The sequence below is a fragment of the Castor canadensis genome, chromosome 13 (genome assembly GCF_047511655.1).
Source record: "Castor canadensis chromosome 13, mCasCan1.hap1v2, whole genome shotgun sequence".
Taxonomy (NCBI): domain Eukaryota; kingdom Metazoa; phylum Chordata; class Mammalia; order Rodentia; family Castoridae; genus Castor; species Castor canadensis.
In genome coordinates, this window is record NC_133398.1 from 85,482,109 (window position 1) to 85,554,197 (window position 72,089).

General features: G+C 38.1%; 1 pseudogene; it reads right to left on the reverse strand.

The window, feature by feature from the left end:
* Nucleotides 1-5,433: 5,433 nt before the first annotated feature.
* On the reverse strand, nt 5,434-41,648 carry LOC109677637 (ras and EF-hand domain-containing protein-like; annotated as a pseudogene).
* Nucleotides 41,649-72,089: the final 30,441 nt, after the last annotated feature.

Below are 72,089 nucleotides of genomic sequence, written 5' to 3' on the forward strand. Positions count from 1 at the left end.
TCCATCAGCCATTAATAAATGGAGTTTCTACCCCAGTGACTCCATTCAGATCTTTCCATTCCAATTTTCAGGCTCTCATTTATCTCCCTTCAACCATTTCCTCCTCTCCTCCTCTTTTAATTCATCCTATGCAAAACCCTACCCTATGTGATACCCCAACTTTGTGTCCTTTGAAGCGTCAAAATTTTATGTGGGGGGCAGTTAATTAACTGTAGAGAGACACCTCTATAATACTCCATCCCCCTAGTAAATCAGCAAACATCTGTAGTTCTATTACAAAGTGATGGCTTCAGAAAAGTTTCTGTTTTTCAGTTGAGGGTGGTTAAAGTGCCAGGCAGTATTTCAAGCCCTTTATATACATTAACTCATTTAGTCCTCACAGCGACCCCATGAAAAGGGTGCTGTTAGACATATTTTACAAATGATGAGGCTGAGGTTCACAGAAGTTAAGTCCCTTGCTCATAGTTCCTTATTAGTAGGTATGAGGTCAACTAAGCTAGCTGTTGAGCACCTACCTGTGACCATTACAATGTGCTGCCTATTATTTGCTCTGCTCGTGACTACTGTGTCTGTGTGCATGTCCGCAGGAACACTATGCAAAACCTGCCTTATATGCCCTGTCATTTCTTTGATCATTTGCTATGGTTTTGATCTTCAGGGTCCCCCAAAGGCCCATGTGTTTGGTCCCCAGCCTGTGGCACTATTGGGAGGTGGTAGATACTTTTAAGAGGTGGGGCCTAGTTGGAAGTCTTGGAAGGGATATTGGGACCCTAGCCCCTCCTCTTTGTCTTTTAGATTCTGGGCTACCATGAGATGAGCAGCTTGTTCTGCCATATGCTTCCTGCCATGGCATTCTGCCTCACCATAGGCTCCAAAGCATCAACTGAAACCCAGGTGAACCAAAATAAACCCTTCCTCTTTTTAAGGTAATTATCTCATGTGTTTTATTACAGTAATGGAAAACTAGCTAACACATCATCTATTTAAGCATCTGGACTCTTAAAATTCTAAGATCTGTGCACACATACAAGAGTGGAGGCAGCAGATCAAGGGCAGGGGATGTGTTTCTAATTAAAACAAGTAGAAGGTCAATAAGGATGTTAAGAGTGAGAGCCTCATTATAGTGGGAGCTCACAGAAAACTTTCTTGGGCAATGAGACTGGAGGAGGGGTGTCAGAGAAAGAGGCTGACCCTCTAGAGGTCGTGAAGATGACAAGAGCACATCCTGAAATGCTGCTACAGAAGCTCACTCCTGGACTGGAGGTGTGGCTCAAGTGGTAGAGTGCCTACTTTGCAAGCCTGAAACCCTGAGCAAAAACTCACTCACTACTCCTAGCTGTCATACCCCTCACTGGCCTCCCTGTCATCTTCTGGGCCAAGATGACTTGACTGTGCCACAGCCATGCAGTCAACCCTTTCTTCCACTGGCCAGCTTGACATGGCCAGAGAAGACAAGTGTTGCAGAGGTAGGGTGTCTTGCAGACACGTCCTAGAATTAAAACTGCTTCAGTAATATCTGCAGTAAAGCTGAAGAAAACAGTCAAAAGGCCAAAAGAAGCAGACTTTATTAAATTTATAAGGCACAAAATATTTGTAGTTCCTTAGACATTTGCATTGCCATAAAATTACACTTCATGATATAGTTATTAATGGCTTGAGGAGAAATAAACCATATGGACAAAATACGGCCCAAAAATATGAAAATGTAAATGATATAAATCAAAATCATAAAAAATTATTTGATTCTCAGAAGCCTACTTAATATATACATATGAACTTTCTTATACACATATACAATAAAAAACCAACAAAATCATCACTCTGAAGCCGGTCACTGTATACATATGAAAATAAATCTTTATCTTTAACCTCAATTTTATCTTCAGCAGGAGGGTTGTGTGGCTTGGATTTATGCAAATCACAACTAGTATTAAATAATCAACTGTCACATACATACTATAAAGTAACAAGTAGAAAAATAAATTATGAAAATACACAGAGCTTAAAGTTAATGGTGAAAAATGTCCCCTTATCCAACATTATTTTCCCTAATGAAATTAAAATATTATCCAATGTGTCAGGATACATAAAACAGGAGTATAGCTTAATTGTGATTTTAAAAGCTCTCACAGGAAAAGTAGAGACAAAAGGAATTCCTCCCATAGGAGGATGAAATACATAAAATGAAGCCTAAATTGAAAACATTAAATATTTTTGTTCTTACTGAAAATACAATTAAATTTGAGAACACCTTTATGAAATCAAATGTGGTCAAATAATCATGATCCTCCATCAAGGCAGCTAAGAGTTGTAAGTAGCTTTTTTTAAAAATACATTTGCTAACCCATGTCTCTAACCTGAATTACTTTGCCAAAATATATATCTGTGCTCAAATAGTTGTTGAAGATGATTGGCTTTGTCTATTAAAGGCTCCTAGGTTATGTCCTAATCAACTTGAATGTGCTGGCAGCACAATCCAGAGGCAAAGACCAATACAATACTTCTGTATTAAAGGTACATGCGTATTTACAGATTGTAAGACAAATATAAAGAGACACTTTGCAGGAAATAAATAAGGGTAAACAGTATAATGCATACTAACCAGTTTGTACATTAAAACCCAGACACATGTCTCACTGATCAACACACATGTATTAGGTCTGACCACTCCCGAACTTAGGACATTCCAATGGGGCAAACAGCAGTGGAAAACTTTTGTTTTACTATGTCTCACAAGCCACAAAAATAATATCCACTCCCACTTCCCATTTATTTTGACAATTTCTCATAAGCAAGGCATTCTTGATCAGAAATGTTATCTTTTTTATGTGACTAAAGAAACAGCAATCCACTGTAGAGTTACTAAGGATCTAATTTCCCAGTAAAAAATGTCAAATGTCTTCAACAGGGAGAAGACATGATTTTAAAGGTTAAATTGTGTGGTAGGGTGAATATAGTGCAAATACTGTGTACACATGTATGTAAATGGGAAAATGAGATCTGCTGAATCTATTCCAGGAATGGGGGCAGATAAAGGAGAATGATGGAGAGGGTGAATTCAACATGATATATTTGATATATTGTAAGAAATTTTATAAATGCCACAGTGTACCCCCTGTATAACAATGAAAAAGAAAATAAAATGAAGGTTAAATGATGCTGTGGCTATTTACCATTTTTGTGTGTGAAATATCTAGTCAACTTCCATTGTAAAAAAATAAAGCTTGATGAATTTAAAGTTTGATCAGACAAATCATGAATAGGAAAAGGACTGCTACATGGCATTATTGTAATTCAGCTAGAAGAAATGCTTTGAACTCATACAGTAAAATAAATAACGGCTACAATTTATGCTTTTGGGTGGGTTACTTGGAGCCTGGGTCTGTATGAATCAAGACAAGTTCAAATCTCTTGCTGGGAACAGCTTAATTGGTTCAGATCACTGAGAGCCAGGCATCGCTGGCCCGCCCTGGGTCCAGTGCTGAGTCGCTTGGCTTTTAGACATTTCAACGGGGGAAATCTGTGAAAAACTGCAGGTTCTAGAAGGAAAACAAGACCGATTAGGCCACTGGTGATGAGGAGTCACATTAAACAAAGGAACCTGGCTTGCTTTTTAAGTGGCAATTCTTCTTTCAAGGAATCGTTTTCCAAAACCGTTCATAATACTTCCTTTGTTGTTCATTATTTAAGGACGTTAATGCTCAAAACTGTGCAGTTAGGGGATTGGCGTTGTATTACAGATATTGCACCATCGGGAGATGAATATTTTCATTTGGAAAAATATTAAGTCATTCTAAGTGCCAGTGTATTTTTAATGAGATATAAATCACATGTCATGAAATATATCCTTTCAAAACATGTAACTTAGCAGAGTTTTGGTAAATTCAAAAGTTATGCACTCATTACCATTGTTATAATTCCACAACGTTCTCTTCATCCTCCAGAGCTCACACACCCACTAACAACTAGGCCCAGCTGCCCTCTTTCCCTAAGCTGCTGGAAACCACAGACTGGTGTGTATTTGCAGGGGAGACACTTTCCTGACATTGTACTTTCCGTGTGTGTGGCTTCTGTGATTATAAATATCCTTGTTTCTACATACAACTTTTCATATATGTTTTCTTTACACATAAAAAGATTTTCTTTTTCCACCAGAGCCTAAAATATTACCATTTTTCAATTAAATCCTGGTCTCATTTCAGAAAAGAGAAAAATAAATACCCCAGTATTCAAAAATAAAAAAAGCAGGGATAACCAGAGTCCTTATCTGAGAGGTGTGGAGGCCTGCAAGGTCTTGAGGCCAAGCTGCTTGTTCATAGAGAGGAAAGAAATCTAGCATGGACAGGTGACATGGCCAGGATCACCAGGGTAGTGAACAGTGAAGCTAGGGTGAGAACAGTCTTCTATGAGTGCTCTAGTGTCAAATATTGTAAGTAAACACCATTGTAGTTTAACTACACTCTGCCACCTCATGAATCTATGCCAGTTATGTCAGTGGTTTCTTCTATAGCTTTGACCTGAGTATGCAATTTTTAAAACACATTAAAAACATTAGCACATTATGTTTTTAGTTTTTTTTTTTGAGGTGGTAGGAATATTTATTTATTTATTCATTATTCATTTATTCACATGTATGTACATTGTTTGGGTCATTTCTCCCCCCTGCTCACCTCTCCCATCTTCTCCTCTCCTTCCCCCCTCACTTCCAGGCAGAACCTGTTTTGCCCTTATCTCTAATTTTGTTGAAGATAAGACATAAGGATAATAAGAAACACAAAGTGCTTCTGCTTGTTGAGTTAAGATAGCTATACAGAAAGACTCCTAGCATTGCTTTCATGTACAAATGTGTTACAACCCAAGTTGATTCATCTGTAACTGATCTTTACACTGGTTCCTGATTCCCTTCCCATGTTAAGCTTTAATGTTTCTGTATTAGTTCCTCTGAGATGGGAACATCAAACACTTTCATGTTTCGGGTTTTCTACCTATTCCCATATCTCCCGTATGTGCTCTCCCCTTGTGATGTGATCCAAGTCCAACCACCTTGCTGCATTTGTCCTAGATCTAATCATATGAGGGAGCGCATATGATTTTTGGTCTTCTGAGCCTGGCTAACCTCGCTAAGAATAATGTTCTCTAGTTCCATCCATTTACCTGAAAATGATAAGATTTCATTCTTTTTCATGGCTGAGTAAAATTCCATTGTGTATAAATACCACATTTTCTTGATCCATTCATCAGTAGTGGGGCATCTTGATTGTTTCCATAACTTGGCTATTGTGAATAGTGCTGCAAAAAAATTTGGAGGCTTCTTAAAAATCTAAACATAGACCTGCCATATGATCCAGCAATCCCACTCCTGGGGATATACCCAAAGGAATGCAACACATGTTACTCCAGAGGCACCTGCACACCCACGTTTATTGCAGCACATTATGTTTTAATACTCTTACCAAAAGGACAGGAGGGCTGAGATTGCTCACTGAGACACAGCAAAGAAGAGCTGAGGTTCCAGAGGGACTAGAAAGCACAGTTCAGATTTCCCACACTGCAACTCTCTATAGGGCAGTGTCATTAGAATATGCCACTTGATTGTGTAACCAAACAAGTCACAAGTTTCAGTTTTCTGAAAATGAAGCCACCACAGGCAGAGGATGGTTGGGACTTAACCATTACAACAGTTCTTCATCTGTGCTGACTTTTTGGAACCGGTCCCAGCCAGATTGGTGATGGATTTTCTGTCATCCTCCTCAGTTCTTTTCTTCACTTCCCTGAGTAGTGGAGGGAGATGATTACTCAGGTACAAAACTAAGCCACAGATGGCTTTGTAGAAATAAAACCAGCAAGGCTGAGTGTTTGTGTGAGCAACCTAGACATTGTTCTAAATTCTTTGTAGGTGTCAACATACTTACTCTTCACAAGACTCTGTAAATTTGTTGTGCCCCATTGTATATGTGAGGAAATAAATATAAAAAGAAGTTAAGAAATTTTCCTTAGGTCACATGAATTGAGAAATGGGATTGAAACCATGACAATGGCTCCAGTGTCTGTATTCTAAGGACCAGGCCAATCTCCTTCCACCCCTCTCTTCTGAGGTGTCAGGATGCCCGATGGTCTGCCACATGTGCAGTTCACTCCAACATGCTAGGCCCTGCTTCCATACCCAAGGAATACCCACGGTTTTCTATTTTTTAATTACACATGATAATGGAGATAACAATGGATGGTTAAAATCCCAGGAAAACAAAAATATTCCCTTGCTTCTTCCTAAATTTCTTTTAAAAGGCAACACTGACAAAAAGGGCCAATATCTTATGAAAGACACTTAGGGAAGTGTTCTTCCAAGTAGAGCCTCTGGGGATGCCTGAGGAAAATGAAGACCCCCCCAAAGTCTCACCTGAAACAAGATGAATGACTGTAGGACAGACCATGTGTGACAGCTTGTCTTCAAAGTGGCCCCAGGTACTTCTACTTTTCCTTGTTAGTGCATGGAGTTCCCCCATCAAGAGGTAGAACTCTGCACCCTACTCTTGGTCAGGGCTGGCTTTCAGATGGATTTGACCAATAGATCATAGAGGGGATGGTGTTCTGGGACTTTCAAGAAAAAGGGTTAATAATGTCTGGTTGCTTCAGTCTCCTTCCCTTGGAAGCCTTGAGCTGCTATTTAAGATGCCCAGGGTTATTCAATGGAGAGAGGCCACAAGAGTGCCATGGGGAATGAGATGCTATGTGGAGAAAAGCCACAAGAAGGAGCACCATGACTACAAACACATGAAACATCCAAACAATAGCAGTTGAGGAACTTTCCAGACAAGATCCAGCCAAAAAAAACAGTTGCTTTAGATAACTACATTTTGCAATGGTTTATTATAGAGCAGTTAATGGGGAATCTTTACAATAGAGCAACATTGTTCGTAGGGAATATAATGTGATCCACACATAATTTCAAATATTTTAGTGTCTACATTTAAAACACATAACAAGAGAACAGGTGAAATTACTCTTACTTATATATTGTTAATATCTTTTACTTAATGCAGTATGGCAAAAATGTTGCTATTTCAGCATGAAATCAATAAAATATTATTGATATAATTTATGATTTGTATACTGTCTTCAAAATTCTCACTTTGAATTAGTTACATTTTCAGTGGCTACCAAATTAGCCAATGCAGATTTGGAAGGTTCTGATGTACCCTAACTTTTGAAAATCACTATTATTCAGAAAAAAACATAACTCATCAGGAAAAAAAAGGAAACTAATTCTTGTAGTAGACAAACTAATGAACGCTATGATACATGTTTTCCACAGTTATCTTATTTAATAGATCCCCACACACACACGTATACATACATGACAGGTGATAGGTGAGCATTGTTACCTTCCCTTCACAGATAAGGAAATGAAGCCTCAGGAAAAGAAACAGCATGTACCAGCCAACCCACAACACCTCAAAAGGCTCAGTTAGTTCACACTTTCAACCTCCAGAACTGTCAGATGAATGTGTACTGTTTAAGCCACTACATTTGTGTGAATTTGTTACAGAGATGGTAGAAAATACATGGAAAAATATAAATTTCCAAATGTAACGACCTGGTCATTTTGTCATAAAAAAGCTCAACCACAATTAGACACAGTTTGCTTTGGCTGTAGATTACCATTATTTTGAAATGAGGGATTCAACTAGAGACATAGGTAAGGTGAGACCTGGAGGTCTATGGGCCCATGCTAAGAAGCTTGGACTTTATGTTGTAAACATGGCACTGGCATAGGGTGGTGAGCAAGAAAATAAATATTGGTTGAAGTTTTATTTGCAAAGACTATTCTGGAGCTGGGATGTGGCTCAGTGGTACAGTGCTTGCACGAGGCTCTGGGTTCCATGCCCAACAATGAAAAGAGAAATACTGTGATTAGAGCATGGGATGAACTGATACTGGAGAAAATCTAAGGTAGAATCTCCTGCACCAAGCTAGGAAATTTTGAGGCCTGACCCAAAGCAGAGGGAGAGAGACAGCAATGCATAGACTGAACATCAACAGAGCTCAGAACCCATTGGAGGTAGGAGGTAAAGCAAGAGAGGAGAGGAACAGAATCAAGATTGAGCTTGAGTAACTGGGTTGATTACAATTTGGTAGATTCCTGAAAAAAAGGAAGAAAGAATGAAGAACAAATTTAAAGAAATGGCAACACTTTTGGATTTGGACACATAGTCATTACGTTTATGGAACTTCCAGTTGGTGGCTCAGAATATGTTTATGGCATTTTTTAAAAAATGAGGCTTAAAAATACAGAAACTGGAAGTGATCACCTGAAGATGATTTCAGAGGCCATAAGGTAGAGACAGTCAGAGAGAGAGAGACAAAGTGACAGAGAGATAAAATAGAGAAAAATGGAGAGGAAGAAAGAGAGGGAGAGGGGCAGGAGTGCAGAATGTAGCCCTAAGTTGGCCAAAACTGAAATGCCAACCTGGTGATTCAGGCCAGTAGTGAAAAGTCCCAATTCTGCTACTTTCTAGCTTTGAAAATTTGACCAAGCTGATTAAACATTCTAATTCCCGGATTTCTTCACCTATAAAACAGGTATAATAATCATAGGATCCTCACAAGACAACTTGCATCTCTCCCTTGAGGGAAGTCCAATGGCATCTACCAGCTGCAACATACTGTATGGCCTCAGGGTCCTATATTTTCATTTTGTTCCCTCTATTGTTAAATGCAAGGCCTGCCTTTTAGTCCCTCGATATCCCATTGATCCCAGTACAGGACCATGCAGATCCTAAATTCTCATAATAATGCAGACATTATTGAACGTCAACGCAAATATTATTAAGGGGGAAATATATGCCCATATCTTTCACGTGGACTTCAGTTTTGTTGATCCACCAAAAATTCAGGCGTGACCTTCTTTAAGAAAATCTCAGAATGAGCTCGCCAAAAATAACCACATTTAATAGCTGCACATTTCAGTGTGCATACTTATTATATGTACGTAAAAAACTGCATTTTAAATGATTCAAGCTTACAGGCAGATTTACACCCAATCGGCTCAGCTCTTGCACTGAACTGACTCATCTGCATGAGTTTTTTGTGTTTTTCTTCAGTTTTAGGCTATTGACCGGTTAAATGCCTGTTGGTCTTGAATACACTACTGCAAACTGCTTAAATTCTGTGGTGCTGATGATAGCAAATTTACTTACCAAAGGCACAATGACTGTGAAAGATGGCCTAGCAGCACTGTATGGAAACTGCATCTCAAGGGGAAACTTTTTCCTGGGATTGAGAGGTTTTCAATACTAGGAAAAGCAGAGTAGTTCAGGCTGCTAACCAAACATGCATGGCCTCCCTTCAGAGAATTCTGTTTCAGACAGTGCAAACCCATGCAGTCTTCTAGTTTATGTCTTAGGATATTATGAGCTGTAGAAGGGACCATGCTGGAATTACCCCATAAGACCTAAATCAAGAACTTATGTGTTTCATAATATGCAATTTTCTAAAGTTTATAAATCTTTTAAAGATGATAATTCTACCTGTGGAGACTAACATTTCCATTTTAGATTGGAGTACTTTTACAAGCAAATCTGAAGGCAAAGCATAAATCAATTAAAGACTATGCGTATTTGCTTTATTCTTAATTTTTATATTTAACACATTGCTAATATAACTAGAAGCCCAAATGAAGCCATAATACAGTAACACACAACAACAAAAACTCCATTTTAAGTGATTTACAAGAAGCTTGTGTAATTTCTTTGTCTAAAGCATAAAAAGTAACTGCATTCTGACCATTACACAGTTGAGGTGACCTTGTTATCAAAATGCCTTTGCACAGCAGTTGTTTTAAGTAAATAAACAAAAGCTGGTTTCTAAGCTACACTGAAAACACAGCCAATGCCTGGCTGACTCAGCAGTGTCAGTGCAAGCAGAGGGGAAGAAGCAGGCAGCAAAGGCCGCTCGCATCTTTATGATACAATAAAGAGAAGAGTCCACACTTGGGGTGTGACCAGGGCACTAAGTACCAATTTAACTTTAATATGACCCCCAAACCCAATTGGCACTAAATAGAGATTACATTATTCAGTACAGTATGGACAGTCATAGACTGTAAGTGTTGGAAAGGACTTTTGAGATTATTTTATTCAGCCTCTTTCCTTATTCTACAGATGAGAGACACCTAAAGTAAGACAGACTTGTTAAAGACTCTATGGCTATTTAGGGGAAGCTTTAAGAATGGATTTTGAGTCTCGTCCTACCAAAATCTTCCAATATGCTGGATAGCAGCCAATAACCAAGTTCAGCTTGAGAATCTCTTATCCAAAATGCTTGGTCCTGGAAGTTTCTCAGATTTCAGAATTTTGCAAACTTTGGAGTATATAAATTCAAAACAATCCAAAAATCTGAAATGTTCCAAAATTCAAAAACTGTGACAATGAACGTTCATACTCCCAAAATTTCAGATTTTGGAACACTTAGCATTTCAGAGTTTTGGACTGGAGACACTCACCCTGTAGAAGCATCCTTTCCAAGGATGAGGTGGTAGCAATGCAGTACTCACAGGCCAAGACTAAGGCAGCACCCAGCTCTCACTGAACCTTGGCCCAATGATGCTCTAAAGACCTGTGGGTTTTTCTCCAGCCCTATCTACCTGCACCAGTAGCTACATCACCTCCACCCAGGAATCCTCAGGCACATATTCATGGAACACCAGCACAATTGTTTGAAAAGTGAAAAATCTGCCAATTGAGCAAGTTATTCCATCTTTTCTAAAGGAAATACTGCATTTTGTAGTTTGTTTAACCAAACAGTTGATTTTCTCTGCGTACAAGAGGCACATGGAATCCATTATTTGACTGAATATATAAAGGTGTTACTCTGACTCTAATCTGACAAGTGTTATTACAAGATTCTCTTACTAAACACAGACAGAAAAAATCTATGGAACACATGGATCTATACATATTTAGATATTTGCCTTATTTCTACTTGTTCTATGATACACTCAAAGTCTACTATATTTTTGCTTTAATAAAAGTGATTTCTACTGTTGTAGGACATAGCCATTTTTCATGGACTGATGTCAAAGGGGAAGATGTTCAAGATACTGAATATGAGCCCAGGACATCTGCCATAAACTGAAGTGACATAGACCACCTGAGTCCTGGGGCCTGTTACCACATTTTTTCAAGTGAAGGTAGCCATCTAGTCCTAGGCCCTAGCTCAAGCACTCTCTGCTAATAGAAATCTAGTCTATCAGACATCTAAATACTAAGTCACTGGAAAGTAGCATCGATGAAACTGCAAAGTAGTTTAAATGTCAATGTTTATCTCACAAATAGTCAAGACAAGGATTGCATATCTAGGTTTGCTGCTATTAGAAATCACTGTCCTACATGTTGCTTATGCATATTTTTACTTTTTATTCTCTTGTGTATGCATGGAGGGGGGTATATAATCCCTTTAGGCCAGAAAAAATCTTTCCATTTGCAACAGATAAACAAGGCACAAGAGAGAAATCTAGATGATGATGTTTGTTATTTCCTAAGAACACTTCAAGAATTAAAACACGTACATTTACATATAAGTTATTTAATGATGCAATTTTCATTGCAATCTACATCCCAAAATATAATTTATGATTAACACCATTGCCTTAGCTGAATAATTACCTTGGTAATAATTTTGACAAAGTGATTTCAACTGGCATATGTACAATTTGCTTTGTTAAGTTTTTTCCCCCTTTACTCATGAAAATGCCATAATTAGCTGTATTCATAATAGTTCCTGGAAATGACTCATACAAGTCAACTATTATCTTTGTGGTGACATTTTGCAAAAATGTTAACAACACCTCAGATGCACCTGTTTTGTTTGGCACTAAAGATATTTTCTAATGTTCACAAATGAACATGCAATATTTCTGGATTTTATAATATCCATGTGTATTTGTTTCTTCTACCATAAGTGAAAGACAGGACAGTGTTTTGCAATGTATATTCTAAACGCATGTTATGGGCAAGGAAACTGACACATACATTAGCTAAATGAAAATTCAACCTAAACCCAATCTAGTTATTGGGAAATGCAAGGCACATCCTTACCGAGCAAGATGGAGAAGAGCTTCCATTACATTGGATCCATCTTTGGCACTTGTTTCACAGAATAATGCCCCATAGGTCTGCAGAAAAGAAGTAAACACAATTAAGTGAAGGCTTCAAATGGGTCTCTTGAAGTTTTAGTTATAAAAAAAATAAAACAAATTATATTTTCATGTCAAGCATGCTAAAAGTGACTAAGAGGTAAGAAATTGAATTCAGAGTTTCAGTACTTAAAACAAATAGCAAGCCTGAGTGTAGTTATTCCAAGAACACTTCTTAGGTGATTTTTATTTTGCCTGAAAAATATAAAATTTCATGTTTTTCTTCCAACAATCATACACTTTTATTGGTCAGCTTTTACATGACCAACCAGGTCTTGCTTGATGTTACCTTGGCCAATCTCCCAGCCTTACCTTCCATTGTATCCCCTCAATCACAAACCTCCAGTTTCTCTAGTTTTCCTATATTTCGCTAGTGCCCCAAATTCCCACTTACTTTGGGACCTTTGTACCTGTTCTTCCAATTACCTATACAACCCTCTACCTCAACTACCCTCTCCAACAGTCTGATTCCTTCCTGCTTCTTTTTACTTCTAGGTAACCTTTCCTTGAAGTTAAGATTAAGAAGTTTCTAATCTTCAACATGTCTTCAGGTCTCCCTATCATAGAACCTCACAGAGGTTTTCTCTGGATAGTGTTTGCCATAACTGTAATTGCTGGAATTCTGTTTAAGTCTTTGTCTAATAAGTGGGAGACATTTTCTCTTAAGAAAGGAAAATTGGGTGTCTTGTGGGCTTGAATGTGGGTTAAATATTCTGTGTAGGACAAGGGGAGAATTTGATAACTGCTGTGGAACAGAGAGAGTGAGAAGAGGGTAACAGTGGTGAAAGACTTCACAATAAGATCTGTACTGAGTAGCCCCCAAATGCATAGAAAATTATGCACGTCACAAATGAAGGTATGTCTAGTAGAAATAAGTGATGTTGCACCTGACTTCTACAGCCAAGTATCCAGGATGTGCAGGGTGAAACAGAGGTTACAGGAGGATGAAAGTCATGATATGCATTAGGAAGCAAACTTTGGGAACTGAAGAGGAATACAACTGGCAGGAGCCAAGAATTTCTAGATCTGAGAGGGACCATGTGGAACAGATTCTGCCACATAGACTTCATGACTTTAATGTCTGTCTCCCCCAGGCAGTAAATAATGCAAGGGCAAGGACTGTCTTCTTTGTTCTTTGATCTTCGCCCAGCATATACTGAAGTGCTGATCACATTGTGGACACAATTAAGCGTGTGTTGAATGTATCTCTTGTGCATTTGATTGTCTAGTTTTGATAGTCATCATATTTGGTCTGCAATTCTAATATTAAAACAAGATTTTCCAACTTAAAGTAATGAGTGAAACATTGCCTACAGTAGTAATTTACACAAGTGTCAACTTAATCCACTATGCAAATCCATAAACCAAAATAATTTCGGAGTATTCCAAATAAGCAGAAATGTTAAGAGGAATACCTACACAATACACTGCTCCATATTCTGCCCTCGGCATGGCAACCCTCTGGAACAAAGCCCATCTTTACAAAACAGAAAGCTCATTCTATTTTCCTTCCTCTGGAGTTCTAGAATCAAGAAAGATTCTAGGAAGTGGGTGAAAGTCAAAGAAGATGAGGCATTAATTTTACTGATTCTTGTCAATGACAGTCAATGGTAGAAAATAATGATGGGATCATCTTGCCTTCTGGAGAGATTTACTTCTAGCAATAATGAATAAAGGCACTGGAAACTCCACTAGATAAACACCACAGATGCCTTGTCAAACAGGGTGGAGGTTTATCAACAACCTCTTATGCAAAGGTAGACAAAAGTGAAAAGCCACTGACTCCACAGCCATTAAAACCCTAGGTTTTCTTCCAGTTCCAACCTATCCTCATGGTTACCATAGCCAGTTTTTCTCCAAAATATCCTGGGACACATTTTTGTCCTTCTGCAGCAGCAGTGTCACAAAGATCAGCTTTGTTTCCAACCAACATGATAGGAATAGTTTCATGAGTTGCATCCTACAATGAAGAAAAAAACCCAATTGGGTATACATCAAATATTGAACAAATTAAATGACAACAGTAACAACAGTCATAACAGCAGCAGCTGCCATTGTCCTATTGCCCAATGTGTCAGATGCTGCATAAACGTGAACACAGTACCACTGCATTCATAATCATTTTAAGTCATATTTTGGAAGAGCAAAGTATACATTTATTATCAATGCCCAAGTCTTAGTACCAGTTGCAATGATATAATTATTTACATTATATTTAAGTTGACTATTATTAAGCCTCAAAATATTTCTAAACACAACCACACATTGTTCCTAAGTTCAGGTGAGCAAACTGAAATTGAGAGAGGTTAAATGATAACATGTGAGGGCCAAGGCCTGGGTCCAAACTGACTGTACAATGCCCCAGCTACTCAATGCTCCATCGGTGGGTAATGAAAAGGGTAAAAGTTACCCAGATTAATCAGATTTATAGGAAAGAAAACAGAATTTCCTATCTTTAACCCACAAAGCTCTACAAATCAATATAAACTTAAGAGGACTGAGCACAGACATTTGGCTGGGTGCACATACGATGCTCTACAACTACAAGTCAACTTCATTATCCCAGGTGCAAAACACATGTAATTATTCAACTACCATCGGGCAAAACTGGGGCTTGAAAATTCCACATTTACCGCTATTTGGTTTAGAAAAAAAGCAAAATATGAAAGTCCTAAAGGTCAACAGTTTTCTTATTGAGCCAACTGTCAGTCATTCAAAATAATAAAGTCTAAGGCTAACGGTCCCAAATCAGCATATACAAATTGACCTGCTCTCCCAGCATGCACTCTCAGTGGTGCCTAAGGTTTGAGAGCAAGGCTAAGTCTGAAACCCAGGCAATCTCATCAGTTGGCCACTCACTGGCTATATAAGACCAGGCAAATTTTCTGTAAGCTTCTGCCTCCATTTCTCTATCTGTAAGATGAAAGGGTTCATAAGCACATTTTCTACCTAATCAGGTTACAATGAGAATAAAAGAATATGAGTTAACTAGCACAGAAAATAAGTTTCTGGTTAGTAATCAATAGAAGTGGCAATCCTGACCTAAATGTGGAAATTTCTGTTTGAAGTGACTAAAGATATATCGGGTACTCATTCAGATTGATGGTACACCTGGTACCAAACCAAGACAGGAGCCTTAACATGACTTTGTTAGACTTCTGTACTCTTTGAACAATTATTCTTTGACTGGGCACATGAGTTTAGCTAAAGCAAAGCAGAGAAATGAGTGAAAGGCCCTCCCCTAAAGTAACTGCTCCAACTATTAATGAATTGTCTTCTTTGATGAACTCCTCAGGACTCATTGGGTAATCATTAATCAAAAGTTCACTTAAGTTGACCTGGAAGCTGAGCATCTAAATGACTTCCCAAAGTCACAGAGGTAAAAACTGGCACCTCTTCAAGTCTGACTTAAACGTCACCCTCTTAAGTCTCTGAGGCTACCCTGACCACCTAACAAAAACTGCTGCCCACTCCATTACAGGACCCTCCACATAACACTTTCTGTTTTGTAACATTGGTCACTTTCTGTCACACTATTTCTTTTCCTTACTTGTTGGTTGTTATCTGTCTCTGCCACTAGAAAACAAGGGCCATTAAGGATAAGACACTTTGCTTTATTAACTGATACATCGCAGGCACCTAAAATTGTACATGTACACACTGGGAACTAGAAAAACATTTTGTGTGTGTGTTTGTTGGTTTTGTGATCCTGAAGGTTGAACTCAGAGCCTCATGCTTGCTACACAGGTGTTCTGCCCCATGCCCCAGCCCTTTCTGCAGTGGTTATTTTGGAGGTAGAGTCTTGCTTTATGCCCAGGCAGGCCTGGATCAAAACCCTTATATTTGTACTTTCCATATAACTGGGAAGGCAGGTGTGTTCCACAGTGCCCAGATTTTATTGGCTGAGATACAGTCTCACAGATTTTTTTAGCCAGGCTGTCCTAGAACTGCAACCTTCCTGATCTCTGCCTCCTAAGTAGCTAGGATTACAGGCTTGAACCACCATGCCCAGCCACAATTTTGAATATGGAAAAGTCAGGAGAAATCTTACAGTTCAAGTATCTCCATTTAGCTCTTACCTAATTATTCATTCAACAAATTATTCAAGATAGGCAAATACATAGCCATAATTTTATTTTATCCACAATTTTATTATAATATCTTATAACTCAATGGCTTTCAATCAAGGTATGCCAACTATCAACTCAAAGAGTGCACTCACCACTGACAGTCTACTGCTTTTCAATCCTATGGCCTATCTCAGACATGGCACCATTCATTTCTACCCAACTTAGAGTGGCCACATAAATGGTCCTTATAGTATAGCCCAAGTTAGAAAAAGTCATGGAGACGTTTCACGAGCCCATACTTTTTCTACAGTGAAACTCAAATGCCTCACATTTTCTACTTTTTTCCAATAACAAATTTAAGAACTCATTGAATACAGTTTTCTTCCTTTCAGATTCTGTGAAAAGGTGAAACCAACAGCTGAAAGGGTTATTGCTGTACACATGCTTAACAATTCTGGTTGTAGGCCTCTTTACATAAGGGCTTTTTCTCTGTGGCTGACCTTGCCTTTTGTGCCTCCTTTTCTTGAACACAATCCAAAGATTTACAATGAATACTAAGCCCAACATTTCAACAATGAAAAATTTTGCTCTAACTACCTTTCATATATGCACTAACTGTATCTTGGCATTCATCAATCAAAAGCTTCTTCTAATCTGCCTCTTGCTCTGGTGCTTTATCAAAGCAGCAACCAGTGTAGAATTGGGAGATCCAATAAAAGCCCCATTATATCCCTAACCATTCAATAAATCTAAACAGTACCATATACTCTACACCTTAAGTTTCTCCTAATAATTGAGAGTAATGTTTCTTTCTTTCTTAGATATTAGAGAAGTGAATATAGCATGGAGATTTTTGTGAAGTAAATAGTACATAAATATGAATGTACTTTTATTGAATTATAGTGATTTTAAGTTATGATATTTTGGTAGAACCACGTTCATATTTATTTATTACTATGAATTCTTATTGCCAATTACAACTACGTATTTCTCTTATTACTTCTTTAGTTAGAAAGAAAACATTACATTCCAGAGGATAACTTGAGATCATAAACTAATCAGTCCTGTTTAACCACTACTGTAATTTAATGTCTGCTTAAAATTGTAGATGACACCTACTTAATTGAATAGTTTTATTAGACACTATTTTATTTTTTAAGAGACTATGCTGAACTAAAGCTTGAACTACAGTTTATTATCTACTCATACGTGTTTACAGCACACTAAAAATGGTCAAAATCATTTCCTACCTTTAAAAATTATTTACCATGAAACTAAATCATAGGGAAGTTCCTCATATGAAAATCACCATCTTATTTAACAACAGATATCACCTCACATATTAAAAATGCCAACTGGTATTTCAGAGGTATCTTGTGATGTCTAAAGACCCCACAACACAACCTGATTAAGGTTGAGAACATAGTTGCAGTGGACTTTGGCTCTCTGCACATGCTCACATACCCTGCCACACTGGACACCCAAACCACCACCTTCTTATTTGTAAAAACTGCTTTTTAGGTTATTTGCCTTTTACATTGGTTATATCTAAAAATGATTTTACCTATAGAAAATCTTGTAAGTTTTATTTCCAGAAGCTACCTCCTATAGTGTCCTTGGCTTTGTGTAACGCCTAAGGAAGTGCTGCCAAGTATACTGGAAACTCTGCCTCTAGCATGCCATTCTCTTGATGGCTTGAATCAATGGATTCTACTCAAGTTTCCTGCAGAAAGAAAGAACAAGAGCACTTTCCAAGGTGGTCTACAATACCCCCATGTAATTTTCTGTTTCTTCATTTTGGTTCCTTACCTCAACCATATCTACCCATTCTCGTACGTTAAGAAAACTTTTCTCACATGTAACGTCATACAACAGCAAAACACCATCTGCTTTTCTGAAGTAAGACTTGGCAATACTTCTGAATCTGAGAAAGAAAAAAGCACATCATCACTCAGACAGCTGGGTGTTGCCTTATCCGTCATCTCCTTTATGCTCATTTTTTCCTCATCTCAGTCCCAAGTGAGGAGAACACAACAGTGTCATATTGCTGTGAACAGTCATCCCCAAGGCCTTCAACAACTCAATGAAAGTTAAGATGATAAGGATTGGAGTGACTGCCTTTGAAAACCAATCACTTTCTCTATCAAACAACCTAAGAATGTCTACTAACCCCAAAGCATAACCACAGCAATGGGGAAAGAATAATTTAAAATTTCAACTTCAGCAATAATGAAGTGTGGCACAGAGGAAGCTGGAAGGAAATGCACATTACAGCAATGCTATTTTGGGGTTGGTGGTTAATGAAGAAAAATTAACAGTATGGAACAATGTGCCAGATCTTACGCATCTTCAAGGGCACAGAATCCAGTGGGGGAAGGGCATACCTTAATGTATGCATGTCCCAACTCTAAACCAACTATGGTATTTTACAAGTATTTTCACTAAGAAATACCAACCACAGATATCTTTAAAATGTTGAAACTCATATTCTTCTACAGAATATGAGCTCTACAAGGGTAGGAACTGTGTCTCCTTATTCACCAATGAATCTTAACACATTGAAGAGTACCTGGCTATAGAGGCAGGCACCCCATACTTATTTGTGGAACAACTGAGTAGACTCTGTCTCCAAAGAGTTACCCAAGATTAAAACCTATGCTTGATGTTTCTGGTCACTGGCAATGAATGCAAATCTGCTACTTAACTTGCATATCTGCTTTTGAATCAAGGGGATCTGACAGATTCCCTGCTCCCTCATTTACTGATGCACAGATAAGCAGGTCCTCACACTGTCAAAGTATTTGGGAACATTGTACCTAAATTCTCTAGTTAGGAAAGTCTACTCTCATTGTCCCAAACACTAGCTCAAAAGAAATTTAAAGATTCTCTTCTCACACAGCTAATATATACATAAAGGAGGAAAGGATGTGGAGAAAGATGAGCATTACTGAGATTGTAATATGCCTTATTATAAATATAAGTAAGGTATGTGTATGATTATAATGCATATTAATATTATATAATTATGGGTATAAACAATATCAAGCATCCTCCAGGGCTTCTTTTGCAAACCTAAGCAATCAAAAGCATCATGAAAAGCACTTGCCTCTCCTGCCCAGCTGTATCCCAGAGTTGCAGAACTGTTTGCTCTCCATCTACAATGAGAGTTTTCATTTGGAAATCAACTCCTGTAAAGGAATATGAGAGACAGAACATAACATAATAATTCCATTAGTTTGTGACTTTCAAGATGACAGAAAAGCCAATAAGCCAAACTCAGTGAAGTAGAAAGGAATGAACATGGCCTTCAAAGACAGTGGTCTTCAAATAATAACTAAGGAAGACCACACATATGCCTGCAGATGCACTGTCTGCAGGATGGTTGACTTGGGAAAGGCTTAATCAACAGAAAAGGGAAAAATCTATGCTCTATTTTCCCAGATGATTAGATGAACTAATGCCTATGTGAGTGTGCACGCAAGAAATGCCTTTGTATATGTATGTATGTATACATGTTACATGCACATGTATATGAAAGCATACATATGTGTTGTGTGTATATGTACATGTATATGTATGTACATATACAAGTATGCACTTACCTGTGTGATACATGCACATATACATACATGCTTAGGTATATACATGTAAAAATGTCATGGTCTCTAGTAACTAAACCAAATACTACATACAGTCTGCATATGAATTAAATTGAAGGGGATTTTCAGTTTTGTTATTTTGAAGAGTAATCATAAACCAAGGTACCAAGTGTGAAGAAGGCAATCAATCTGTTTAATATTTTTGCTTATCAGAATAACTCTCTAGGTGAAGAAAAAATTTGGATATTTTCAGATTCTTTTATTGATTATTATGTAAATCTTAGAAATCAAGTCACTACTGAATCTCTTGCTGAGAAGGTGGAAAGGAACACACATCTGGCTATGATTCTGACCATGACAAAACTGCCATTAACACTGTCACTTTGTCAACACCCAATGTCACATTATCAGAAAAGCCTTCCCTGGTCACCCCACATAAATCTTTTTCTAATCCTCATTTTAAAAAATTTGTTTTCACAAAAATGTCCTACTTGACTCTGGAAATACATATGGAATAAAAGAGCCTAATATCTCAGGGTGATCTGGCTAGTTAATCAGATTCCTGTGTTTTATCAATTTTCCTTTGCTAAAGTTAGACTTTAGCCAAAACAGGAAGGCTTATTCTATAGACAAAGCTACACACACACACACACACACACACACACACACCCCTACATACATGAATGTACACAGAGATGTCTGTGTATCTGTGTATTTAATCCCTAAAGAAAAGAAACTCAAGCTAAAAAGACAGCTTTCCCATTATCCATTGAGCCGTACCCAGGGTGGCACTTGTGTTTCCTCGAAATTCATTCTTGCAAAGTCTCATGAGGAAGTGGACTTCCCCACTGCAGCGTCCCCAGCAAGCACAATCTTGTAAGCTTTCTGAGACTTGGGAGGTTTGGAGTTGTCACCCACCATGTCTGTCTAGGGGAAAAAAGCCACAGAGGGTGATAATGGAAATACCAGGTTATTTCCCAAATAAGTGACATGGCACAGAAAATGAACAGCATTCATGAATAGAAGGGTCTCAGAAGCTACCTACTTGAAGAGAAAGAGCCAAGATGGGCTTTCTGGAAGAACTGACAGTGCTGCCTTCACTGACAGACCCTTGAGGCTTCAAGTCTTAGACAGAGGCCACACCTTCTGAATCATATGTTTCTTCATCCCTTATATCAGGAACCTGTTAAAAACACCAGCAGTTAAAAAGTCTTTGATTACACACATACATATGGACCAAGGAAAACTATGCAGCTGACTCTACAGTCAATTTGACTTTGGAATACAGTGGCTCTGAAGAGTACATTTGTGAGAATTTCTCCCTAACATAGTGGAAAAAAATTCTACTGACTAAGCATCAGATTTATGATCTTTCATGCTCAGGACAGATACACGTCAAATATGGTGGAAGATTTCAGTTGAAGCCAGGTCTCAGGAGTAGTGGTTTCAGGACTTACACCTGTGTCTGAAGGATCACCCCCAAGGCTCTCCTGTGCCCCATGTGAACTCTGAAATCTCCTCTGGTGCTCATATTCCAGTTTGGAGTCATACTCATTGGAATCTCTCAGGGTAGACAAGCCACTGTGAAAGCAAGCTGTCAACTTCATAATTCATCCTCTGCATAGGATCACAGAGAGCCAATGAGTCACAGTCCTCATCCACATAAGAAGAGTGGGATGACCTAGTAATGAAAGAGGAGACTGCTTTACTTGAGGGTTCACAATGCTCAAGAATACACAGGTGACAGACATGAATGCAACTGAAGAAAATAACATCTTCACTTGCCAAGACTACTGATGTATTTCTTCCATGATCTAGCATCAGGGGAAACCAACAAATATTCAAAGCAGCATCATTTATCAATTTTAATCTTAATGGTTTCTTTCTTCAAATACTTTGAAAAGCTGACAAATGAAGAAGAGTATAATTTCTCACACAGTCTAAAACAAAAAAGGGCCAAGTGGTAAACTTTTCTAGGTGCCAGATTTCTGATCAATATGGTGAAAACAATAGGTAATGACAAATGTGTGTCTTGGGAATGGTTTGACATAAGATGAATTTCTTGCCATGTCTTGTAGACATGTAGTTTGGAAACACACCTACAGTAGGTGTTTCATAGGGAGGTACCTCAAACAAAGGGTAGAACTCCCTACTTCTAGGTATCCATCCATTTGTGAAACAATAAACTTAATACATATCCTCCCAAAAGTAAATCACTCCCACCTTTCCAGACATTACAGTTAACTATGAAAATTGTGCTCCAAGTTATATTTTTGTTAGGGTTCTCACACAAAACACAAAACTAAAACAAATTTGCAAGTTAAAACTAAATAAAGTTATGCAAATTAAATGTATGACATGCTTTTATTAAGTGTGAAAAAGAAAACACACTTAACTTCATACATAAAATTAATCATTCCCTGTGGAGGAGCATCAGTGCAGGCCATGGTGCCTCCAGCCCTGGTCCAAAATGATGAACGCATGTGAGCTGTGTTCTTGTCTCTCAGAGCACTGGTGATGTGAGGACACTGAGCCTTAGAACATACCGTGCAGCTGTTCTAGTCTAGTACCTGTGAGCCTTATTCATGGTGTCTACTCTTTCAAAAATAAATCGTGATGAAATTTCTGAAATAATTTTGTTATGTGCTTTCTCTACTATTTGCTTAAAAATTACTTTAAACCTTAGTCCACAAAAGTAATATCACATCTACACATTTTTTAAAGTCTTCTCAGTAGCAGAGTTGTCAACTACTTATAAAGAAACACGCTATTAAGATTTTTATTTAGCAAACCAGTGAACAATAATTTGGATAGTATTTTTTCAAAAGTGCTCACCAATAAGGTTTGGTAAAAGAACTTCCTGAGAGGCAACCTGACCTTTGCTGTTACCAGCATTTTTCTTTATACTGAAAATACCCTTTTCAGAGGGGATAAATATGAGAGGGGAAAAAACACGGAGAGCCAGAAACCCTTAGTTTATGACTTCACTTTCACACTTTGACATGTTGACTGTCAACACCAAATACACACACTCACTCACTCACTCACTCACTCACTCACTCTAACCCCTACAGTGATCTTTAATCATTTATTACTAGATCTTAAGAAATAACAAGACAAATATTTCACTTAATTTGATTAAAGTTAGGGTTAAATTCTAACTTTTGATACGTCTCTGTTATTCCTTCAATATAGTAACTCATAAAGCTCTACTAACCACATTTCTCTTTTTTGATAGTTTCCTTTTCCTGTGACATAGCTCACATAAAATTATTCTGACCTATTAAACATTTTACTTAGTTTTCACCTGGTTCAGGTTTTATAACTTTCAAATAAGATCTTAGAAAAATATAAATTGGTGTCCAAAATAGATTCCATTATTTTAATTCACCTCTAAGGAAATTTACCTTCCTTTTAAGTTTGATCTAGAGCTCTCAAATAGGGAAAATAAGTAGGTGTCAACATACCTGTCATAGCCCAAAGGTTGACGAGAGTGACTATTAAATTTGGGACTGCTTCTAGAAATTGTATTCCCAGGTGATGTATTACTTATGCACTGTAATACACAAATAGTTAATTAATGTCCTATGCAACACTTTCCATATACACACAAACACAATTCAACTTCTAACATAACTAAAAGTTTGGGTTCCTACATGCCCCATTGTGACCATGAAAATCAATTGGAAAATGACTGCAAAGATAACTGACCACAGTTCTCTTTCTGCATCATTAGATCTTAAGTCCAAACTCTACTCTATATTCCACAAGGAGTATCCTGGCTCGCATGATGTCCAGGACCCCATAACATCAACTTCCTTGGGCTTATTTATCTCTTCTGGAACCATAATTTCATGGAGTGACTGACTCTCCCAGATCCAAACATGGCACCAGAATCTTATGCTTGTAACTGAGCCCCAAAAGTGGGTAAGAGCCTTTGTGGTAGAGAAAATCTTGGGAAGGTCCTAAAATTCCAAATGGGGCTTAGGAGGGCTTGAAATCCAAGGCACTTGTTCTGACATTCTCACTATCATAAAGAACACTATCTCTAAAAGCAACTCCCTCCAATCCAGAATCACATCTCCTTCCTCTTGACTGGCCATATTTCATCTTCACCATCACGGGATTTTCTGCTGTTTCTTGTTATTGCTATTGATCTAAACACATCTAAAATATCTATTATATTAGAACTCTTTCAGGGCAAAAATGCTATCTTATTCATCTTTCTCTAGTTTCCTAGAATGTCTAAGTTAAGAGTTGGCAAACATCAGGCATTTATTTCTGCAAATGGGTAGCATACTTTTTTAACTTGGAAAACTTTGGTCTCTGTTTTAGGGAAAGAGCTTCTCATTATCTCAAAAACTCACAGAAAGTTCTCCTCCAAGGTATTACATGATATTTATCAAGATAGGCAATCACTAGAAAGAACAAAATATATTATAAAATATCATCCCATACCAAGGATCTGTTGAACTTGCTTTAACTGTTTTCTAGGGCACTTCTTAGGCCACTGTTACTGTCATGTAGCTTCCGGTTAGCTGTTCTGCACAGCAAGGAAATAGATCGACAGATATGGAAAGTATTAGTGGGAATCAGTGTTACCCTTTCTTTTCAGGTGGTGACATTCAGAACATAGAATTACTTACCATCTTTTGTAACATTCTACCACTTTGTTTCAAACCTCAAAAACTGAGATCATAATTTATTACTCAAAATGTAACAGGTGAATTAATTAGCTATCTCTCTTTAAAGGTCTTGATAGTTTGAGAATACATTAATTACGCTGTGGAACTCACTCTTGCTTCAGGTAGCACACCTATTTGAACAGGTTTCATGCCCGTCTGTTTGTCAGATGCCCGAACCCGGACAGCCTCACACAGCAAGTGGCCAGGCCTGGATACAGTGTGTTACAGCATACTGGCTGTATCCTACTCATGCATCCTACTCATGACCTGGTGGTACTTCTGCACCAAGTAAACACCAGGATATTGATCTCAGACAGAGCAGAGTTCAAATCCCAACTCAGGTACTTACTTCACATGACACTGTGAAATTGTTTAATGTCAGAATCTCGCTTGGCTGCAAAATGAGGATAATAACAGAGCCCCTGCCTCACGGAGTAGCTAATCTTTCCTTCCTCATGGCCACCTCATCCTTCAGAACTCAGCTGAAGTGTCACTCCCTCTAGGAACACATCATAGGTCTTCTTAGATAAGCCACAGATTCCCTTAGGGGACATGCATCTTTCCTTTGCCAGACCACTCACGTTTAGTATTTTGTATTTATTTCTATAACTAATGATCAGTTTCTGTCTTCCTTCTCCAGACTAACCCCATAAAGAAAGAGGCATTTTTTCCTCTCAGACTTACCACTCTATCCTGGTGTATTTGACCCATAAAAGCTACTAACTGACAAATCTATTGAATGAATACATGAACGAATAGAACTGTTGTAATAAATGAACTCTACAGTTACCAGAGGTGAGACTTCATATTCAAAAAGTGTAAAGAAAAATTTATCAAGCCTGACTTTACTTCATGTGGTGAACTCAGAAGAAAATGCTGCATTGGTGAAAAGGGAAAAAAAGGGGAGGGGGAGGGGTGTCAAGGTTTTGAGGGGAAGATCCTCATAGAATGGAATTACTGCAACTTAGTTATGAAGTTGACAGATAGGTGCATTTCTTGGAAAGAGAAAAACCTGGGAAAATATACACCTAAATAAGCATAATAAATTGACAAAGAATGGTGGTATGGGTGCCATCCTGGGGCACTCACAATGTGAGACACCTGACAAACTCTCAGTGTGCAGTCTGCAGAGAAAGCTGAGAGGTCAGGGCTGTTATTCTTCACAAAGGTGTAATAACGGCGAGCTTCACATGCCAGCTGGCTTGCAAGGACTTTTAAGAACTGTATTCCCTGCATTGGAATAATTTATTTAGGATTAGTCACATCAGAAAGCTAAGTGGATCTGCCAAATGTAACATAATGAGAAGAAGTAATACACTGACCTGCAAAACGGGTCTTGAGAAAATGGTGACTCCTGTTATATGTGGCACATGTTTTACTAATAAAAAAATAGGTAAAATGTGTGTGCAAAGAGCATTTTCTATGAGAACTTACTGGAGTATTTCAATTTTCCTCTCAAGACTATTTTGATCTTTTGTGTATTCTTGGATTATTTCCAGATCCCTGTAAAATTATATTTTATATTTAAATGAGAATTGTGTGTCAAGTCCTTACCAATACCTAATTTCTCAGGCCCACAATTTTTTTGCATTTTCAAAAGGCCTGAATCCTTATCCATGGCTTTACTCATTGCTCCCACTCTGCCTCCTGTGTTGTCACAGTCTCCAATCTTTCTGAGACTCCACCCATGCCCCCACACCCTGTGCCTCCTTGTGCAATACTGTCCCACATCTGAGCTTTCTCCCTCGCATCACTACTCTGCACCCACCAGCTCCTCTTGCCTTTCCTATGGGTCTGGACTGTTCCTCTGAATCCAGACTGCTCCTGAGTCCCCTCCCCCACATGGTCACAGTAAAAGGTCCCTCAGTCCTTTGAACCTTCTCTGCTCCTTCCAAACCTTTCCAAATCCCAGATCCCCTTATTTCCTCCTTTCTTATGACTCCTGACCTCTTCCCTTTGCTAACCTGACACCAAAGGAATATCTATAGAACCAGGCTTTCTGGGCTCATAAGAAAGTCACACATGTGATCCCTCTGTTGTTTTATTACAGAGACACTGGCTTCTTCTTCAAACCATGCATTCAGAGCCAATGTCTCTCACTTCTACGCCCATCACTAGATTCCAATGACTTTAGGCTATCAAGTTTTGTCCAAAATAACCTATCTACTCACTCCCTGGATGATAAGGCTAAATGTTTCCTAATTGTCTATAGGAAGTTAAGTGATTTTTTGTCAAAATTTCTAGGCCCTTACAGTACATCCTTAAACTAGCTGTTAAACTTCTAAGTTTTTTTGTTTTTTAATTTGCCCTCCCATCATAAGCATCTCTTTATGTCTGGAAGTCTTTCCCAAAACCAGTTTTAGCTATTCTCTCACTTGGGACATCTCTGAGTCCCTCTTTTTCATCTCTAAATGACGATGAAGGTCCCAATCTAATACTGGGTTCTGTGGATGGAATGAGTTAATACAAGTAAAGTATCAAGGATAGTGCCTGTCAGATGGCATTGCTACCAGTGTCAGTTGCTGAGGCTGCTGTCACTGACGCCTCTTCCCCTCCATCAACACGGGCCTATCCCTCTTCCTATGTGCACCTCCTGTATCTTCATTAACGATGAGTAAACAAAGAGAAAACCTGTGTCATCTCATGGCAATGAACACCAACCATGACGATGCTGGAGCATTGTTTCTGACATTGTTTAGCTCTTACATGTTTAGCCCAGACTCCACTTTGTTTTGGTTTTCCTCACTAAATGTGAAGCTCTCAATTGCAGAGCCCACATCTTTTCCTTTTTTTATACACTCCAAAACTGGAACTCCTAATCTAGTTCATGTTTCATTGTTTTCTATTACAAGACCTTAATTCTGATTGAATTTTGCAAACAAATAAAAAAACCATTCCCCAAGTGCACAAGTACAAGGGTCATATTTACTTTCCCTATGTAAATACCCATGTGTATATCTCTTATGTATAAATACATGTCTCTGTATGTAACAGGTTCCATATTATTAAAACCAGACTGCAAAACTAAAGAACAGAAAATCAAAATGACCCACTTAAGAAGTTCCCATTCTAATGCTTTAGGACAGGATTCCTACCTGCAAAGCACTTTAGCAAGCATTCACTCTTGACACTTAAGATATATTCTTACAATTTTCTCCCACTTACTCCAACCACTTATATAAGCACTGTATTGTCTTAAGCAACCATAATTAATGCAATTCAGCTGTCATCTGAAGAAAAATTACACACACACACACACACACATACATACACATACACACACATAGGAAATCTGTCATTAAAGGTATAATTTTCAGACAGTAAAGGTCATACTTGCAGAATTAAGAAACAACCCTTCATTATTACATAGTGAAGCTTCATTCTCATGGGTGATTACCTAAATAAATATTGTACTCAAACTAAAAAATGAAATACAAAAAGCTTCATACCTTTTGGAATTCAGACTCTGGTCAGCATAATCACTTTCCAAAGCATCTAGTTCACTATGAAAAAAAGGCTATATTTGTTTGTGCTTCTAAAAGATCTTTCTTAACTTTCTGATTGTCCTAGTGAAAAGGAACAGAGGCATTAGGTACGGAGTTTCTTGCTTCTGTAAAAATGAAGCACAGTGTGGTGTAGCCCTACCACTGGCCACTCCTATCCCTTCCCAAGTCTATAAATTATTTACAATAATTTACAATTATTGTAAATCTGAGTCCTCAAAAAGTTGTTCTTTTAAAAAAAAACTTGACATTTGTTATCATACTTTAATACTCAGTAATCTAATTCAGATGTATTGTAAGCACGTCACTATGAATACCCCCTTTACAAATACAATATGCTAATAAAAAATAATCAGGGGTCCACTTTGTTCTACTTTGACATGTTATTGGCAAGTTAACTCATATCAAACATTTGAACACCTGCTTTACTCAATGAGAGACATAAAACTACCAAGCATTTTGTGAAATTAATTGTACTTATAACTGGCTACTTTTTATAACCAACTCCATCTCCTAACTTTTAAAATTTTGTGATTGAAAATAAACCAGTGTGGTTAGAAAATTTCTACATCTTTCTTTTTAAAAAAAAAAATCACTGGAAATTCAAGATGGTAGACTGAGTACATGAGGTTGTCTTTTTCCCCCTTCTAAAACTCCATTAACAAGAAATACCAGAGGAAATGAACCCATAATAGTTAAAGGAATAGAAAAGAGGCCCATGAGCAGTCAAGGGAGTTAAACACACTTTTGGAAAACAGAAACCAGCTGGGTTTTCCATTTTCCCTTCCGGTTTCTGCCAAAGGGAAGAGAGTCAGGGAAAAAGAAGTTGTTATGGGTTGGGTATAATTTAAGTGTGACCCCAAAGGTCCATGCATTGGAAGCTTTGTTCCCAGTTTGATGATAATGGAATTTTTAAGAGGTGGAGCCTAATGGAAGATCCTTAAGTCAGTTGTATCAAAAGGGATTTGGGGACTTCAGTTACTTTTTGGTTTCCTGTGTAGTCATGTGCCTCTCACTCACACAGACTCTTACCACCCACCATGAGGTCCTTACCAGAGATGAGTCAATGCTGGTGCAATGCCCTTGAATCTCCCCAACTACGAGCTAAGTAAGTTTTTTTCTGCCTCAGGTATTTTCATTATAGTAACAAAAAATGTACTGAAACAGCATTCTAGAAGTGTGTTGAAGGTTCTGCTGTAGAATACAAAAGGGAACAAGTGGTGAGGTCGAACCTCAGCGAGTAGAAATGAGAAGTGGTGATATAAATAGAGATTATTATATTAAGGCATTCCATCCAAGACCATCACCTGTCTTACCCCAGCAAAGAATAGCAGATAGGCAGAGTAGATTCCACAGGCAACAAGACAGAGATCATATGTTTAAATGAACTGAAAAACTCATAAGAAAAGCTAAAGCAGCCCTTTGGCAATCCATGCCCCACTCATTCTGGGAACTGGGTCCAGACTCACAGTCAGACCTCCTGGGAAGATAACACTTTCTGGGTATAAGTAGATCTGTTTAGCTACAAAGGAGTCTTATACCACCTACCTAAAATGATCAGGCTAATCCTTAACTTAAAAATATGAAATAATCCCAAGGACTACCAGATACTTGAAAAAAAACAGTCAGCAAGAGACCTAAATAAATAAATCCCATAGGAATTCTGGAAAGTCAACTTTGAAGAAATTGTGAGGGGGAAGTATACACACTCAAATGTTCAAGAATTTAGGAAATTTATCTCCTACATACCCTTCTTGCACAAGTTCCTTGAGAATGTACTACAGCAAAATAAGGATGTAAATACAGAGGGAAGAATATTTTAATATGAAAAACACTGAAATTAAGTGAAGGACTAGGATCCTTCATTGAAAAGAAACCCCAAAATTACATATGGGTAGGCAGTTAAAACACAATTAGTTCAAAAAAGACTGACATTTCATGAAGCCCAAAATTGATGTTTTCTAAGGGAAAAAATTTAATTCCATGCACTAGAAGAATAAATAACAAATTTTAAGGTATCAGTGATATCACAAGGATTTCTTTTTGCAAGAAGAAATCAAGAACTCACCCAGAAAATATAAGAAAATCTAGTAACTATAACAAAGTCATGATCCAAATGTAAAGCCAACTAGATGTGACAAAATTTGGAAGTGGTATGGAATTCATTGAATCATGAAGCTGGTGGGACACTTCTGTTTTGAGTGACATAGAAATAATAACTGGCGTCAAATAAATACAATCCTAGCTCACTGCTTCATTCTACAGGGAACATGTTTAAGATTCACAATAAAGACAATGGTCTTTATTTACTTTCAATGTTTGGAATCAATGTAAAATCAAAATACAGAAAACTTAGTAATGATGTGAACTTAAAATGATGTTGATGTTATCAGAAAAAATATAAAGATATGGTCAACAAGAGATAGAAAAGTGTCAGGAAGAGGAAAGTTGGAGGAAGGCAGCAATGGTATTTGCATCTTACAAATCAGGATACAGACCAGGATTGGTGCTGAAAGAGTAGGGTTAACTCTGCTAGGCAAAGTTTAAGTACCATGTCTTTACTACTTTGAAATAAAAAGTAAATCAAACCATTCATAATAGGTGGCTTATCAGTGACAGGAAAAGTCTCCTATATAACACCTTTACTTAAGGATATTTTGAAGACTTTCTCTATAGTATCGATTTCACTTTAAACTTTTACACCTGGAATACTGAGATAACAGCATGATTATGTACACATTGACCTACCAGAAACATATTTCTGAAAGTGAAAAGGGGATTCTTACCATTGATAAGTCATAAGTTTGTTTTTCTAATGCTGCCACATCTTCCTTTTAACTTAAGTATTTTGATTGCTCTTTGAGCTGAAAAAACAAATAAAAGTTGATCTTACAAACTCATTTTAATTGCTTTGGTTAAGTTTAGGAGTATTCTTGAATGGAAATAAAGGAATTCTACAAGTCTTCAATTTTTAATATTATATGACTCTATTAATCATTAAATAACATGAAATATATAAGGCTTTGAACATTTATTTTAAATAATTTATACACTTGAAAAAGATCCTTCATTGCTACATGAGTTTTTGTGTTAACAATAGAAAAGGATTTTCTGGAACCATCTATAAAGCAATCCAATACTTGCTTTGCTAAATTATGCTACATATGAGTTCGGACATGCACATTCTCTTACATTCTCTGCACAGAACACTTTCTATCTTGCATTAAAATTGTTTATGAAGGTCCTACCTCCAAAGCTAGGGTGTAAGATATTTTTAAGAGCAGAGTTAGTGTCAGGCTTACCCATGTTTTCTTCATGGTGAATTCAAGAGATGCTTAGTGAATGACTGAAATCATTATCTCAGCATCAGGCAAAGCTACAGACATGCACAATTAGTGAGTGCATACATGAGCTATGCTTGCTGGCTGGCTGATTCATTAGTGTTAAACAGTCTACACTGGTTCAGAAACTTCTATAACATGGAGAAAATAAATGACTTTCCTACAAAGAGCATACATCTTGGAACCTGGGATTTGTGCAGTGTTTACACATGGTTTAAAATGTACCCCACATTTCAAGTCTAAGTATAGTGACTAGGGATTTGTTTTCTTCTTGCCAAATGGTATCAGTGGAAGGTTTTTACACAGCTGTGTCATAACTGCCACGTGGAAGTCTGTGACAGGAAATCTATTGACTTTAAAATGAATTCTGAGTTCAGAAAAGAAAAATTATGGGTAAAATGAGTTTCGTAGAGTCACGGGCAGGTTAATAAAAATCATAATAAATATGCAAACTTGCTTATAATTTTATTACAGCCTTTGACACACTCTCACATAAATCATCTCACTGTTTCATATAACAACCACACCAGGTGGGCAGGAAGTCTGGTATAAGCGAGAATACATAAAATGTGTAGTAAGACAATTCTATTGTTTATCACTAATCAAGCTCTTTGTGGAACTCAGTCCTCATTTGTAAAAGGATAATTTGCCTTCCTCAGGAAAAAGTTTACTATTAGATTTTTTAAATTATGTGATGAGGAGCTTAATAAGTTGTAGTCAGTAAAATATCAGTTATTACAGTAAGGCAAGATGGTTCATTATTAACATTTTATAGGTAAGAAACTAAGGATCAGCAAGAGGAAGCATATTGTCTCATGTGTTACAGAAAGAAACTAGTACAGTCTCAATGAGGACTCGAGTCTCATCTCTCTGACTGAGTTCTTTTATGTACTATGTTAGGGTAGCCTTTCTTGCACAGATTTTCTTAGTCTAAAGACTCAGGAAGCAACAGAAGTAAATGAAGACTGTGTGGCTCTGGCATGAATAGGAGATTGGCTCATTAATTCTGCAATACAAGCACAGTGCAAAGCTCTGACTTTTGAAAATCAGATATAAGACAGACACAGAAGATAATTTTCCAGAATACTACAGGGGAGAATTTTTAACCATCCCAGAAGTGTTTTGGTTATCTGTTTTACTTATTTTCATTAGTTATGGAAAGAAGTGAGTCTATCCCTTTGCTGGAGTCAGGCTGTACCAGCAGGTGAGAGAGTGTGTTTCAAGCATTAGCTCATGACGTCAACTTGATAGCTTGAAATCAGTAATTGTGCAAGTATTTCCAATATGAAAATCAGCAAATGCTACAAATCTCTCCCTTCTCCTTCTGCTTCACTCCAGAGCCATGTGTTAACACCTACCAGCACACCACTGAATGGAATGGACCCTGCTTATTAGAATAAAGTAGAGAAAAAGCCTAAACTCGATCGTGCCTTTGTTCATATTTCAACAAGATTTTTCTTACCTCTTGCTGATCAGGTGTCCCTTAGATCTGGAATATTCTACTTAGAATAGTATACATTTCAGTTAATATATTCATTGAATAACTGCCACATGCCTTGCAGTAAGTTAGGGGGATAGATATAGCAATTCTTGACAAAGAAAGATAATGCTGCACTGTCATGAAGCAGATGTTTCACTGGACAAGGTGACTTGAGGGCACTTGATCCGCAAAGACTATGAAAACAAACTGGGGTTTGATGAACAATTGCTGAAGAGGTAAGAAATATTTTTAGACTATGCAAAAGATAGGCGATCCTAGAAATAACTCAATGGTCCTTTAAAAAAAAACAAAAATCTTCCCAAGGCATCCATTTGACTCTGAAATCTGATTCTGTCTTCACTTTAATGATTCCAAATGTTTTTAGCTATCAATAGCTTGGACTATTGAAAAACTGAGGCTGTTGCTAGAAGTCTAACTATTACATACATACCTTTTTTAGTTTTTTTAATTGTCACCTGCATGTCTCCTACTTCTGTTTCATACTGATGCCTGAGATCACTGAGGGCTTAAAAGACTGTTAATTTAAATAGGTTCAGTCTCTTAAAATAAACAGCCTTCAAAACCCCATAGGTGAAAAGCATTTTGTGTCAACCTAAGCATCAATTCTCCTACCCAGGGAGAGTGAGGAGGGATGGTAGAAGACCAGGTGGTTTTAGGTGTGCAACAGTTCTGGGATTGAAATTCGCAAGTATAGAGGACTTTTACTTTCCTTACTGAGGTAAGGGAAGTTTACTTCATTTCTAGTCTACAAGAAATAGATGATGGGATGTGGGACAGGAGGTTGTTACAATAATATGGGGGAGAAAATGTGGTGGTTCAGATAAAGTCTTCACAAGCTTTCAGCAAACTGAAATGGAGTGAACACTTTCCAACTTATTCTATGAGACCAGCGTTAGCCTGATACCAAAATCAAACAAAGACATTAAAGCTACAAACAAGTATCTCCTATGAATATAGATGCAAATATGATAAATAAAATCTAATAAACTGAATTAAAAACATATAAAAAATATAAACAATTGCGATGGATCTCAAGAGTTCAAGGTTGTGCTGACATACAAAAATGAATCAGTGAATTTGCTGCATTAATATCCTAAAGAAACACATGATCATTTCAGTAGACATAGCAAAAGTACATGAAAAACATCAACATCTTTTCCTGACTAGAACAACAGCAATAACAATAATTCACAGCAATCTGGTAACAAAAGGGAAACTCCTCAATTTGATATAAAGGTCATTATGAATTAACATCATACCTAATGTTGAAAGCTTGAATATAAAGGGTGACTCCTCTCTACTTTTATTCTTCTAACCTGTACAATAAGGCAAGAAAAATTAAAAGCACCATCCATCTTAGAAGAGAAATAAAGCTACATAATTATCAACCTAAAAAATCTGATGGAATCTACAAAAAGCTACTGACTGTAAGCACTACAAACAAGGTACAGAATACAGCACCAGTATTCACAAGTCAGATATATTTCTATATATTGCAAGAAGAAACCATCAGATATTAAAAATTTTAAACATATTTTCAGAAACATCAAGATATGATAAGCTTAGAAATGAATTTGTAAAAGATATGTAAGATCTGTGCACTGAATACTATAAAACAGTGCTGTGAGAAAGTAAAGACCTAAACAAATGGAGAGATGACTCAGGCTTGTTCATCAGCAGTTCTCCTGCACTGAAGTAGAATCAAACCCTCAGCAGGCTTTTTCTTAAAGAAAATCAAAAGCTAATTCTGTGAAAATTAAACAACCTAAAACGGTCAAAACAAAAAAACAGTAAGGTGAAAAATGAGTGCCATTTGATTTCGAGTTATCAGGACAATGCAATACTGGCAAATCAATACATAGAACAGAATACAAAGCCTAGATATAAGCCCACACAAATAAAGTAAACTGATTTTTGAACAAAAAGTAAAAGCAATTCAGTGAAAAGTTGATAGCTTTTTTTTTTTTTTGCATTGGGTATTTTGGAGATAGGGTCTCACAAACTACCCACCTGGGCTGGCCTCAAACCATGATCCTCCTGATCTCTGCCTTGTGAGTAGCTAAGATTACAGGAGTGGGACACTGGCACCTGGCAATAATAGATAGTCTTTTCAACAAATGGTGCTAGAACAATTGGATACCCATAGATAAAATAATAATAATAATAATAATAAAACAACTTGGAGCCATACCTTGCACTATATGCAAAGTGGATCCTGAGTGGAAAACATAAAACAATAAAACTTACCAGAGTAAATATAGGGAAAATTCTTGGAACCTTGACTTAGTCAAATATTTTTTGAATAAAACACCAAAAGCATGATCCATGAAAGAAAAATTTATAATTCAGACTTCATCAGAATTAAACTTTTCTACTCTTCCAAAGACTGTTAGTAGGGTAAAAAGATAAGTCACAATTTGGGTGAAAACATATTTAGAGCAGGTATCTAATAAGGGACTTATATTCAGAATATATAAAGAACTCCCAAAACTCAGTAATAAGAAAACAACCTAATTTTAAAGTTAGCAGAGTGAACTTTAACATAAACTACACCTCAGAAGAAACACACATGGCAAATAAGCACATGAAGAAATCTTCAACATGATTATCTGCTAGAGAAATGCAATGAAACCACACTCAGGTTCCTCTACACACTACTAGAACTGAAGGACAGAACTCTCTCCTCTGCCACACAATGTACAACTGACAGTGGTTATAAAAATAAGCATAAACTTACACAGATGATCAAGCTATTTCCCTCTAGGAATTCACTCAAGAGAAATAAACGTATATGTCGACTCAGATTCTTGCACATGAATAGCCATTGCAACTTAATTTGCAATAACCCCGAACTGGAAATAGCTCAATTGTCCCTCAAGAGACGAATGGATAAGCAAACGTGGTATATCCACACAATGGAATGTTACTCAGCTATAAAATGAATTCATGCATGTATAAGTCTCAAAATAATTATGTTGAGTAAAAGAAGCCAGACAAGAGAAAGCACAAACTGTAAGATTCCATTTATGTGTAATTCTAGAACCCTTAATCTGTAGTGACAAAGATAGAACAGTGGTTGTTTGGCAAAAAGGGGCAAAGAAGGGGACAGGAATGCATAACAAAGGGACATGAGAAAACTGTGGTGGATGGCAGCATCCATGACTTTGCTTGAGAACATGGTGTATACAGATTTCAAAGTTAACATTTTCTACACTTCAAATATGTGCAGTTTATTGCATGCCCTTATACCTCAATAAACCTGTGACAATAAGTCAAAACTAACTGAAACAATGCCATATGTACTCTATGTTCTGACTCAAGGTCAGGAAGAGTGACTGTGGCTAGAGACTTAGATGAGGGAACCAAGGGCAAGGTGGAGACTGTCTCTGAACTTTGCAGGATTTAGGAAAGTAGAAGGGAGCTGGCATTAGTAGCAATCACCAAGACAAAGAAAAGAGCTGTGGTAGAAGCACAGCCATGAGCAGTGGTATCACTGGGCCAGCCAGCATGTGGGGTGAAGACCCTGGGGAGTGAAGAGGGGCCATGACTGCAGGAAAGTTAAGGAAAATCTTCAGTGAGCGGGATATGCCATTCCAGAGACACTGTGATCACAAGGGGCGAGGTGGGAGCAAGGAAGCACTGGCAAATAGGTTTCCTCCCAGTGCCAGAGCTGCTCAGCAGGCAGGGAGGGCCTGTCTAGACTGGCATGCTGAGGTTTCAGGGGTCACATGCATGGGGCATGTGCCATCATTGTGGATACAGAAATGAGGCTGTGGGTGCCGAGGGTTTTTCACCCCTAGATTGAAGCCAGGAAGCCAAGGAAGAAGTTATAAGAGGTGGGAGCCATGGTAATGCCTCCATTACCAACAGCTAATTGGCTAGGCAATGGAAGAAGCAGTGATATTTAACAAAGGAACACATGTAACTGTTAGGTGCTTGATGAATGGATAAGTGATGAATGAATAAGTGGTGAATGAATGACAACTGTTTAATGAAGAAATGCTAAGTGTTTGATGAATGAATGGGTTTGTGTATTAAATACAATGGAGAGAAAAAAGAGGAAATCATTTTACTGTTTCTACACTACAATAAGGAAAGTGTCATGGGCCATGAACCTTGAGTCATTTACTCTGAAATATGACATCCAAAGAGTTATTAAGCTTGTTATTAAGAGTAGGACAAGAAAAAGATCCACAGGTACAAAAGTAGTATAGACACTTAAGGCAATGAATCTGAAAGGACTAAGAGGACACTGAGCACAGGAAAGAGCTGAACAGAAGGAGCAGCAGCCATGGTGTGCCCACCACATCTTGGATGCGGTGCCCAGCACTTCGTATATACTATTATGCTTAACCCTCATTAAAGCCAGCGGATAGAATTAGTCTATTTAAAGACGCAACACCACAGTCTCAGAGGTGAGGTCACTTTTCCACTGTCACCAGATCTAGGAAGGGCAGAGTTAAGACCAAACTAAGGTCTGTGGGATGGCAATACCCAGACCACTTGCCCTTTTGCTGCCTTTCTTCATCAAGGGGCAAATGAACACATGGAAATGGGATTTTTAACCTAATAATAACTACTCAAAGAGATACATATATTTTCTGCTTTCAGTAAACATTAATTGCCCAAATATTATTTTATAATGAAAAAAGGTAACTATTTATTCAACCCAAATCACCAAAGGTAGCTAGCATTCAACTTTCAACTTTAAAGAGTTCCTGTAATGCTGGACATCAATGGCTCTCTCCTGTAACACTAGCTACTCAGGAGGCAGAGATCAGGAGGATCACGATTTGAGGGCAGCTTGGACAAATGGTTCATGAGACCCTGACTTGAAAATAACCAACATTAAAGAAGGGCTGGAGGAGTGGCTTAAGTGGTAGAGCACCTGCCTAGCATGCCTGAAGCCCTAAATTCAAACCCACATACTGCCAAAAGAAGAGGTCCTGTAATAATTATAATAAAATAAAATACAGTAATTTCCATTCCACTATGATACACCAAGGTTGGAAGACAGAATGTTAAAGTCACTGCAATCCAGATTTAAAGGTGGCAGTGGACATGGGCAAGGAGATGAGTATGTAGAAGCCAAACCATCTCTCTCTCTCTCTTTGTCTCTCTCTCTCTCTCTGTCTTCCCCCTCCCTCTTGGTCTCATTTTTTTTTTTTGGTTGTTTGTTTGTTTGGGGCTTTTTGTTTCTTTTTTTTGACACATAGTCTTGCTATGTAGCCCAGAAACCTTGAACTAGTGATCCTACTGCCTCAGCCTCCTGAGTGCTGAGATTCCAAGGGTGCACCACACACTCTACATCTTGATTTCTTTCTTTTTATTCTTTCGTCTTTTTCCCCAGCCAGCTTCTCTACTGCAGGCTGGATCACCCTTCTCCTCAGCTCTCCTGTCACCCCTTCAAGGAGGGCCCTAACCTCCCAATTTCATCTAAATCCTTTCCCAGTCACTGTTTATCATACACACTGCTCCTTCACTGTACTTGTCACTGTCTGAACTTACCTGTTTTATTTATTTACTCTACCACAATTTCTGTCTCTCCTGACCCCACTTCCAAAAAGCCACCACTCCCTTATCTCAGAGTCTCATTGGAGCTTAAACTTGCTGTCCTTCAGCCTGCCACTGAGAGGACAGTTCAGCACTCTTTCCTAAGAGTTGCCCCATAATGGTTAGGTGCATGAATGCCAATCCCAGAAACTCACATCTTTCCGGGTTTTGTGTTCTGCTGCCTGAATTCTCTGATCCATTTCTTCCTCCATTTCACTCAATTGCAAGGCTGCCTTGTCCTGGGCTCTGGAATTCAACAAGAGGCAAACAGTTTCACTGTATGCTTGGACTGTAAACATGAAGAGAAACTCAAGCTCACCCATTTCTAGCCCTATGTTTTGTAGATGAGGAAAAACACAGCATTCTAAATAATGTTCCCCATTCCTTTCACATAATAAAAAAAAGATTGGCAATTTGACCATATGAGTGTAAAATGACATTAAAACTAGACATTAAACAAATGAAATAGATTAAATGATATTAAAACTGGATTGTGGCAAAGAACAGCTAAAATATAAAAATCACTGGAAGATTCTACATAAATTGTGAAAATCCTTTTTGCTGTCATGACTGAGTTACAAACCTGGAGAAACAGAAGCACACCATGTCAAAAAGATGGTTACATGTAATCTCAAAATTCTATTATGTAAACCTCACAACACTGTATGCTAAAGTTAGAGGGGAAAATGAGATTCCAGCAATTGTTTTAACTCTGTCCCCCAAGGTTCTATAATTTAGATAAGGTTATCTTTTAGAAAACTTCTGTTTCTTTCATTAGTGCAATGAATAAATCAGATCTCTATGGAGACATGGTATACTGATTTTACAAAAAGTTAGAAGTAGAAGAATTTCAGTTAGAGGGATTCTAGCATTATTTTATTTTACTAGCAACTGTCTTGTATGTGAAAGTCTGTTACCTTACAATAAAGTTTCACACTAAACCTTAAAAATGTATCCTTTTGTTTTCATTGAGCTACATGTCCTGTAATCTAGCTTCTCACTTCTTTATGCCTTGCCTACCAACTAGATTGTAGGCAACTAGACTGAAAGCAGCCACCATGAAATTAGAGTCAGTTGACTTGGGCCAATGACAACATACGATGAAAAATAAAGACAGAGGAAGGGCTTAAGTAGAAGACCTCCCAGCTTGTAGTTTGATGGGCCTCTGCTATATTACCCTATCTGGCTTTTGACTAATTTACTCTCTCACAACATAATTTGTTGTGTATTAGTTCAACTTCTACATACAACTCTATACTAATTTTACTTTAAAGTAAAATTTTGTGTAACATTACCATTTTCTCTTCCTTTTTACTTCCTTCTCACCATATAGCCTGCCCAAGGTTATGTTAACCAAGTGTGGAAAGTTAGTTTCTGTTTGGAAAAACCTGTTTGAAATCTAGAAGTTACATATCTCCATCACAACTTTTCTCATTTTTGGGGGTCAAATCTGGAACTATAAATAGTGAAATCATATCTTTTCTGTCTTTGTTATGATCATTTTTTTCCAGCTATTCCTTCTACGTATCCAATCCCAAACATCTTGGATTTCTCCTGAATGTTTGTCCTCTGTCTTTCTCACTTCTGAACAATGTGTGAGTGTGTGTATGCGTTTTTACATGATTCTATTCCTGGAGGGCATGCATGTATGGCACACATCTCTGTGTGAGTCTGTATATGTGTACCTGTCCATGTACCTATGTGCTTGTCTGTTTAATAGACACTCAGGGGACATTCTGAAGAATCAATGTTTGTCTGCCTGTCATGTCTCAAAGGAGTCCAACTCCAGGCTTTTTCACTCTCCAGAATGCTCTACTGAATTTGGAGTTCTGAGGACACCCTTTTAGAAGACTCCTAAAGCAAACTGAGGGCAAAGAACAGAGTCTGAGACATTTTAAAGTGTTCATAACAAAACCCCCAGGACTAGAAGAACAGTTTTATTCAGAATCATAATTGTAAAACATTTTCTCTTCTGCATTGTAATCCCCGTCTGTTATTCCATAGGCCCAGCCACGTAGTTCCAGTGTCATTTAGAGAGGAAGAGTAAGGACATAGAGGAGCTGAAGACATGTCACCTGCTCCCACACAGGCAGGGCAGCATCCTGTCAAAGGGACTGTGTTTACAAGTTCAAGACAGACACCAGAGGGTGTTACTAACAGGACACATGGTAGCAGGAAGCACTTCTGGGGCAGAACATTCAACAACTGTGACAAACAAAATGCCCTCTTTCCCAGTGTGTGATAAAGGAGCGTGTCCTTCTGTGGAGGGAAGAGGCTAATGTGTGGATTTTAGCACATATAAGCTCTTCTTGAGCTGACAGAGTGGCTCAAGCAGTAAGAGCGCCTGCCTACCAAGCATAAAGCTCTGAGTTCAACCCCACTGCCACAAAAAAAAATTATTCTTTTGCAGTGGAAGGCTATTAAAATCAAGACGATATGCCATGTAGGCCAGCTCTAGTTTCCATGAGCTGTCTGTGTTATAGTAAGAGTTTCAGCAGTACTTGGGCTTTCGGTTCAGGGTGAGGCTCAGGTGAGGAGGGCTAGAGAGAGGGAAGTAGCAATGCTGAGCACCCACCACGCAGCAGGCACGGAGGAGGGGCTCCACCCATGATGCCGTCTAGGGAGTCTCAATACCCCGAGGGTGAATATTCATCCTTACTTCACATACCCGGGGACTGAGACTCAGGGAGAGAGGGTAATCTGCCTGCAAGGTCTTATACCTCTAAGTGACACGGCTAGGTTTCAAATGGAGTCCTGCCTGCCTTTCTAGAAATGTCCTATATGCTGCACGTGGCTGAATGCAAGATAAATCTGGATTGTTCACATGGAGTCACTGGTCCTGAACAGCTGCTGTAATAGGGTTGTGATGATCTGCTATGAGATTGCTGGATGAGTCTATAAAGTACTGCCTGACACAACTTACCCCTGCTGGCTCAGGTTAGATTCCTGAGATTACATTCCTACACTCCTGAGGCTCAGGAAGTCCAGCTGTATCATAATCTGATCATGCAGTTCAGTCCATTTGCCACCCAGGTCAGAAAGCAAGTTAAAGGGCCCATGTCCCGTTTAGAAAGGGAGAACTTCAATACCTCTTCACTGCAATGGCCAAGTTTTCCATCTCTGTGCTTTGAAGTTTGAGCTCACGGATAAAGTTCTTAATCACATGTTCGTATGGCTGGGTTAGTCTTGGCTATGTTTTGATACAGTGTACTAACTTGTTCTTTTCTACAAAAAAGATTTTTTTATTAAATCAACAACAAAGTAAGCAAATTTGCAGCATAATTTTACAAAAGAGAAGCATAACTAAAGAAACCAGGAGTGATGAAAACAGCATTAGAATGATCTAGAATGAAGGGAAGATAACAATCAGAGAGCCTATTGCACTTTTTTCAATATTTTAAGCCTTTTATTACTTTCTAACATTTTTAAAAGTATACAATAGTTGTATGAGGGTTTTGTTGTGATATTTCCATTTATGTGTACAATGTACCCTGGTTTGGTTCATCCCCTCCATTAGTCTCCTTCTTTCCCCTGTCCCCTTTTTAAAGTGATGTCGACTGGTTTCAGTGTTCCATATTCGTATACATGTAGAAAATAATCAACCATATTCACCCTCATTTACCCTCAACCCTATACCAGTAGCCTCCCCTTAACATTGTTCAGTGGGGTTTTGTATTAGTATTTTATCTATAAATATATCGTGCTTAAATCAGGTTAACCCCCTCTATTCTATTTTGTCCACATTAGAATAAGGCAGTCTAAATTAGGGACACTGAACAAATACTGCATTTCCATGTCACTTGAGATCTCTCATCACCCCAAGGCCCTCCTCACACACACACTCACACACACACACACACACACACACACACACACACACACACTAAGGGATGGCAGTTAACCATGCTTTTCACCTTTCATGGTAATTTGCTCCAAAACCATCTGGTGAAAGTCATCCTTGAACTAAAAGACTACATTAAATGAGAATAAATATCTCCTAATGATGAGCTTTTCTGCCCTAAATAATTATCTTCTGAAGGAAAGCACCTGGCAGATCCTCAAACATATATCATATATGTCAACTGAGGAGACCTGGTGTTTGGGAATCTTGAATTTATTAATTCCCAAACATAAAATACAATTCAAGGAGGTCTGGTAAGTCTTCACAATTTAATATTGCAAATAAAGAATGTACACATTTTCTTCTCAAGTATGTGGAATGTATGTGAGAGATACTTACTTTGACCTTGCCCAGATAAGAAATGTACCAAAAACCTGAAAATGCTTGACATTCATCAAAGAGAGTGCCAATAAATTCATAGAACATTGGCTATGGTGACTCATGCCTGTAATCTCAGCTACTTGGAAGGTGGAGAACAGAAGAATCACAGTTCAAGACCAGCCCATGCAAAATGTTGTGAGGATCCCCATCTCAAACAATGAGGAAGTGTGGTAGAACATGCCTGTATTTTCAGCTATGTGGGAGGCTGTTGGTAGGAGGATCATGGTCTGAGACAGGCCCTGGGAAAATGACACAAGACTCTCCCTGAAAAATAACTGACACAGAAAGGACTGGGAGCATGGCTCAAGTAGAAGAGCACCTGCCTAGAAAGTAGGAGGCCCTGAGTTCAAATCCCAGTACAACCAAAAAGAAAAAGAAAGGTTACCTCCATGTCATAAAAACCCCATAACTAGAAACATCACTGCAGACTCACTGTCTCCATGCTTGGGTGATAACACTGCAGGTGCAGAACATAAAACCATGCTTACCTAGAGGAAAGTTCAATCCACTTAGACTGACTGAGTCTTACAAATAGCCTCATACACAGGACTTGGAGATTCTCAGGTGTCCAGTCACCAGCCTACTGGGATGCACTTTGTTTCCTGCTTTGTTTTTTTGCTTTGCCAAATGAAACTTTTATAAACTTCTCACCTAGCTGATTCTGGTGACAAGATGGAGATATGAAAGGGAAGTGGAAATGCACAGGAAGGAACTTAAAATAAAGGATCCTTTTTAATTTTGATACTACTTTTTTTGCTCTGTTTTGTTTTGTTTCTTGGATTTTTGAAAATAGAAAGGTTAATAAATTTATAGAAAAGTTAGGTAACATAAAACCAATTCCCTAATTGCATGTTTCACTAAGCCCTAATAAGACATGTACTAGTCTTTGCTATACCCATTATTTTGTGTTCAGTTAAAATTGTTTCATGTAAATTCACACTTATGCATTTGCACTATTTTTACTCATATTGCTTCTGGTACCAAATGTGAAGGTTTTCCTCATACCAATCAATTCTCCAGACACCAACTGGGTGTCCAACAATTTGACTTAACTCTCACACTAGCCACCTGGAGTTGACACAGACCCCACAGGCTGAAGTCTCAGACCCAAAAAATCTATCCCTACTTCAGATAGATCATCAGTCCCAGGTTGTCACCTGTATTTCAAATGAGATAGCTACAAATCAGAGGTTCCCATGACCCCTGCTAAGATTTGATAGTTCACTAGAATGGCTCACAGAACTCAGGAAAACACTTTACTTACATTTAAGGGTTTATTATAAAGGAAACAAGTCAGTAACAGTCAAATGGAAGGGATGCATAGGAAGGTATTGGGGAAGGGGTGCATAGAGCTTCCATGTCCTCTCTGTCCACAGGCCTGGCTTTGCCAGCACCTCCATGTATTCACCCACCCAGAAGCTCTACAAACCCACTGTGTGGAGTTCCAAGGAGTCTGCACTGCATTACTATGAGAAACTTAACTCAGTCTTTTGCTCCTCTGTCCTCCCCAAAGGCAGGGATGAGGCTGCAGTTCCAACCCTGTAGTCATTCTTTGCATCTTTGCAGCAACCGGTCCCAACTCTGAAGCTAAGTGGGAGCCCAGAGTCACTAGTCTTCTCATTCATTACCATCAAAACATTCAGTAAATGGTCTCTTAGAGATAAAGGAGCTAGATGGCAAGGCAAGTGGTAACCTGGCCTCCCAACGTAGAAGCTGAGTCCCTAGGTGGAATTGAGGATGAGTAATGAGTCCATCCAGTCTCATTAATGAAGCCTGCTTAACCCACCCACTCCAGATGGACGCTATGGCTCTGTGCAGACTTAACAGCCAGTCTATTCCCCACCACGTTCAAAGCTTCTCTCCGTGGATGAGCTACATATTGACCTCATTTGATAGGGTACCTCAGAGACCATGCAATCCAACCTTCCTTCCCCGACCCTAGGATAAAGCCAGGCTTGCTGTTGCTAACACAAACCGTGTTTGTGACAGTAGCAGCACTTTTGAAGCAAAGAAATTTTACACCAGCTGACCTTTTACACTCTGGGGATTTGAAATACTTTTCAAATCAATACCTTAGGCCTAAACTGGTAAAATACCAGAATGAAAGAACTGTGTCAATTTTCACCATGTTAGGGACAGTTAATATCACAGGAAAGCTGGACACTTTCACACACTGCCTTACTTATAAATCACCTCCAATGGTTGGATAATTTTTTCAAACAAAATTTTGCTTTATTTACAAAATATATGGACTTTACACTTACCTGGGCTTCCCCAACTCACCATTTTATATTCTACCTTTCACTTAGAAAGCAGTCTATATCACTTACATTTCCAGTTTTCTACAGATGGCATTATCACATCCTGGAAGTAGTTCTTATTGCCTATGCACTTCGAACACATTCAGCTCCTTTTACCCTCTCCTTTGACCCTTCTTCCTCCACTGATTCCCACCTTCCAAATAGAATGTGTTTTGCATTCCTGTTATTCATTTTTAGTTGAAATTTTTTTTTTGTTTGTGGAACTGGGGTTGAAACTCAAGGCCTCTCATTTTCTAGGCAGGCACTATACCCTTTGAGCCACTCTAGGGACCTTGCTATTTATTTTTAAAGACTAGAGTCTGCATAGGAAAGAGAATACATGGTATTTGTCTTTCTCAGTCTGGCTTTTTTTCCTTAACATGATGATCTCTAGTTTCATTCATTTTCCTGGAAATTACATAATTTCATTAATCTTCGTAGCTGAAGATGAATACATAATACTCCATTGGGCATATATTCCACATTTTACGTACCCATTTGTTTAAGGGCACCTAGGCTGCTTCCCTAGTTTGGCTATAGTGAATGGCGCTGTTACACACATTATATCGTGACTGCATGTTGACTTCCATGCATTCCGGTATATGCAGGAGTGTGCAGCAGGATCCTGTGCACAGAAACACTACAGCAGATTCATACAGTTGTTCTATCTTTAGGTTTTTAAGGAACCTCCATTCTGACTTCCATAGTGGCTGCACTCATTTACATTCCCAGCAACAGTGTACAGGGATTCCTTTGTCACCACAACCTTTCCAGCACTTGTTGTCATTTATTTCATTTATTTATTTATTTATTTTTGATGAGTGCCATTCTGCCTGGAGTGAGATGGAATTTCAATGATGTTTTGATTTGCATTTCCTTTATGACTGAGGATGTTGAACATTCTTCATGTATTTATTAGCCATTTGTAATTCTTCTTCAGATAACTGTTCAATTCATTTCCCCATTTATTAATTGGGTTTTTGTTCTTTGGGGTTTTTTGGGGGAGAGGCTCTTTACATATTCTGGATATTAACTGTTTATCTAATGATAACTGGCAAATATTTTTCTCCCATTCTATGGAGCATTTTTGTTGCTGTTTTGTTCTGTTTTTTGGTTCTAGTGGTCATTTATTTTGCTGTGTAGAAGTTTTTTAATTTAATCCAATCCCGTTTTTCAATTCTCCTTCTTATTTTCTGAGCATTTTATAGTTACACCCCTAACAATGCAAAATGCTATTGGTCTCCTGCCCGTGACATGGAGAGGTTGCTCTTCCTAGATGTGTGTCCTGTTCTGGAAAAGCCATTGGGCAGGCCACTGCAGGAATAATGACATCCGACAGCATTCCACAGCCATCTACGCCACTTAATGACACCAAAGTGACAGCCACAGAAGAACACTAAGAAACACTGAGCACAAAACTCACACCCATCCACTCCATCCACATTGTCCTGGCTTTTACCCTGTTATTTTGTTAAAGGTAACCTGTTGCAACATTATGAGGAAACAAGAAAGATTATGATAACCCAAGGCTTCACTAATTGAATGGCTATGCATAAAGGAACAACCCAACTGCAATAGATGACACAGTTAGATATAGTAAGTCAGGTTAGATATACCTAGTCATGTGTGGTGGTACATGTCTATATCCAGAGTGCTGGGATTATATATATCCTTCTGCCTCAACCACCAGAGTGCTGGGATGGTTGAGGCAGGAGGATCATGAGTTCAAGGCTAGCCTGGGATGCACAGAAAATTTGAAGCCAGAATACATGGCAAGACCCCATCTCAAAAATGAAAGAAGGAAAGGGGAGAAAGGAAAGAATGATGGAAAGGAGGGAGGGAAGGGGAGAAAAAGGAGGATGGGAAGGAAGGAGAGAAAGGAGGGAGGGAAGGAGGGAATGAAGTTGGGAGGAAAAGAATGAAAGAGGGAGGAAAGGAAGGAAGGAAGAAGGGAATGAGGAAAGTAAGGAGGGAAGAAATGAGGGAGAGAGGAAGGGAAGAAGGGAATGAAGGAAGGAGAGAGGGAAGGAAGAAAATTCTATTTAGTTCTAATTATTATGTTAATTTGTATACAACATCTCTTTGAATTCTCACAACAACCCTAGGAAGTACTCTTTATTAACTTGTTTTGCAGATTTGGCAGGGCTAAGGGCTTATAATGAGCTGAATCAGGTCTCCCATCCCCCAAAATTCCTATGTTGAAATCCTAACCCCCCCAATACCTCAGAAAGTAACTGTATTTGGAGATAGGGTCTTTAAAGAATGAATTGAGTTAAAATGAGGTCACTAGGGTGAATTTTGATATGATTTTACTTGTAATCTTATAAAAAGAGATGATTGAAACACAGGGATATATAGGGTGAAGACCTCATGGAGACACAGGGGAAGAAGGCTATCTACAAACCAGGAGCAAGAACTCCAAAAAAGCCAACCCACTGGTACCTTGATATCAGACTTCTAGCCTCCAGAATAATGAGAAAATACATTTCTGTTGTTTAAACCACCAATCTGTGGTATTAGCACCACAAATGTCTAGGAACACATAGTGCCCAAGGTTACATAGTGATTAAGTTGAACAGGGATCCAACCTCAGTCTCATGCTGGAGATCACATGATCCACCAAAACATCATAATGCTTTCCACCTGTGTTAAACATATGAACTTTGCCAGTAGAGATGGGATTCAAAGTCAATCCACAGAACTCTGAAACACTACAAAACATGAGGAACATACTAACTCTGAAGGTTAGTTTAGCATGGTCCCAAATGTGTCCGTGAGGCTATAAACTTCCTGGGTTTTCTCTTCTAAATAAACTGCTTGATCTGTGCAGAGGCTGGTTATGAATAGAAAGATCTGCTCAAATTAAATATTACTAATAAACCTGCAAGAATAAGTCGCTTTATTTTTAGTGACTAAAGACACAGCATCCCTCCCATCGGAGTTGAGGAAAATGCTGGTTGCAAAGTGATCCATATTTATTAGAGAGAACTAGAAGAAAAAAAATCACTGCTTTGAGATTGTCCCATGTAATTTCAATGCACAGCAGAATCATTAACTTCTTTGCCTTTTTTACTTACTGATGACTGGCAGAATGCAAAGTCTGAAAAGTTGCTCAGTAGTAGGAACCTGACAGCCATTAATAAACTGTCCCTGGAAGTTCTGGTTTACTTGCTAACTGCATGACAATGACTTGTACAAAATGCCTTACTGGATTCCCTCTTTGTGCTATGAGAATACTCACTTTCTAAAATGAGAACAAATTCTCTAAATGTTCTTGAGTCATTTGCTGGTCCTGACATTACACAGAATGTCAAGAACAGTTTATAGTGAAATATGTAAATAGATTAATTACAGAAAATGTCTACCACTAGTAGAAAATACTTTACATGATTAGCTGTTGCACCAGAACTGCTTGGATACTCCGCTTTCCTGCTTTCTTATTGCAGGGAACTCATGGATATTAGATTTCCCAAGCCTCCTGATAGGAGGTAAGTAGGTTGTAGCCATGTGACCAGTTCTGGGGAATGGGATGGGAGAAGAAATGGTGTGTGGTTACCACTTTCATTGTTGGCCCCTAAAATCCTTTACAAGATTCTCAGCTCATATTTGGTCCTCTCTCTCTCTCTTACTTTTCCCTCTCTTATCCTTACTGTCATAGCTCAACTGAAGAACTTCAATATAGGAAAGCCACATAATGAAATGAGCTTGGATCGCTGAATCACCATGTGGAGGGAAATTATATGGTCCTGCCTAACTACGTGAATATGTGTGACACATAAGACAGAAAAAAATTTGTAGTGTGTGGAATCACAAGGAATCCAAAGTTCTTTGTTAAATCAGTTTAGCTTGGAAAGTTGGCATGATAGTTTACTATTTGTATATTTTATCATCCCTTTGCAAATGCAAATACTTCCATATCTCCTTACTTGATAGCTTCATAAAACTAAGTAATAAAACTTTTATGATTGGTTAAATCTTTAGCACACCATCCACTGTCTTTAAGAGGGAACAAAAGGCTATTCAAAAGCATTTATAAGCTGAAACAGACATTTACTGAACACCTTATATATGCACTCTAGGAAATGACTTAAACATTTACATGTATTTTTCATTTAATTCTCAAGATAACCTCAGAAAAAAATTATCATCAATATCCTACTGAAGCAGAGAGAGAGCTAAGTATTGTCAGGTTAACAGAAGTAGGATTCCAACTACCAAAGCCAGCATTACAACTCAGTCCCTCTGATTCCTGTGTCTGGCTCTGTGAGGAGGAACTAGGGCAAGAGCTGAACTGGTCTTTCAGGGGACTCAAGTACATTTTAAGACTTAAGAAAATCTGATAAAATAATTGCACCCAAGAATAAGATGAGATGATATAATGTTTAGTCTGCTTAAAGCTGCTTGGGTGAAGCACAATGGCACACAGTAAGGCTCAGTCTCACCCTCCAAGCAGCTGCACACCTGAAGGTATTTAGGTATTTAGGGGATTTTTCAACCCCTCACTTGGCATCAAGAAAATCTGTTGGTGTCATCTTGGTCATTTTTCTGAGATTTACTGTATGTCTGGAATTTACCTTGGTTTCCCCACAGTGACTCTACAAGGAGCTTTCTGCTAGCTCTGCAATATTGCATGCCCCCAGCTAGCCCTGCAAGCTTTCCTGTAACTGTACCCACATTCAATAAGGGGGTGGGGTGGCAAATTTTGTAAACAACTTGTTTTCCTGTAACTGACCCATATATTGTAAAACCCCACATACTGCAAAAAACCCTTCGTTGCATAATTCTCCTGAGGGATATATAACCCATCTCCTGACACTGACAGGGGCTTAGGGTTTTGAGAGCTTATCTCCCGAGTCTACTAGCATAATAAAATTCCTGCTTCCTGTAAAGTGGTCTTGGTGACTTTGTTTCCCTCATCATTTCCTGTAACATTTCTGGTGCATTGGCCAGGAATGGAAGAGACCAAAGTTGGCATTTTTGCCTCCCTGGCTGTCAGGTTGTGGCCCAACTCCCAGGGACACAACCTAGCCAAGGTGCCACTGGACACTTGGTCCAGATGGCTAGGGAGGAAACCTCCCATGGATACTGAGGCCTCAAGCCTGTACACACAAACAGAACCGGGTAAAGACCTCAGGAACCAGGAAAATCTGGAGCGGCACCCATCTGGAACAGGTAGGACCCAGATCCATCAGAATAGGCCCATCCATGAGAGGACTGAAGAGGTGCTTTATTACCCCCTAGGTACCCACCAGTACCCTTGAATCCAGTTTTTTGGTTTTCGTGATTATTCAGAGGGAAGCTGGGATACCTTCCAGACAAAGTTTGTTGGGTTGGATGAATGTGTGATGTGTAACTAAGGGCATAAAAGGAGTGTGACTTTGGTCACCACATGGTGTACAGAGTGTGTTTCCAGAAGCCAAAGACTTTCTCATTTGGTCTAGTGCAACCCCCCTGGGGCACTGGTCTGGGGTTTATGTGGACTCACTATGGCTATGAGACTTCTGAAATATCTCCACGAGGAGAATGGCTAGGGATGGATGAAGAGAAAGTTGTCTGTCTTCCCTTTGTGTTGGAAACTGAGGCCCACATACCTCATTTCCAAACTCCCTGATCCTCTTGTACCTTATCTCAATATGGGTGGGAGACAAAGTAAAAAGACTCCTTTACAATGTACGCTTGACACCTTCAAGAGAGGGTACACAGGTGATCACGGTGTGGAGCTCACGCTCCAGAAATTTTGGAAATTTTGTCAAATAGATTGGGTGTCCTTTGAAGTTGGATGGCCTTCTGAGGAATCTCCAGATGTAGAAACCATTCCCAGGGTCTATCAGGCAGTGACGGGGATGCCAGGTCATCCCAACCAGCTCCCCTGCATAGACATATGGCAGACATTGGCAGCTCATCCTCTTGCTTGGCTTAAGAAATGCTTTGAAGACAATTGTAAGATTATGAGCGCAAGGACAACAAATACCTGGACTATTAAAAGAAAGGAGAAGAGCAAAAAGGTTCCTCCCCCAGTGCTCCAGGCTGAACCTGACCTGTTCTCACCACCATATGACCCAGTTTATTTGCCTGTGCCTTGGCCACCCCCACCTCTGGTGGATTCCACAACAGACTCAGAACCTGAGGACTCAGGAGACCTCTCTTCTCCTCCCTCATCAGGAGTTTCAACCAGCCCCCCTGCACAGTCTGGAGCTCACCTAAAAACCCACTTGACAGCTCAGGTAGCATCCCAGATGCCCTTCAGGGAGACCAGAGGGCCCATGTAGTATAATCCAAATGGCGAGCTGCAGGGAGGTAGGCCCTTTTTCATTTATCAGCCCTTCACCACTATGGACCTCTTCAACTGGAAAAATCATATCCTCTTGTACACCGAGAAGCCACAGGCCATGGCTGACTTGATTCATTTCATCATCCAAACTCACAATCCAACCTGGCAGGACTGTAGGCAAATGTTCCAAATGATCCTCAGCATGGAGGAACAGAAACAAGTTGTCCAGGCAGCCCTTCATTGGCTTGAGGCTCATGCCAATAGGAAAAATGATGTGTGAGTCTATGCCCAGACAACTTTTCCAGAAGCCAAACTTACATGGGACCCAAATGAAGCAGAAGGCTGAGACAATTTACATACAGAGGATCTGATGCAGGTCAAAGAGAAGGGGGAAGAAAAGTCATAAACATGAACAAAGACAGAGATCTTACAGAAATCTGATAAGAGCCCAAAACAGTTCTAAGAGAGACTATGCAAAGCACACCATCTATATTCTCCCTTCAATCCTGAGGCCCCTGAAAATCAATGAGTGATCAATGCCATCTTTGTGGGGCAAGCCCAGGGGGACATTAGAAGAAAGTTACAAAAATTAGAAGGATTTTGAGGCTTTTGAAGATGAAGCAGATCAGAATTAATTGAAAAGTATACCTGAAAACAGAAAGACATTGAAGAACTAAAGAAATTAAATTAAATGATGAGAGCTCAGTGTACAAATTTACTATGAAGTTCTGTAATTATGGTTGGGAAAATCTCAGCAAGAAAAGAAAAGCCTTTTGATGGGCACGATCTCCTTTGGCTGGTTGCATTTATATTCTATAACAATAGAATTGAAAAAGTCTATAATTTTGAAGCATGTTAAATCTGGGAAACATTCATAAGAATCATTAATGAAGACACTTTATTTGACATGTCTTGTCTTACAAAAGTTGAGACATGTGTAGAAGTATTTGTCAAAGAAAAGGACTTTGAAAGGAGTCAAAAATACAGAACCTGTGACAATCATGGCTTAAAATATTTACATATGTCAACAGTTACATGTCAAGAGCAAAAAAAGAAAAAAGAACTGAGAGCATCCTCCATTTCCCAGAATTTGTTCTATGCTTACACTTTAGCACCAATGTTTTTCGAGGTTAAAAGCATTATCATCCACAGAGGATAGTTCTATGACATATTCCTGGTTGAGCAATGTGTTATACAGCCTCCAATTACTTCTGTATTTTACTGCTGTTGTTTTTGTTGTTGAGTTCTAGTTTTAATGCATTGTGATCAGAGAGAATGCAGGGGGTCATTTCTATTTTCTTATATTTGCTGAGGCTTGCTTTGTGTCCTAAGATATGATCTATTTTGGAGAAAGTTCCATGGGGTGCTGAGAAGAATGTATATTGTGCTGTTGTTGGATGAAATATTCTGTAGATATCAGCTAGGTCCATTTGATTTCTTTGTTGATTTTTTTCTTTGGATGACCTGTCTATTGGAAAGTCTTCCACTACCCTGTGTTAGAGTCTATATGTGCTTTTAGATGCTTTAATGTATGTTTGATGAAATTGAGTGCACTGATATTGGGAGCATATTGGTTGATAATTATTATTTCCTTTTGGTGTATTTTCCCTTTTATTAGTATGAAGTGTCCTTCTTTATCTTGTTTGATCAATGTAAGTTTGAAGTCTACTTTGTCTGATAGAAGTATTGCTACTCTGCTGTTTTGGGTGGCCATTGACTTGGTATATATTTTTCCAGCCTTTCACCCTAAGCCAGTGTTTATTTCTGTCAGTAAGATGGGTCTTTTGCAAACCACAGATTGTCAGATTGTCCTTTTTAATCCAGTTTGCCAATCAGTGTCTTTTGATGGGAGAGTTGAGCTCACTGACATTCAGTGTGAATATTGACAGGTATGTGGTGATTCCACAAGTGGAAGCTCTAATGTGGTCTCACCAGGTGACTGACTCTGAGGTTGACCTATACACCCTTCAGCAGAGGGATTGAGACAAATTCACCCACTCCCCACGTGACAGTACTTTTTGTCAAAGTTGCACCATGGCTTTCAGCAGTTCTCCTTTCTCCTAACCTTCTGTATTCACATGATTTCTCATCTCAGGGTCTGAGTAACCAAAATAAGGCAGGGCACAACCTCTTTTTTGGCATGAAGCAGTCTCTAAAGAGATTCAAGTCTAAGAATGTGGATCTGTCTGAAGTTTGAGCAAAAACCCTATGTGATATTACAGGCTGTCTGGAAGTCACTGGCACAAGTCCTGCAGAAAACCCCCTACCACATTTGACATTGTTGTAGAACAATAAAGTCAGTGAGCATATAAATAAATGTGTGTGGTGCATAAAGCAGTAAGAATTCCTTCTCATGCTAGTCTACTTACTCTTTTCTCATGGTATGTTGAGTGACCAAAGAAAAGTAGATTGAAATGGCCAATTAGAAATATCAGCTAAGAATTTAAAAACATTAGAAACAAATAATGCAAACAACCAAGAAAATACCAATATTATATTGGCAATTGAGTTTCAACATATAAATTTTGGGAGATACATTCTGACCATAAGAGGAACCAATTGTGAAAATCTGAACTATGTATTCCGCTTACCTTTATTGGAATTAGTTGGGGGAAACATGGAAAACTAAAGCAGTGCATATGACATGCAAGAGTCCGCATGATCAATTCTATTTACTTAGGCAACATATGCATAGGGAATGAATTTTATGCTATATTCTAGAACTTTGGATTACTTATATTTTTTAGAATTTAAAACTGATGTTAATTTGAATAATATTCTAGCTGTATTTACTCTGATAATAAAAGGTGTAGACAAAAAATACCAATAATTTTTTTTACTTCAAAACTTTTTGGAAGGAGGGAAAGTAAACATTTGTCATATAGAAATGCATTATTATGTGATGATGCCAAAATTTCACATGCAATTATTTCTTGATTATCACCATCTAAACTGAAAAATAATTTATATCTCACTTTAATTGGAAAAATCTGGGCATGTTTAGTCAAGTATATTCTCAAGACTTGGTAGAAATTCTGTTTACCTGAAACTATTTGCAGGCAAGAGCAGAAATGTCAGAAAATATTTTAACTCTTTTGCAAGCTTCTTTTATGTTGTTCAGGTCAGAAGTGATGGTATACCCATAGGTATGGAGAATCTTCAATCTTAAAAAAAAAAAAAGGAGAAGAAGGAAAAGAAAGCTCACATATTATGTGGAGTGAACCCAATTGATCCTAAGCATGATAAATGCATGAAAAGCCATTCAAATAACCTTGATTAATACTTTACGTTTCTTATAGGAGAAATACAGCACAAATTTGAGAATAAAAAGTATATTTTTGAAATTTGTCACATGTTAGTGTGAATTTAGTGAGGGAATGGTCAAGATATCTCAAATTAATGATCAGTCTTACAGTGAAACAAAGGGTGTGGGACCCTGCCTGAGACTACTCTACATCAGGCATTGGCAAAGCCAGTCCTCTCTGTCCCCCTGCTGCTTATCTAGGGCCCATTTAGTTACAGACAATGCAGCATATGTATTGTTAGATCTGAGGCACATTTATGTACACTCAAAATAAAGGTGAAATTTATATTTCTAAGGAGCATAAAAGTAGTTCCAAATTTTATATGAGAAGACATTAAAATGTGCAATTATTTTTTAGACTAAAAACGATTAAAGCTTTTATCCCCAGAAGTACAAAATGAGACAAATTAGATCAGTCACAAAGAAATCCATAAAATTCCATTTTCTCTGTTTATAAGTGATTGAAAATATCAAAAGATAAATAACATGGAGACATAAGAAAATTTTGTGAAATTCAAATTTTAATGTCTATAAATAAAGTTTTTGGAACACAGGCATGCCCCTTTGATTCCCATTGTGGGAGTAAAGCTGAATAGCTCTGATGGAAACCTACAAAACCTGAAATATATGCTGTCTGGACCTTCACAGAGAAAAACTTTGCCAACTGTGTTTTACAGGAAGAGTGGGGGAAGGGTGGCTTTCACTTAATCTCATAGCACAGGTTAACTTTATGCAACATCAAGGCATCTGCTTACTTTCAAACCAGACCTGTACTTTCAGACTTCGCTCAAACTCTGTAAAAACTAGTAAACATGTAATAATTCAGCTTGCAGAGAAAGAAGGAAAATCACAAGAGAGTGGTTACAAAATGAAGGAAAATTGTAGAAATTCTACTAAAAGTAACTTATTTAACATTTTTTATATGAAAATAGACCAAATGACCAGCATCTGTAGAATTTTGTACAATTTTATCTGAGTAAGCCTTTTGGTTTCTCAGTCTTATAGAAGAATACAGTGATAAATCCTAAGAATGGATTAATTTTGCCCTTTGTGAAGAATTGCCAGGCCACTTTTTAGGCTGCAAAAACGAACAGGATGTTTATTTTGTTTTCTGTTTTGCAAATTCCTGTTTACAGCCTGAATACAGTCTGGACAGACTCCCGGTTCACAGCTTGACCTCAGTACCATTTCCACTGCTTCACTGCTTAGTTTGTGGTCAAACATTATTAGCATAATTTTTCATTTGTTCAGCTGTGTGTATTTGTGAGTGTATGTGTGAGTGTGTGTGTGTGTGCATGTTTTAAATAGTAAACAGTCTCAAAGCCTTTTGAAGACAGGATTTATAAATTATGAATTACATATAAATAATAATAGTTGTTCATGAAACATGAATTATTAGGCAGTTATGTTCATTTTAATTTGGTTCTTTTAGAATGATAATCAGGTTAACATTTTATTGTTATTAATTTTCTAATTGTTTTATAGCCACTTAGGACACACTCAACTTTTCCTTATAATCTAACAACAGACAAATAATGCTCCAAGGCCACAATGGGCTTCTTCCTAAAGAAGTCAATAAATTTGACCTCAGAACCTTGAAAATTACTTTTAGATCCAAGGAATGCAATACCTTGGAGCATTGTGCATTGTTACATTGGAGATACATTTATATTCATCCAAAGTAATGGAAAGCTAGCTACATATTTTGATGTTGCTTGAAAGTAATTCCCAATTCTATAATGTGAGATATTTAAATACTAATCTATGTTTTAGACTAAAAAAGGTAAGCCCCTGTTCCCAGAAATACAAAATGAGACAAAGTAGATCAGTCAGAAAGAAATCTATAAAATTCCCCAATCATTCCTATTCCTCTGGAAAGCATTATAGCATTCGGTATTCAAAGGAGGAGATATTTAAATTAGTCTTTTCTCACCAGTACCCTGAAATCTCAGGTTAGCAATGAAGTACGACACTAATGTATCACTAATGTGATCATTGGAAATACAGAATCAGGATTTTTGATGATGTTATTGTGTATTCCTTCATTTGCAAGTCTCCAATGTCACAGAAGATGAATGGATAAAACAGAGAACAAGCCAAAAATAGAAAAGTAACATTTGCACCATAAAATGAAAGAGTGGAAGACAGAATTCCTTTCCCAGCACTTGTTGAGAATGCCATACCTTTAGAAATGCTTCTTAACACAAGATAGATTTCATTAGGTAGATTTCAAGGCCTCAATTCATGTTTTGTTTTCCAGAAATCAACTAATTATTAGTTAATTTATAATTGGCAAACCAAACATCCTCAAACCGTTCCCTTATTTTGTTTCATTTTGAAATTTACCATCATCCAGGCCATCATATAGAAGTATTTGTTCAATGGATTCTCTCATTGCATGAAAAACTCATTACAACTGTCTCAGATTTCATTCAAAAGCTCAGATTTCATACTGCATAGTAGGACTAAGCAAATAATTCTTGAAACATACAATACCTGAAGTGGTAACTTCACCTCTGATAACTCTCAAAATGTTTTCCTTTCCCTAGCTTAATTGTATAACTCTGGTAAAGAGTATTTGAAAGACAGAGGTCTCCCTGACTGAAAAGTATTTAAATTTTTCCAAATAGTCTCTGAATACCAAAGTACAAATAAACTAATATATTTTCTGCTATTATTGAAGAGGTTAAAAAACTTGGTTTATTGATAAATGATGTTACCCAATGCTATTTTCTGGCAAATATTCAATAACTGCTACAATTCTGAGTTGATAAAATGGAAGTAACCAACGGGATTATGAAGAAACACAAACCAGTGCACAGATAATATCAGGCTTCCTCTTCACTTTGTAATGAGATTTAAGACTGGAGGTGGGCTACAGACATGTCTCAAGCAGTAGAGCACCTGTCTAGCATCACAGGACCTGAGTTCAAGCCCTAGCACCTCTAAAAAAAGAAAAAGGCTGAATGAGACACAAGTGGGCACAGTCAACATTCTTTAAAATGTACAATCTTTACAATGCTTCCTAACCACATCCAAGGTGACATTCTAACAGGAACTGAGTTTCATACATTCCAAATTAATATGGAAATAATTAGACGCTGAACACTCTGGAAAGGAGAAAGATGAGAAAAAGTTATTAAAATAGGTCATTAAATACATATTTTACAGATAAGTTTTAAGAATCCAATCCTTGAACTTACTTTGGACTTGGTATACACACTAACCCCACACCTCCTCACCTATGGCTTCCACCCAACCAGGCTGAGAATGCAAATGGAGCATCTAAAATGACATACATACAGTGAACACCATAATAAAATTTTCAGACCACAAAAATTAAGCAAAAAAGAAACAAAAGGTGATAGAAGTGATGACATAATGATGTCAGAGTTTCTCCTTGAAGTTATTAGAGAAGTGATCCAGAGAATTATTGTAGTTATTATTCTAATGTGTATTTGGGCAGTATTGGAGTTTGAACTCAGGGCTTTGCGCTTGCACGAAGCACTCCACCAACTTGAGCTGTACACCCAGCCCTTTTTTGTGTGTGTTAGCTTTTTGATATGGTCCATGCTTTTCACTCAGGTTGGCCTTAGACTGCAATCCTCCTGCAAACCTGGGATGACAGGCATACACCACCACACCCAGTGAAAGAAATCATTTTCTTTATATCTGACACCAGAATTACTACTAGGAGGGACATATAATTGTTTGGAATAATTCATTGATAGACTTTCTATAGGAGAAAAGATGTAGAGAATAACAGTGATAGTTCTGCCACTTTTTATGGTCAGGGATGGATTTTTATTTCTCCTGACTAGTGGGTGAAGACATAGAAGAGGTAGGGGAGGGATGACAACATAATAGAGAGAGGCTGGAGCCGGCAAGGAGAAGGACCATTGCTCAGATAGCTTAAAAACATGTGCAAGTGGTTTATATGCTGTGATGAAAGTCTCTACTAGAGTTCCCTGAGACAGTTTCTCTCAACTTAATTTATTCACAAATGAATCAGAAGAACATCCTAAGTTAACATGCACCATGTGGAGGGGAAAGTGTTTGGAGCTAGCTTGACCTTAGGCAGTTAGGGCTGGGGGCTAGAAAGAAGCAACTGGTTGAAGTCACCAGAAAACAATAAGGCAAGGGAGTAAAGACAGCACCCCCTGAATATGTCACCAGGATGTGGGCCTAGGTACAAAAGGGGATTACAGCAGTTGAAAGTTTGACAGATAATCTCAGGGAGGGTAGATGAGGGATGAAAAAAACTTGACCTTGTAAAAAAGGCAAGACCTTGCAAAAAAAAAAACTAGGACCAACCTATCAAAAACCTGTTTCCAGGACTTGCAAACCCTACCCTAAGAACCAGATAAAATCCTTAGGATATCACAGTTGTGATAGCTCAGTCTAAATCCCATCTGGGTCCTCTTGGTCCTATGTCTTCCTGTAATTCAATAAACTTTCTCTTGCTTGTTATTCCAGGATTGTCATTCTTCAACTGACCCATAACCACTTCTCTAGCTCCTTCCATATAGAATGAGCCCTACATGGTGCTCCTGTATAACTCCTTAGCCATAAAAGTTAACGAGATCATCACCTTTATACACCATTCTCAAGTCAAGCCCTGGCATGAAGAGTCCTCTGAGCCTGCTGAATCTGAGGTGGCACCTAAATCCTACTCTTGTGAACCACTAGAGGACCTCAAACTACTCATCAAGAAGGTATCAACCCCCCTCTTTCATTGTCATTGGAATATCTGTATTAATTGTTTAGGAACAGGGCTATATTTTGAAACTCCCCCTCACTGGACAGCCACCAAGAGACTCCTCCTTTACTTTGCTTTTCCTTTTGCTCTGTTGCCATTATATTTTGGAATCTCCTTTACATTCAAGCTCTTTAAGATTTTCTAATTTTACCCTCTGCATATCTCTGATCAAGGCATATGCTCATATTTCATATAATAGTCTTCATCATAACTCAAGAAAATGTTTCCTCTTGCCATCCCTGGGCTCCTACTCTATCGGCACTCTCCTAATTGATACATTAAAAAAGGCTGCTGGGAGTGTCCCGGATTGGGGAGATAAGCTGAGGACATTCCTTTGATATCATTGGCTGCCTCAGCTGAAACTTATCTGACCAAGCTAAGTATCATGGGTTTCACATCCTACACTATAAGGATGGTTAAGAACCAAGGCCCCTCCCAAAGACTAAAGACAAATCTAATTCAGGGACATCTATGGCCTTTGGATGAGTGCCAGGATTAGAGGACCCACCCTCTTTATGTTTTATAATCTTGGGACATTTATACCATTCCTGGGCTCCCTTACCTTGTCTCTTTGCAATTATACCTTGATTTTTAACCAATCAAGTCATCCTTTACAATGAACACTCCACAGTGCAGACCCATTGGAAAATGTTCATCACTTGAACATAAACCTTTTCTGGGGAGGCAACCCACACCAAATGGCCTTAAAACCTACCACAAAGAGGCCTTCTTTCCTATCAATAGCTCTTATACAAAAAAGAGGTTAGTTGAATTTGGCCAGTCTACCAGCTTGCTCCTCAACCTCACACACTCCAACAAGTCCTCTTGCGCATTCAAAAATAATGTAATTCAACTAGTTTTTAGAAACATGGTGTGCCAAAGCTATTGGCATATCTGGATTTCCAGGATTCTCACTATCCTGGAAAAAAGGCTTTCACCCCTTCTCCCTTATGTACAGGTGACTTTTATGGAAAACACAACCTAAACACAGGTTATACAAAGCCTGTTTGTAAACTCCCATTGTGGTAAAATGGGAACATGTAAAGGATACTAAGGATTTGTTTATCAACACTACTTTTAAAGAGGCCTGGGTACAAGGAGTTACCCCTGAGGTTAACCTAAGGGGAATGGGAATCAGTTTCCTGTGCAGGGACCATGTGCACTTTGTCCACCCCAAATGCTGAAAAAGCAGCTGTGCAATAGTAACCACTTTCCCAGACGTTGCTTACCTGAAGCTCACGAGATGGTATCTTCAGGACTAATTCCTAATCTGGTCTCCTTTTTAGAACATTCACTTATGCAAACCAGGTTAAAGCCCAGAAAGCACAGAGGTGCTGATACTGACCTCAGCAACTGGACTGGGGTGGTCATCACCATGTATTAGAAAAGCCTAGGATAGTGCATGGCATCTTTAGGGGCCTCTTCTAGTTCTGTGGAATTCCCCATTTGGAACAATCCATATTAAATCTGACTATAATGGTCCATGATTCCTGGAAAGCTATAGTAAATGCAATTGAGGCTCAACAGCAGAGCTGGAATTAGTGGCTGAGGTAGTGTTACCAAAAGATGAAGTAGGAGAGGCCTAGGTATTCTCACTGCAGATTCAGGAGGTCAATACTCCATACTTAATGAGACACACTACATGTATGTGAACTCATCTGGAATAGTTGAGAAAAACCTGGAAAGGACCAAAGTCAATACACAAACAATAGGTGAGCTTGAAAAAAAGCTGGAGTCCAGGGCAACTGACTTCATAATCTGTTTTCTTCTTCAGGTAGTAGCCACTTTGCTGGATACTCCATCTTGGGCCCCCTCACCATGATTGTCCTACTCCTTCTTTTTAGTCTCTGCTTATTAAATCTAATTGTAAGATCTGTTTCCTCACTTAGAATCATCCAACTGCAGATGATGCTGGAAATGCAGCCCCTTATGGAGCCATGACTTCCTCTGCCACACTTCTACTGGGACCCCCTAGAGTGATCCTCAGAGGAGGACCCCTCCAGACTGACTGCCTGACCTGTGCCCATCCTCAGCAGAAAGTAGACAGTGCAGTCATTGCCTCTTTCCCTAACAGCAAGCCTGGGTTCCTCTTCAAAAGGGAGAATGCTAGGAGCTAGCTTGACTTTAGGCATCCAGAGTTTGGGGCCAGGAACTAGAGAAAAGGTTAGATCAAAAAGAATTAACCTAGAAGGTAACACCCACACACAGGAAATCAATGTGAGTCAATGCCCTGTATAGCTATCCTTATCTCAACCAGCAAAACCCCTTGTTCCTTCCTATTATTGCTTATACTCTCTCTACAACAAAATTAGAGATAAGGGCAAAATAGTTTCTGCTGGGTATTCGGGGGGGGGGGGGAGTGGGAGGGGGGGAGTGGGTGGTAAGGGAGGGGGTGGGGGCAGGGGGGAGAAATGAACCAAGCCTTGTATGCACATATGAATAATAAAAGAAAAATGAAAAAAAAAAAAAAGAAAGAGGCAACTGGCTTTAGTCATCAGAAATCAAAGGCAACTGGCTTTAGTCATCAGAAAACAAAGGTAAAGCAAGAAAGCAAAGACAGAACTCCCCCTGAATGTGTCACCAGGATGTGGGCCCAGGTGAGAAAAGAGATAAGTGTAGTTAAACTTTGACACACCACCTCAGGGCAGGGAGATAAGGGGGGGAAAAAATGAGTCAAAACCTTGCAAAAAAAACAAAACTAGGACCAACCTATCAAAAAACCTGTTTCTGGGACTTGCAAACCCTACCCCAAGAACCAAAAAAACCTGTAGATACCACAGTTGTAATGACTCAGTCTTATTGAGTCCCATCCAGATGCAACAAGTAATTCTTGTAATTCGATAAACTTTCTCTTGCTTACTATTTACCCATTTTCTGGGCTTGTCATTCTTCAACTGACCCAGGACAAGGACCTGACCCCAACAAACTTACCCATGTGGCATCACAATCAGTCATTGTGCTATCAACAGGAACCCAGGAAAGAGAAAGTAGGAAAATATGAGAACACAAGTCTACACAAGAGTTTGTCAAAAATTGTGACTATGGAATTTTGATAATCTTAAGCAAATATTTGCCTAGATTTCAAAAGTAAAAAGGTCTTGTTCATAACAAGAGATCTCTATGTCACATAAATCACTGGACCAGCAGCATCAGTATCATCTCTGAAATTATCAGACATCAGAGGGCTTTATCCCTGACCCACTGATTCAGAAATTCTGGGGTTGGGACCCACCAATCACATTGATTCTGATGCAGGAAAATTTTGAGAAATACTGACTTCAAAAATTAGATTGTAGCTGTTAAAGTAAATTAAAGTGTAGCTGTTAAAGTAAATTAAAGTGTAAGTCATGCCTAAAGAGTCCCTGATCAGACCATAACTTTGCCAGATTGTAAACATAAGCAAAATTTTGTTTGAACTATTTCTTAAAAATCCTTATATTAAAGAGAAATGAAACTTAACACTAAGCAATCAAATGCTACCCTCTAACTTATAGCTATATAACCTGGGATTTTCTAGCAGGACAAACCAAATAAGGCAATTATACAGCAGCACCCAATCAAATATTTTCTTTCATTCTGTTTGCATCCTAAAAAAGCCTTCTCCTTGATTATTTGCAAAGAGGAAGAGGCTAATGGGAGGGGGGAATAGAGAGGATAATGTGGAGTAAATATGATCAAAGTATGAAAATGTCATAATGAAACCAAATATTTTATTCAATTAATGTACACTATTAAAAGCAGAAAAGAGTAAAAAGAAAGAATAAAATAGTCTGGGCACCAATGGCAGCAAACACGTTTGGCTGACTGTCTTATCAAGTTTATTTGTCCTATATGATTTGAGATGGGAGGTCACCTGGCAAGTAAAATGGAGGTCACGACCAAGATGGTAGTAGTCATGTCAAGCTTGATTCCTTGTGTGGTGTAAAACAGAGGAGTAGTGCCAATCTGTAGGAACATCCAACGATTTTCTGTAACAGTTGTAATAAGGTCTACAATTATTTACATTGTGTCTTTTTTTCTCTTGCATACCTACCTTTCTTAGATCTAGATTCAATAAGGGTAGAATGTGTATTGGTTAATATTTTACCACTATTTCCCAGTAAACAGTTTATGGGTCAAATGAAAATAAAAAGATTTCCCCTTGCATTTCCTTTGAAACCACATCTGGTTTGAAGCTGCCAGATTCATAAATTACTGTTCAAATAATTTTTTATTTTAAGAATTTGATTGTGCTTCAATTCACTTTTTATCATAACCTTGATCACATATTAAATTTATCTGTGACATAATGACTAAAAAAAATCCTGACACCAAGGAATCATCTTAACCAACCTTAAAAAAAATATACTTCTAAGAAACCAAAATTAATGTATAGGCAAAAAGGCTAAAAACCTTTGTCAATCAACATTTTTAATTGGTCCCTGATTGGATTCCTTAAAATAATTTAATAATTGCGACAATACAATTCATGTTTAACATCACATTTCAGTCCTCCCAAATCATTAATTCTTCTGTCCATTTGGGCCTCTTTTGTTAGACTAATTTCCAGATATCCGTACAAAAATTATGAGACTGTAGGAAGACAGGTGGGAGTGGAGAATAGCAAGGAAGTGACAGAAATAAAGAAAAATAAGTTTATAGCAAACATATTTCCATTTCTCCAGACCTGTTACATGAAAGTGACAGCCATCCATCTCAGAAGAGCATAAGCAAGCCATCCCTAAAAGACTTTTCTAGGTTTCTGTACCTAGAAGCCTATGCCTCTCAATGTTAAGAAACATTATACTACATAAAACTCATTTATATCCCCATCTTTAAAATGGACATTTTTCTCTAATTTATGTTAACAGTATGGAATTTGTACAGGTGCTATAAGTTTCACAGTGCTCTCCATAAATACTGAAGTTCTGGTATGTCACTGGGCTCCGATGAGTGACCATTTAGGAAATGTTTTTCCCAATAATTTCATAGTAATTATGAAAATTCAGAATTCTTCATAAGGGCTTAAACTTAGTGATACTGAGTTTTGCTTTTAAAATATGTTATTAAAATAGATAAGCACATTTTCTTAAATCAGTAACATGAGTTTATTTATAATGAATAATCTATGTTACATGAAGAGCTCAGTGTTTCTATGTGGTAGGCTCCTAAATCTTTTTCTATGTTAGCCCACTAAATTCACATAATGATCTTGATATAGGTGCTATTAGTGTTATCCTCATATTACTAATAAGGAAACTGAGGCACAGAGAGGTTTAGATTACTTACCCAAGCTCACACAGCTAATACAAGAATCACACTTGCTCCAAAGTCCACTCTCCACATCTATTCTGTCTCTCAAACTAAATGCAACAAGTAGTCAGACTACTTGTGAAACATAAAGTAAGTTTTCCTAGATGTTTTATTAGTTAGAAGTTTTTTTGCTTCACACAGAGAACATGATCTGCCTCACATTCTTCATAATGAATTAGTAAATGAGGAGACAGGACTCCAATTTTGTGTAATTTTCCCATTTAGCTCTGGCCCAAACCTAAATATAGCATAAAAACCTTGTGATTGCACCATAGGATGCAGGCACATGTTTCTACAGAGTGTTTTCACAGGCACAAGAATGATTTGCCATGACTTCTTTCAAGAGAACAAATTCACTCGTGTGAGGAACACCATATAAGGACAGGTTTTATATCTCTGTAACATAATTTTCTCAAATTACTTATCTGTCACTGGAAGTTCTCATCACTTTTAGAAAAGAACATCCTTTTTCTCTCATAATAGAGTAGATCCTGTTAAAATACAGCAGCTCTGCTCCAAGAGTCACAGTAAAACAATGAGACACTGGAGTCCCCAGCACCTGTCATGTATTTACCTACTTGATCACCTCCTATAAATTAAACAACTGAAGTACTGGCTTGGGTGCCATAAACACTGCAGTGTAACTGGTTTTGAATTCACATTTGAGTCAACTGAATGTTTTATTTAAGACAGGGAAGTAAAATACAAATGGAAGACTCTGAGGAGGCATGAACTAGATAATCCTTTGGAGAGAGTGCCAGGAGGACCAATGAAAAGTGCCAGGGGATGTTGCCATGGTTACAAGGAAACATAGCCTGGACTCTCAGTGTCAAGAAGATATTAAAAGTGTGACAAAATAAACTCTTAAGACTGGAGTCATTCTCTCTTCTGTACTTTAATTAGTGTGATCTTGGTGTTCAGAAGCAAGCCTACATGGAAAAAAGTACCTTCATTCTGCCTGTTGGCAGTATTCTATGCTCGGAAGTCCTTACCAAGTAGGACATTTTAAGTTAGAAATCTACTTGAGAACTTTCCAAATAGCTAGAGAAGGACAGGGATGGCAAATTTTTAACAGCTGTCTGGGAAGGGCTTGGGATAAGTATTATTGTTTCGACTTACTGAGTAGGACATTGGTGACTACTGGCAATTGCTGCTTGAGCTCATCTAAGAAATCTGGTCCCTTTTATGAATGTATATTTTAACAAATATGTTCTGTTCTTCCCAGTGTCTATTAGTTATCTAATGCACAATAAAACATCCCCAAATTTAGAGCTAAATTAGTAACTAGGTTTTCTTTCAGTTTCTCTGGGTCAGGAGAACAAGAGCAGCTTAGCCTAGTGGCTGTGGCTTAAGGTGCTTCATGAGGTCCTAGTTAATCTGTTTGTGGGATGGGGGTTTTCAGTCTCATTGAGAGGCATAACCAGAGGGCGCTTTGCTTCCAAGCTCATTCACATGATTGTTGGCCTCAGTTCCTCACTGATGGTTGGCCAGAGTTCAGTTCTTCACTATGTAGGCCTCTTTATAGGCTCTGTGTTCTCATGATAAAAGAGCTGGCTTTCCCCAAAGTTGGGGAAGAGAGATAGATAGGGAGCTAGATAGATGAAGACAGGGAGAAAGAGTAAAAGAGTGAGGAGAGAGAGAGAGAATAGGTAAGAACAGTAGGACATTGAAGACAAAAATAAGAAAGTTACTTTGTTATAGACTAAATTGTGTCCCCTTCCCCAAATTTATATGTTGAAGCCCTACCACTAACATGATGGTCTTTGTAGATAGGTCCTTTAGAAAGAACTCAGACTAAATAAATAAAGTCACAAAGGTGAAAGCCTTGGTGATGGGATTAGTGTCCTTACAGAAGATCCAGAGAGTTTGAGTGTGCTTACTTACCCATATCTCCCTCTCTCCCTCTCTCTCTCTATCTTTCTTTCTTTTCCTTCTTCTCTTCCCTGCTTCCATGTAAGCATAGCTCAACAGTGGTATCTGAAAACTAACATGGGCACCTGATTTTGTTTTCTAGACTTCAAAACTGTGAGGAATTATTTTCTTTTTGGTAAGCCTCTCCATCTATAGTAGAAGTACTAAGAAGTAGTCTAGCCTATGCTGGACTATGCTATGAGGCCAGAGTTCCACAAGGGTACAGTGGTTCTAGGTACACCATGGATTGGTTCTCTGAAGGAGAGATGAATTTGAATAAAAGCAAAACAAGTGTATCTCTAGAAGCTCAAAGGATGGTAACCTTGAAAAGGCTGTATCATTGAGATCAAAGGATGCTACTATGGAATGACTTTTTAAAACTTATGTATCCACCATGTAGATAACAAGTAACAGAGGAGATGCTATAAGATGACATAAAAATATAGATGGGAGAAAGCTCAAAGCTCAAAGTTGAGCTTCAGTTTTGGGTGGTCCCAATAAACAACATGGTAGACTGCTAGTGGCCACATAAACATGGCAAGTGAAAATGTAGCAGATAAAGGCATAGAAACAGCATGCACACTGACCAGAAGAGGAAGACAGCAAAGATAAGAGTAGCTTCTTAGATCAGAAGTGAGGTAGACACATCATTGCGTCTTCTTTGACAAACATTAAGTGTAGAAGAACAGGAATTCAGCCATTTGGCAAGTGGAAGTGATAGATCTAGCTTGTTTAAGGAAACTTTCCTAGGAGACATGAGTGAGAAAATACTTCAACATCGTGATAGTATTTAATTATCTGATTGTCTTGTCAAATAAAAGCGTAAAGTTTGTAGGGTGGCATCTTCTGTGATGAGAGTGACAGTTGACAGTAAGAGAAGACATACCAAAAAAACCCAAAACTTTAAAAAAGCAAGTCCAATGATACTAAATGTATAGTTGTGAGGTCATTTCATAGAGAGACAAAGAGCCCTATGCACCTCAATAATCTTTAAAGCCTTGTCCAGTAGGGAGAGGCCATGCTACATGCTTACCTTAAAAGAGTTAATTTATATTGCTTATTTTTAATCTAAAAATATATGAAATTGTGTAAAATGGTTATAGAAAGATTTATGTGATAAAGATTTCACAGTAGGAATTTTAAAATTCTACTTAAACTGAGATACAATTAACATAACATAAAATTCCCCATTTAAAATATGATCAAATTATCAGGTGCAAGTGGGTCATGCCCATCATCCTAGCTACTTTGGGAGGCTATGATCAGGAGGATCGCTGGCTTGAGGCCAGCCTGAACAAAAAGTTCAGCAATCCCATCTCAACCAATAGCTGGGCACAGTGGTACATGCCTGTCATCCCAAGTTATGTAGGAAGCTAACATCAAGAGGATTCCTTTTCCAGGTCAGTTTGGGCAAAAAATTTTGCAAGACCCCATTTCAAGGGAAAAAAGCTGTATGGTGGCACATACAAGTGGGACACATAAAAATAGGAAGATCATGGTCCACACAGGACTGGAAAAAAAGTGAGACCTTGTCTCCAAAATGGGCTGGAGGTATAGCTCAAGCAGTAGAGCACATGCCTAGCAAACAAAATGCCCTGAGTTCAAATCCCAGTACACCAATCTCCTGCAGGTTACTTCAGAGGCTGAGTGCTCTGGACACTCAGTAATGTCTCAGCCTCTTGAGTTGCAACCCTGCTCAGTGTGGTTTACTGTTGAGTGAGAATGAGAGCTCTGAGCCCAAATCCAGTGGATCATTTCCTTCCTGCATGGTAGTTAACTGCTGGGTAGGACCAAATGCAGTGAGTCCCATTAGACATAAGTGCCAAGTTCCCTCGGTTTTTCCCCTCCAGAGCAGAACTCAGTTCTCTCTTTGTTTTTCCCACTCTCTCATGTCTTCAGAACATACCACTTGCCTTAAATGTTTGTTGCCCCTGACTGCACAAACTGGGGGGCCTCAAGAGCAAGTGGAAACCTGCCCATCTCATAAGCCACAAAGCTCCTTGGGGACAGCAGAAGTTCCCTGCATGCAAAGAAGGGAATCTTCTAAAGTGAATGAATATCTGACACTGACAACATACACTTAACCAGCCCCCCAGACCTCAGCCTTATACAGCACCAAGCTGTACAGCAGGAACAAAGAGGAACTAGAGTAGATTCCAGCCATGACCCACCCTGAGATCTGGTGGATTCCAAATTAGCATATCCAGAAAGAACTTTCTCCAATTCTTTGTCTTTTTTTTTTACTTTTTAAAATATTTAGTATACTTACACTTTTCTAATTTTATTTATGTATTTTACTGTATTTTATAATTAGATTTTTTAATTTCATTTCTTTCTCTTTTCCTTCTTCACATTCACTTCCTTTTTGCTCCTACTTTTGCTTTTCCTTTACTTAACCTTGCTTCTTCTTCATTTTTGCCTTTTCCCTGTCCCCTCCTTTATTTTGTTACTTTATGTTTATTAATTTTAACTTTATTAATTTTTCATGTAATAATTTAATCTTGTCACTTTTTTCTATAGTTAGTATAGTACTTGTTTTTAATTGTTTTATAAATATATATATTTCTATATCTGGCTTGTATTTTGGTGGTGGTGTTTTTATGATGGCTTGTTTTCTCCCCTCTTAGATACTGGGGATTGAGCCCTCAAAAGAAGGCTGCTCACTAAGAAAAGCACCCTGTAAGACTGAAAGATCAGTGGCCACAAAGAAGATTCAAATGAACAGATAAATGAAATAAAGATGTCAATTCAAGACTTTAGAGAGAAATACACCAACTTGCATAAGAAATTTCAATAATCTGAATGAAAAATTAACAAAAATAGATTTTGAAAAAAGCAAAAAAGCAGAAATATTGGAAATGAAAAACTCAATAAATCAAATTTAAAAATCAAGGAAAAAAATCACCAATATATAGAAGAAATAATATGAGAAATGAAAGATAAGGTAAAGGAACTATTAGATTCAAATAGAAATAAAAAGTAAGCAATCCAGACCACAACATTCATGATCTCTGTGGCATGATTAAGATACCAAATGTACAACTCTGGTGTAGAAGAAGGAACACAGACAAAGGTCATAGAAAACCTACTGAATGAAATTATAACAAAATATTCCCCAAATCTATGGAAAGAAATGGGCATTCAAATGTATGAGACATTGAGAACTCCACATACTCATGACCAAAAGAGAACCTCTTCACTTCATATTATAGTTTAAAATGCTAACAGTACAAAACAAAGAACACTGAAGGCTACAAGAGAAAAGTGCCAAGTTACTCATGAAGGCAAACCTATCAGAACAGCATCTAACCCTTTCAACAGAAACCCTAAAGGCCAAGACAGTATGGACTAATATAATTCAAAGTCTGAAACAAAATAACTGCCAACCAAAATTACTAAAACAAGCATAGTCATCTTTTAAAATTAAAGGAGAAATAAAGACCTTCCATGATAAGCATGAACTAAAGCAATTAATGACCACTAATCCAGCACTGGAGAAGATACTTAAAGGAATAGTACACACAGAAGAGGGAAAAAAGATATGAACAAGCATAAGAACTGAGGGAAGAATAAATATCACTGCAGAATAAACTAATGAGAGTTAGCTAAGAATAAAACATTATTAGCTCAGTAAAGCAATAAACCCCTAATACAAGGAGGGACAAATTAGTATAAATAGTTCAATAATAACACTAAATGTAAATGGTCTTCTCTCACTGAATATGTTACAAAAAAATTCCAACTGTTTGCTTTCTGCAAGGAACTCATGTAACTGTCAGAGACACAGAGACTTGAAGTGAAAGGATGGAAAATGATATTCCAAGCAAACAGAATCTGAAAGCAAACAACAATAGATATACTCATATCTGACAAAGCAGACTTCAGGTCAAAATTAGAAGCAATAAGGATGGTCACTACATATTAATAAGGAAACAATCCATCAATTGGTATATATAACAGTGCTATAAATATGCACTCTACATTGGTGCACCCAGTTTCATAAAGCAAATAGTACTAGACCTAAAGGGACAGATAGGTCCAGATAATCGTGTATGAGTTCAATAGCTTACTACCATCAAGAGATGAGAAACATTAGAGTTAAACTGTACCATAGATCAAATGGTTAACAACTATAGACCATTCCATTCAACACTTAAAGAATACACATTCTTCTCAGAGGCCTATGGAACTTACTCCAAAATAGATCAAATTGGGGGCCATAAAGCAAACCTCAACAAATACAAAATAACTGAAATAATTTCTTTTGTATTTTCAGTTCATAGTGAACTAAAACTAGAAATTGATAGCAAGAGAAACCATACAAACACATGGAAGTTGAACAAAATACTTTTTTATATTTTTCAGTTTATTATAAAGGATGCAACTCAAGAACAACCAAGTGAAAAAGATTCATAGGTTAAGACTTAGGGGTGAGGCATAGGTGTGCCATCCTGCTAGGACCTTGATGTGTTCACCAACCTGGAAGATCTTCAAATGCTGTTAAAGAGTTTGTACAGGGCTCACTCTTCAGCTCTCCTGGGAGATTCTAAGTGGAACTGAAATTTCCAGTTTTCTAGCAAACTGAAAACCCCACTCAGTTAGGTCATTAGCTAACTCAGGTGTGATCAAAATGGGCTCATTAGGAATAGCAAAACACTCATGCTACTTGGGTAAATCCAAGGGTTTTATGAGCTCTGTGCCAAGAACTGAGGATAAAGATGGAATTTGGTTTGCCATCTATACTCTAGGGATTCACATCCACTGATCCAACCAGTCATGGAATAAAGCTATTTGGATACAAATTTCATCTGAACCGAAAATGTAAAGACATTTTTCTTGCCATTATTATCTACTTTTTATTATCGCTGTGCTTGGGGTATATTGTGACAATTACAAAAGTTCTTACAATCTATCAAATATGTCATTGTGGAATTCACTGTCTCCATCATTCTCCTTTATCATCCCTCCCCTCATTCCTGGAATAGTTTCAATAGGTTTCATTTCTCCATTTACATACATGTTTACATAGTATTTGCACTATCTACACAATATAGTACAGCAACTATTAACATAACATTTACGTTATGGTGGATATTATACATAATCTAGAGATGATTTAAAGTATACAGGAGAAGGCATGTTATTACAAAGACTAAAGCATTTTATACAGCAGACTTGAATATCTACATAGTTTGATATCCTCAGGGAGATTGGAGATAATCTCCTGAGAAAACTGTGTATTAATTGTGCCACATGTGCCTTCTTTATAGTGGTAAACCTTCCACTAATCGGCAACTTGTCTCCATGTAGAAGGTTGGAGTCTGCCATTTTTTTAGTATAAATGAAGGAATAATTGTCAACATTCAGTTAGTAGGCATTTGTGCTAAATGACTTGACTGAATGTTTGTGCTTGTTTTTATGTTTTTAAACTTCTTTACTATGTTGGACATCACTTACAAACATTCTATTACCAAATTAAGACACATTTAGGTTTCTAAAACTGAAGAAAATGTGAAGCAATATGA